At 34.4% G+C, this 72,089-nt stretch overlaps 5 protein-coding genes across 5 annotated transcripts in view; 3 read left to right on the top strand and 2 right to left on the bottom strand.

Moving 5' to 3' along the window:
* LOC117914833 (multiple organellar RNA editing factor 2, chloroplastic-like) overlaps positions 1-3,832 on the bottom strand; it is a 5,690-nt gene extending 1,858 nt beyond the window's left edge. Inside the window, exons 1-3 of the mRNA XM_034830320.1 lie at positions 3,401-3,832; positions 2,746-2,843; positions 2,567-2,632 (exon numbers count right to left, since the gene is read on the bottom strand). Coding sequence (XP_034686211.1) covers positions 2,567-2,632; positions 2,746-2,843; positions 3,401-3,795 — 559 coding nt within the window. The 5' untranslated portion in view covers positions 3,796-3,832. The remainder of the gene's footprint in view (positions 1-2,566; positions 2,633-2,745; positions 2,844-3,400) is intronic.
* A 16,777-nt stretch (positions 3,833-20,609) lies between these two features.
* On the top strand, positions 20,610-55,491 carry LOC117914340. The gene is made up of 11 exons (XM_034829639.1): positions 20,610-20,666; positions 26,231-26,306; positions 26,396-27,846; positions 27,952-28,086; positions 39,666-39,737; positions 49,120-49,161; positions 49,312-49,401; positions 53,775-53,882; positions 54,002-54,094; positions 54,250-54,329; positions 54,431-55,491. Exons 3-11 carry the CDS (start codon positions 26,401-26,403, stop codon positions 55,185-55,187), a joined length of 2,823 nt encoding a protein of 940 aa, XP_034685530.1. The 5' UTR covers positions 20,610-20,666; positions 26,231-26,306; positions 26,396-26,400; the 3' UTR covers positions 55,188-55,491.
* On the top strand, positions 23,475-24,083 carry LOC117914551 (secreted RxLR effector protein 78-like). Its single transcript, XM_034829904.1, has one exon. The coding sequence runs from the start codon at positions 23,475-23,477 to the stop codon at positions 24,081-24,083; it is 609 nt and encodes a 202-aa protein (XP_034685795.1).
* Positions 55,492-58,475: 2,984 nt separating the features above from the next.
* LOC117913978 (50S ribosomal protein L28, chloroplastic) lies at positions 58,476-60,580 on the top strand. The gene is made up of 2 exons (XM_034829125.1): positions 58,476-58,730; positions 60,159-60,580. The coding sequence occupies exons 1-2, from the start codon at positions 58,523-58,525 to the stop codon at positions 60,389-60,391; spliced, it is 441 nt and encodes a 146-aa protein (XP_034685016.1). The 5' UTR covers positions 58,476-58,522; the 3' UTR covers positions 60,392-60,580.
* A 2,308-nt stretch (positions 60,581-62,888) lies between these two features.
* Positions 62,889-68,436, bottom strand: LOC117913806 (AUGMIN subunit 1-like). Its single transcript, XM_034828854.1, has 6 exons — positions 67,992-68,436; positions 67,766-67,898; positions 67,531-67,665; positions 67,315-67,438; positions 63,276-63,413; positions 62,889-63,173 (listed from the first exon to the last, which is right to left on the bottom strand). Exons 1-6 carry the CDS (start codon positions 68,248-68,250, stop codon positions 63,066-63,068), a joined length of 897 nt encoding a protein of 298 aa, XP_034684745.1. The 5' UTR covers positions 68,251-68,436; the 3' UTR covers positions 62,889-63,065.
* Between the last annotated feature and the right edge of the window lie 3,653 nt (positions 68,437-72,089).

Genomic DNA, 72,089 nt, shown 5'->3' with positions numbered 1-72,089 from the left:
CTTCAGCTTTGCCAAGATGGACTGGGGACTTTGAAAGTGAAAAATGGTTGATATAATAGACCCTGCACAGAGATTGATAGACAAACATGGAAGTTGATTCCAGAAAACTCTAGATATGTTATTATTCAAACGCTGTGATATTCATGTTTCATCTCCACTGATCTGCTACTCCACAAAATACACAAAGCACAGAACAGTCAAGAGAGACATTTGTTGTGAGTCCATTAGCATTCAAAGCTAAACATTGCCTATATGACTCTTCAGCTTTGCCAAGATGGACTGGGGACTTTGGAAGAAAAGAATGGGTGATTTACTAGACCCTATGCAGAGATTGATAGACAAACATGGAAGTTGATTCCGGAAAACCCTAGATTTGTTATCATTCAAACACTGTGATATTCATGTTTCATCTCCACTGATCTGCTACTCCACAAAATAAACAAAGCACAGAACAGTCAAGAGAGACATTTGTTGTGAGTCCATTAGCATTCAAAGCTAAACATTGCCTATATGACTCTTCAGCTTTGCCAAGATGGACTGTGGACTTTTGAAGAAAAAAATGGTTGATTTATTAGACCCTATACAGAGATTGATAGACAAACATGGAAGTTGATTCCCCAAAAACCCTAGGCATGTTATCATTCAAACGCTGTAATATTCATGTTTCATCTCCACTGATCTGCCACTCCACAAAATACACAAAGCACAGAACAGTCAAGAGAGACGTTTGCTGTGAGTCCATTAGCATTCAAAGCTAAACATTGCCTATATGACTCTTCAGCTTTGCCAAGATGGACTGGGGACTTGGGAATAGACCCCATATAGAGATTGATAGACAAACATGGAAGCTGATTCCCAAAAACCCTAGATATGTAATCATTCAAATGCTGTAATATTCATGTTTCATCTCCACTGATCTGCAACTTCACAAAATACACAAAAGTGCAGAACAGTCAAGAGAGACATTTGCTGTGAGTCCATTAGCATTCAAAGCTAAACATTGCCTATATGACTCTTCAGCTTTGCCAAGATGGACTGGGGACTTTGAAAGTAAAAAATGGTTGATTTTATAGGTGCTTTCTTTTAAGAATGGCATCTGGTTCCATCTTTCTTTCACTAGTTAACCCACCCTTTCCTAAAAGGGATTGTAGTAATTCTGGTTTTATACTACTTGGAATGGCTCTCTCACATTGAGAAATTCTGTCTAGTGGCATTCAATCACAGAATCCATTGACAGCTGCTGCAGAAATGACTAGAACTTGTTTTTCAATTGGAAGTGGTGCATATTGCAGTTGTTTCAAGACTTCTGTAAGGCCCTACATAGAGACAAACAAGAAGTTGATTCCCCAAACCCTAGATATGTTATCATTCAAATGCTGTAATATTCATGTTTCATCTCCACTGATCCGCAACTCCACAAAATATACAAAGCACAGAACAGTCAAGAGAGACATTTGATGTGAGTCCATTAGCATTCAAAGCTAAACATTGCCTATATGACTCTTCAGCTTCGCCAAGATGGACTGGTGTTATCATTTTTTAAAAACAAGTATAATATTTAATGTGATCCCTCATGATTTTTATGCATTTTCATATATAAGAGCAGTGTTGCTTTGATGGTTTATTCAATCCCTAGTGTTTGACACTACAAATGAATAAATAATTATCCCATGACCAATCAAATTATCAAACAAAGGCAGCAGTTTTATGTCCCATCTCTGCCGATCTGCAATCCCAGCGCAAAAGGAGGTCAAGGGCACTATTAGCGCTGGACTTCTGCAGGTCATACAATAAATGATGCAGACTTCTAAAAGCATTCTCATAAAATTGCACGCTTTTAGGATAAGTTCAGAACATTGTGACCAATCTTAAACTTTAGGGCACAAATGCAAAATTAAAAAGCTGCATGTGATGCCCATTTGAACATCAGAAAGTACTAAAAAGGAGAAAAAGAAGGAAAAAAAGGAAGAAATTTTGTACAATGAAAATATGAAGAAACGTAACATATAACAAAAATTATTTAAAAACTTGCACATTTTAAATCTTTGTTCCCTAAAAAAGAAGAGGAATAAAACAAAGATCAGAGAAAAATTCTATTGAAGTAGAACTTTTTTTTTTCCTTCCTACCCTTTTCCTTTTTCCATCATTTCCCCTCTTCCTTCCCCTCATATTTTCCCCTCATACATACTTCAATCCAAATGAAGACTAAGGCCCTGTTTGTTTTCTTATCTGAAGTCTTAATGGACTACAAATATTTTGTTACCATTTGCATTTCTATTCATATTTCAGATAAATTCAGACCTATTCAAACTTAAAACTAAAAAATAAATTTCACACTAATTGATCATTCCCTTTCTTTAGGCCGAGGGTAGGAGCTCAAATGAGCAAGAATCAGTATTTTCACAAATTTAGTAGCAACATTAGAGAGAAATAGAATACTAATAAGCATTAAAATTCTTTTGACCTCCACCATCAAACGTAAGTTAGGAAAAGATACAGCAAAAAAAGCAAGGCATGTGAGCTGGAGGAGCATAAGCAGAGAACTATTATAGTATCAAAAGCTTACCTCCATAGTCCTTATATTCAGGATCAACGTATGAATCTGGGAGCACAAACAGGACACCAGGCAAGCCTTCAAACAGAAGTCAATATATCAGCCAAAAACAAAAAGATAGTCGTGGCAATCACTTATAAAATTTTGGAAACAAAATAAATACCCACAAATTAGATCAATTTAATACACACCTTCGAGCTTATTTGAGGTCTCCTCATCAATCTCACAACCGAATCCAAAATATCTTTCACATGAAACATTGTAAATCTTCTTCTTTGCTTCCTCTTCACTGGTTCAACATAAAAACGACAAACCAGGCATGATTCATAAAGTCCCAAATATTTCCATTGATTAAGTATACCAAAAAAAAACACTAAAATAAAATACACAAGCAAGTGAAAGCAGGCATGTAGATATACATTAACAACAAGAAAACAGTGTGCATCAAACAACACTTCATATCCTAAGGCTCCATTTGAAAACTTTTCAGGGTGTGAACTACTGTATTTCAGAAGAGATGAATAGTAAAAAGGAACAAAGTCAGGAAAGAGCTTTAGAACCCAAATCCTATTCATATGACTTTAGAAAGAAAAATGAAACTACCACAGTTTAGCTTCCGAGAAAATAAAAATAAATAAATTAAATTTCTAACTGTTAGAGAGTCTTCCTAACTTTTTGAGATCTAATAAAACAAAAATGCTCAGTAAATGGAGACCACTAGAACCGTCCGGTGCAGTTGAGGTAAGTTTTCCATTCTATAGAGACCAAAACAACCTACAGGAAAACCTTTCAGATTTTCTTTGTTACATTTTCTCGGGAACCAAACAGAGGGCAAAGATCTGCTACCTTCCAACAACTTTAGCTAGGGTTTGAATGTAGCAATCAATCATCTGCTGCTTAGTTGCGCCCTCCCCGCCAGGCTTGTCCATGACGATGAGCCAGTGCTCGTAGTCGCAGCCGGGAAACAGCGGCGCCATCTCGGTCGGAGGCCGGTCGCTGAAGTTGGAGCCGGAGTTGAGCGGCGAGTAGGAGTCGCCGGACCGATTCACCCGGCAGCGTACCGGTGTGAAGCGGCTCGAACCTGCTGAGCCGGGTGAAACCACTCGGAGGGCACGGGAGAACCGAACCGAAGGCCTACGAGTGAGGAGTAACCTAGGATGAGAAGTAGAAGAGACGAAGCGTTTAGAGAGTACGAGGGGAGACATGGTGGTGTTGATGGCTGGAGCTACAGCCGCCGCCATGCTGAGAGCTAGAGTGAGGGTTTTGGGGTGGAAGATTGGGGGTATTTATCGTTGGTTTTTACCTTTTGGGTTTATATTTTGGAGATCGGGTCGGGTTGGCCCTGTTTTGTGGGTGACATCGCCAAACCAAACTCCGCGAGTACGATTCTTCTTGTTGCAGGTGGGGCATGCATTTATCCAATGTTTTTAGAATCTTAAATTTTTTAATAATATTTTGTATTTTATATTTAATATGTCAAATTAAATATTAAATGATAAATATAAATATAAATGTATTAATACATTAAATTTTATTAAATATAATATATATTTAAATATGAGGATATATTTAAGATAAAAAAAATTATAATATTTAAATTAATTACATATATATGTATTTTGTTATTTTAAAATTTTAAAAACTATTATATTAATTAAATTATATTATTTTTATATTTTATAATTAATAATCATTATAAAAATATTGATAGATATAAATATTTATATTTATTTAAATGTTTGATAAAAATTTTAAATGGGATATATACATATTTTCTATGTTGTTGACCAAATAGTTGTGTAACTCATTAGTCGATCACTCATTATGTAAACCACATGTGCCAGGACCAAATCCCCTCCATGTGAAGCTTATTTTATTATTACTAAGGTCTAATTTATCCCACATTGGAATTCTACAAAGTATTTTTGTAGTATTTATACCTTCACATCACAAGAGAAAGTGCATTGCCATTGGAGGAAGTAAATGGGCTTGGAAGGAAGTGAAAAATGGGTCAGAAAACTTGGGCAACCTAGGTTGAATTTTGGTCAAACCATAATTAATCGATTCGCTACAATGCATTTATCATAGCAAGTGCGAAGATTTGAGTAATAGTCTACCATGGACTAAATAGTATTGTAATTAAAAAAAAAAATCTAAAGATTATTATAAAATTTTTGTCCATGTCATCAACCGTTCAAATAGTTTTTTATTGATATTTGTAAGTTAATCATGCATATTTGATGAATGATCATTTGTGAACTCCTTTTCAGCATTAAGTTGTTCATTCTGTTTATTTAATCCTATAATTGTAGAACCAAAGTATACCCTTTGGTCTTTGGTGATGATATGACCTTCAATGCCTATGTTGGAAACAAGGAATTGACAAACATTAGACAAGAGGATAATGTTCGGAGGCATTTTTAAACGTTGCTTAGTATTCCTTATACAGGTATGGTCGAGGCGTGACAAAGACAAGAAATGTGTGTATGGAAGAGTTATCATTCAATGAATATTTAATGCTCATTGTAAATAAAAGCATTGGAGTTTGAGATCTCTAAACTTATTGATGGTAAAAAGGGACTTATTCACTCTTTCATTTTCGTCTATGTGGTGGTTTAAGGTGCAAATCCCCTACATCTTCCCCCTTATTTTCTCTACTTGTGCCATGTAGAGGAGAAAAAGTGCAAATATGTGTAGGTTTTGAAAAGATGGTTTAGCTACATAATGAGGATAGTTACGTGTCTTCCATTTCCTACGTCTCATCATGTTCCTCTCGATGCCCATCATACTTAAGGGTCTACTCTCTCCATTTGGTAGGTATTCTTCTCTCTTTTGTTATGCTTTCTTTATCTATTTTCCCATTCTCCTTCATCACGCTTTACTAAGGTCTCTTCTCTCTATAAAGGCAATGTCTAAGAATATAAAATTTTTGGTCAAATGCTCTAAGGGATTTCATATTCTGGAAGGTATGATGTTGAGTGACTTATTTCCTTAAAAACAAGTACAAGAGATTTCAAAATGGGATAATGTTTTCTTCTTTTTTGGCTTAACTAGTTTTTAATTGCTACATGTGTGCCATCATCCATCATTTTGAAGGATTTATTAGTGTTGGCATATCGGAGGGTTGGTTGCGTCCATCAACTCCCCTTGTGTTCAAATGTTGTGAGCACTTAGGTGAATGCACTATAAGGTTAAGGTATGCGTATTTCCTGACAACAATTGTTTTAAGAGAGTTGGTAGCGCCTGAGGTTCTACAAGTGGTATCAAAGTCAAGGTCACAGGTTCGAACTCTAAGGGTGTCGCTAGAGAGGAGATTGTTGGTAGATCAGAGAGTTGACTGCATCTATCAACTCCTCTTATGTTCGAATGTCGTGGGCATGTTTGTCAGTTATTCTCAAAAATAGTTTTTTTATTTTTGAGAATCAAAAAATAGGAAAACATATTTGACAACTAGAAAATAAAAAATAAAGTATTTTCTAATAATATATTTTAGTTATTTTAAATTGTTTTCACTTTTTTTTTTAAGAAATAATTGGCCAAATATGAAGAATAATTGAAAATAAAAAAATTTATATAAAATTTATTTTTAAAAAATATTTGGAAACATAAAAAAGAAATTAAAAATATTTCAAATTTCAAAACAAACTTTTATTCTAGAAAAAATCAAAGAATAGTTTTTTAAAATTGTTTTCAAAACTTGTTTTGTAAGAATAATTTCTAAAACATTCCCAAAAATAGACCTTATTTGGAAATTGTTTTTTAAAACAATTTTTTGTTCTTCAAAATAAATAAAAAATGTGTTTGACAACAAAAAAAAAATGATGTTTTCTAAGAATATATTTTAGTTGTTTTCAATTGTTTTCTGAAGATTATTTTAAAAAATAATTATACAAATATGGAGAATAATTGAAAATAAAGTACTACAAATAAAAGTTATGTTTAAAAAAATATTTAAAAATACAAAAGATAGGTTAAGAATATTTCAAGTTCCCAAATAACCTTTGTTATACAAAATATTAGAGAACAATTTTCAAAAATAGTTCCCAAAAACTATTTTTGAGAACTATTTTAAAAAACATTTCCAAAACAAAATCTTAATGTTCTTATACTTAATGAAGTTTCATAATAGTCTCAATTGGCACTTGGCTCCCAACTCGAGTGCCAAAGGTCAAGTATTTGAACTTCTTGAGCGTGATAAAGAATGAGAGAAGAAAGGTTACTTGTCGATCTCTTGCCAATGGGAAGACATTGAACATGGAGGAACCTAATTCAAAGCTCCTCACAGTTTGCATGTTTAAACCTTGAACATGATGTTTTGTATGCAACCCTCATAATTGTTTGGTCAATTGTTTGTCATATGAATGTTTTAATTGTGTGATAAAGGTGGTTTGTATGGGAGCCCCATCATTTTTCTTTTATTCATAGGACCATTTATTGCCTCAAGTTTTCTCAAGCCCTTACTTTTAAGAGTCTATTTCCACTTACAATTTACCTCCTAGAGTCCTATCAAAAAGTTTATTTAAGTTAAGGAAACTTTCATTAGTTAAATATTCTTTCAAGGATTTTTTTGTGTACTTGGAGAAAAGCAAGTTAGTAATAAAGATGTTTGGCTCCTATATTTTAAAACTGTTAGCAACCTTATCTTCTTGCATGCTTTCCAAGCATCTCAGTCTCCCGTATACACCTTCTATTTTCTTTTTAATGCACACTAGGAAGCATATTTTATAGAAGGTTGAGTCTAGATAGACCATTCTTTCTTAGTACTCTAGTCTAATGAGGTACTTAAGTTCTATAATAGGTAAAGTCAGACCATAACTCTCCTTGCTCAATCTCACTCCCAAGATTGTGTGATTCATACTCATTGTAGTGAGCAATTATCCTAGCAAGAACCTACTTCAACCTTTTCCAGAGTACTAGATTATAGGGAGACTTAAACCATTTCAATTAAGGTTCAAACATATTCCAAAAAATGCTTGACTTGTGGCCCTCATGGGCATTGCAATATTCATTTGCTACAACCATTAGCTTCATCATCCCCTTCTATATTAACATTAACAAGTAAAGGATTTCATTCAACTAGGCAAACATTCCCTTTATCCTACTCATGACACCTAGCTAATTTAGCTAAGCATAGCATAATAACAAAAGAAACACAATAGAAATGCTAAATTGTTGCACATGTGAGTAAGAAAAGAATTCTTCAAAGAAAATTATATCATTGAAAAGTTAGAAACAAATTTTGATTACAAGATATTCTTTTTAACTTGGTATTAGTATTGCCACCATGCCCTTTCAACCTTTCACCCTTAAAAAAAAAAAAAAAAAAATCCAATATATAAGAAAAAAAGATAACTTAATCCATCATCTTCTCCATCCGGTCTCTTCTTTCTTATAGAACTTTTATTTCCTTATAAATTATGTGTACCTGTCGAAAGTGGGTCAATGAAGCTCAATGAGTGGTAATCATGACAAATGCAATAAGTAGACGACTATTGTCAGATCTAGATGTGATTGTTTATTAAGTGTGTGTTCCCTAAATTGTGCACTCTTGAGATTTCGTACTTGAGCTCTTTATGTTTGTGCAGGATGAGTGCTCTTGGGTTTGTGAATTGACAATTGAAGTATAAAACTTCTCTTTCCTCATCAATTATGTGTGTACCTATAGAAATTAGGTCAGTGAAGTTCAATGAGTGGTGATCATGACAAATGCAATGAATAGACGACTTTCGTTAAATCTAGAATTGATAATTTATCAAGTATGTGTTCCCCGAATTGTGCACTCTTGAGATTTCATACTTGAACTTTTTAGGTTTGTGTAGGTGGAGTGCTCTTAAGTTTGAGAATTGACATTTGAAGTAGCATAATGGATACTTGAAAGATTGCATAGTGGAAGTTGATTACTAGGTGTTCTTGTGATAGTGCAAGGGAGCCTTTTAAACACTGAAGCCTTAAGTAGTTGCGTATTAAAGAATCAAGAAAATTGTACAGTGAAATTGCATGCTCCGCTATCTTATTTGGTTGGGTGCACTTCTTGGTCTACTATTTTAGAGCTAGATTGGCATTGTTGGGATTCGCACTTAAGCAATGCATAAGATTAAGATTGCGTACTTAAGCGATATGCAAGATTAGGAGTGTGCACTGAACATGTGCACAAGCTTATTCCCTTAGAGAATTTTACCTTTTAGTCTTTTACACCCCAATCTCAAGGTTTTGCATTCTTTGCCAAAAAAACACTTAAAAATACTTGCATTTGACTCCAAAATTCGTCAATTTACAAAATAAGAGATCTAGCTTGGGACTAGCTTTGGGGCCTCCTTACTTTATCAAAATAAGTCCAATTAAGCTTGCTAAGATGCTAAGTTTAGGGTCTCATCACTCACCAAACTTTTAAAGCTACAACCACATCCCTCCACTTGAGGAAAATGCCATTTCATTAATATGCAATTTGGTGTAGTTGATTACATTAGATTTAACTATTGTTTTAATTATATTTTGTTATATTTTTACATGTATTATTTTAAGATAGATTCATGGTGTTTCAATTAAAAGTTTTGAGTCATAGACAAATTGTAAAATGTTTTATACCATGATAAGTTCCCTTGAAATTTTGATTTATGAATTAATTTTTGCACATTAGTTTAGACCATAATACTATATAAATACAAGGTATTGATCCATCATTATAATTAGTTTGATTATGGAATAATTTTTAATTATTTCATGTAATTACTTTACAATTATGAAATCAAATGTGTGAGAGGTTTAAGATATATATACCTCTAAATTCTCTTTTACATATTTTTTTGTTGTGTTATAAATATTTTCATTACTTTTACACAATTTATTAAGTTAGGTCATTATCGGTGATTAGGATTTTTTCTGTTGATTTTAACTCTTCCTCTATAATAAGATTTCTTCAACCCTATAAGAGCAAAGTTTTTATCTAAAAGAGCTCACACTATGCCAATAGTAGCATTTGATTTCATGTGTATGACAGTTATACTATGTTAGATTCAAAACAATCTTGCAACGACAACTTGTCCTATGGGGTAAATAATGATACATTAACTCATTATAAAGTCATATGGACTTACATTATAAAATTGTAAGTTTTTATCCAATAACTAGTCTATCTATATGCTTACAAAGTAGTATGAAATGTTATGCAAATGATCATTTTGATTTGACAATTTTCGCGTTGTTAAGGGGAGAAAAATCAATTCCGGAAGTATAACATGAAATCTCTCAAAAAGTTTTTATTTTTATTTTTTATGATATAAGGGAATATGATTTGATATCCTTAAAGGATGATTAACTAGTTGCCAAAAAACTAGTCTAGAACAAATAAATATAAGGTACACCTAAAATATGATAGACTTTATTGGAATTGAACCCCTAAAAACAAGACATGATGTAACAAAGTCAAACTTGAATATCCTCTTGTTATCCCTTTGGTGTATTGACATTGATTTAAGCATTTACCTCATATTTTTTAAATTGTACATGACTTAGGTTCCTTATAATCAGAAATATTGTGTCTCAGTGCACTTGGAAATGATATATCTGGCGATCAACTATTTCTCTACCGCTTGAGGGAGTCAAACCCCTAACAAAAGGTTAGGCAAGCACCCACCTTACCACCGAGGCAAGTTTGCCCTTTGTTAATTATTTTGCACCACAACTATATATATATATATATATATATATATATATATATATATATATATTAAAAGATTTCATATACACAAAATATTAAAACAATACTTTAAACAACAAATTAATTATAATTATTTTATAATTAAATGAATTTATTTATTTAATTAATTAGGAAAAAGTTTTTAATATCATTAATATATTAATTAAATATTAAAAAATTATACATTTATCATCATTTATTTTATATCATTTAATACAATTAAATTAAATATATCATAATTTTAATATTAAATATATTTTAAAATTAGACATATTATAATCAAATATCACAATATTATTATCGAATTATATATATATATATATATATATTAATTTCTTTAGCAAAACAACTTTAAAATATCTATTATACTTACAATTTCATTTCTAAGAGTTTTATTTTACATTTTCGTAAGTTTTGATCAATTTTAGGTCAATCGATATTTTGTATCAAAATATCTCCTAATATATCTCCGATATATCCATGATTACCGATATTTTATCATTGTTTGAAACTGTAGTACACTACCTCATAATTGGAGGGATAACTTATTTTAGCCATCGAGGTAGTTTTCCCATGGTAAGTATATTTGTGCATGTGATACGCATTAGATTTGACCTATGGTGAATCATGACATAAGACTATCAATTGTCATGATTCATCAAACTACTAGACTATATGGATTCTCAACCTTTAAAGAATATTAAGTCTATGCCAAAATCAACAGGAGGCTTTGCCCTATAGGTGAGACCTTAAAATGGTCATATATTCCTTAGAATCGAGTCATTGTTAATGGAGACTAGTGACAGCAGATATTTTTAATAGATACACCATAATATTGCATAGGATTGAGATATTGCATCCCATTGGGTGATCCAAAGGACATGTGATTATGAAATCTATGACGTCATAGTCATTCTTTAAGTGGAATTTGACATAAGCTCTTTATGAGTTAGAGTATGTCTAGTTAGAGTATGTCATTTGATCATATAATAAATAGGATTTGTAACTAAAGGATTGAATATATAATCTTGATAGGTGATAGCACAATCTTATTAGATTATAGACTCTAGTTCCATAGGGAATTTACATGTAGTAAATAGTATGTCACGGACTCGAATTTCGTCTTGTTATTTATATAAGGTATTGGAATGCAGTTGATTATCTTTAGTGAAATGTTAAATCAACTTCAAAATTAGATTATGAGGAAGTCAATGCTTCTATGGGTGGTCCTTGTTTTGAGTTCATATATCATGATGACATGGTTTATAAGAGTTGAATTGACTCTAGGTTCATTCTTATGCATAAGGGTGTTTTGATAATTACACAAAGTTACATAGGGAAAAAATGAACAAGGTCTCTAGACTGGGCTAATTGATTGATTAGAAAGTGCTATGTGATTAATTAATCAATTAAAACCTGTTTTAAGTTAGATTAAGTGGCTCAAGCCTTGGTAGGCTCAACTCACTAAAGCCTAGTAAGAGAACCCTATAAATATCCCTTTAGGGGTTAAGGTTTCCATGACTTTTTTGTGAACGTCATCTTTCACCTCCAAAGAGAGAGAGAGGGATAGTCAAAGTTTAGTCTTTTCCATTATCCACACTTTGGATGGTTGGGATCATGGTTTGAGTCATCAAGCAAAAGATCTTGGGTGCACAAGACCTTAAGACTTTTTTTCTTTTTTCTTTTCATGTGGAATTAATCTAGGAACATCCAAATCTAGGTATAAGTCTTGTTAGCCCAAGGGTTCTCCTAATTGTGTTTTGATGATAACAAGTCATGATTAAGTTGTTAATCAGTTTGAATTATAAAGAATTTTAGGTTTTAGTTTAGAAATTCAAAATGATATCCAAGAAATTCATCAAATGACCTAATAGATGCAAGATCAAGACAAATGGAAAACCTTTTAATCATAGGAAACATATGTAAGATAAATGCATGGGTGCACTTAAGATTTTCATATCTTTTCATGCATTTTAAAAACTTGATTTATGCATTAAAGTTAGATTATCATTAAAACCCGAGTTTTATCAAATGAACCTTGGGTAAATCGTTTCAAAATTGGCTTACTCATTGACCTAAAGACCTTGCCTGAGTGTTAGAAGTGAAAAAAAAAAAAATAGATAGGTTTACGAGCAAAAAATGGTGAACCGATTGAGGCACTGGTCAATTGCCTTAACCGATTAGGGTATCGATTGACTGGTTATACCTTTCCGGTCGAGGTCCAATCGAGAGATGAAAAATATTTTTTCTCTCTTCTAATAGCCTTGCATTATTAATCAAAGGTTATGTTTTCTCAGTCAAGGTTTGATCAAGGTCTAGTCGAGGCCTAATGATCACCTGTCATGTATTTATTGCCCAATGGCTAGTTAATTGGTTGACCCCTAGCTCAACTGGTAGAGGTTGTTTTTTGGCATTTTGACTCCTAAAGCTAGAAAACTATAAAATTGAGAGCTTTACTTCATTTATGAAGATAAAAACACCTACATTTATTTGTTTACCTACTTGTTCTTAACTCAAAAGCTCTCATTCTTTTCTTAATGCATTAAATCTCCACTTGCATATTCCTTAGTGCACCCTTGTTATTCATCATAGCATTTGAGTTGTATTTGAGCCTTCGTTGAGCTAAGTTGAGTGAATCAAATTTGTTATTTGAGCACTAAAAGTTTCAAGTGAGTAGAAACTTGAAGAGATTATGTAAAAGTCCATTGGTACCAAAATCCAAGTGTAAAGGTATTAAAAGCTTGGTTGAAGCTTCAAGTATAGTGGAACCCTCACTCAATTACGAGCTTGAGGAGAGTAAATGTAGGTAAGGGGTGTCAAACCACTATAAAATCTAAGTTTGCTCTCTCTAACCTTATCTTTTTATATTTGTCATTCTTTTGCTTGAATTTATCATGTTTGAAAAAGATTTTTTAGAAACTCAATTCACCCTTCCTATTGGGTGTTTTCCCTATTAAGATTAGCCTTTATTTTCTCAAGTTTTTTTTTCTCTAAATCTTTATCTTAGTATGGTTTTTGTAGCCATATGTTTTTGTATTGATAGATTTAAAAAAGCCTAGAATAGTTTGCACGCATCCTACGAGATTAAGGCCATAGGAATGCAGTAATCCAAATTTCCCAACAAACGTATCAACTTAAAGGGTGTAATTTCTTAAAAGAAAAGCATACAAGGAAAACACATAAAAACTTGGTATTATAAAAAAGGCCACAAAATGACTAATAAATCTCAAATAGCTCCTGAAGATGTATAAATTAAACAAATAGCCACTGAATAAGCATATATTAAAGAAGATGTTGGAAACCTTAAATCTCTCTATTTTCCAAACCCTGAATCAAATAAGCACATGAAAATCTATCCTAAGCTTCTCTAAAAACTATTACAACGGAAACAATGGCTTTTAAAACCATTTAGAATAATAAACTAAAGAAGATAGTAATCATACACCCATGTAGACTTAAATCATGATCTTACCACTCCAAAGTGTGGGCTTTGGAAATGAAGAATCCTAAGTTCTATCTCTCTAGAGGTGGAAGACGACTGTCTCAAAAAAAGTAATAGAAGCTCTAACCCCTAATAAGGTATTTATAGGGTTCCTCTACTAGGTTTAAGTGACTTGAGCCCATTAAGGCTTGGGTCATGTAATCTAGCCCAAAATGAGTCCTAATTGATTAACTAACCACACATGACCATCTAATTGATCAATTAGTTCAATCCACATAATTTGTTCACTATCCCCTATGCAACCTTGTATAATTACCAAAATACTTTTATGCACAAGAGTGAATCTAGAACCAATCTATCCATCATAAACCATGTCATCATGGTAAATGAGCTCAAAGTGAAGACCATTGGGATCTATAAGAGTACTGATTCTCTCATAATCCAATTCTGAAGTTGATTCAACATTCTACTAAAGAGAATCAATTACACTCCAATACCCTATATAAATAACAATGAGACAAAACTTGAGTTTGTGACCTTCTATCCACTACATGCAGACTTCTTATGAGCTGATATCCCTAATATTCCAAGGTAGTGTTATCACCTATCAAGATTACATTTCCAATCCTTGAGTTACAAATCTCACTTATTATGTGATCAATTGATATACTCTAACTTTAAGAAACATATTTCAAATTTGCATTAAAGGAAATGTTATGGTCATAGTCTTCTAGATCACATGTCCTTTGGATCACCCAAAATGATATATTATCTCAATCCTATAAGTTATCATGATCCCTCTATTAAGAATACTTGTTGGCACTAATCTTCATCAACAATGACCTATTCCATAGGGATATATGACCCACCTTAAGGTCTCACCCATAGGTCAAAGTCTTCTGTTGACTTTGGCATAAAGTCAATATCCCCTCAAGGTTAAGAGTTCATGTAGCATGACAGCTTGGTGAATCATGACATTTGATAGTCCTACATCATGATACACCATAGGTCATGTTTAATGTGCACCACAAACATTAGTGCACTCACCATGAGAAAACCATCTTACTCAAGACAAATCATCATTTCAATTATGAGGTAGTGCACTACATTTCAGATGGATTGTACAAATCTATGAACTAATTGTGGACTACTCATCACTTTACAAGGAGCCCATGACTTGGATCTTTTGCACAACTCCTAATGTACCTAAGTCATGTACAATGCAAATGATGTGTGGCATGTATGTTTAAATAATCAATTAATGCAAATGAGATAATAAAGGAAAACAAAGAAACATAAATAAATAAATTTATATTTGTCATATCATGTCATGGTTTCTAGGATTCAATCCCAATAGAAGTAACCCCTAAAGAGGTACAAATTGAATTAATAATCCCCACAAAGACATATATATATATATATATATATATATATATATATATATACAAATGATGTGTGATATGTATGCTCAAATAATCAATTAATGCAAATATGATAATAAAGGGAAACCAAGAAACATAAATCAATAAATTTATAAATGAATCTTTATCTATTATATCATGTCGTGCTTTCTAAGATTCAATCCCGGCATAAGTAACCCTTAAAGAGGTATAAATTGAACGAATAGTTCCCAAAAAGGTATATATAAATATATTTAAAGATAAAGATAACTCTATTAGTTATATACATAACACAAGGAAAATGATATTGAAATAATATTGTCATTAATGATTCATTTATCTTATTTTTAGATGGCCTTTGACATCATAAAAAGTAATAAATATTCCAAATCATGAATTATACAAGAATGTCGATATACAAATAATTGGCTAAAATGAAAAGATGCACACAAGCAAGCTAGACTGGTTGATAAAATGAAGAATATTTCAACCTATAGTTCAAACACCAAAAGATGTCGAGCTTGTTGAACATAGATGAACTTGAAGTCTAGCATCTAAAGATGTAAAAAATGTTTGATACTAATAAGTTATTTTCCAAAAGTGTATTTGAGACAATGTAAAATAATAGTGTAAAGTTTCCTATAGAAATCTTGTCAACTCTTGTAATGACTTAATGATATTATTAACTATCCATATTAGTCATCCATGATATGTATGTATGTATGTATGTATGTATGTATGTATGTATGTATATAGATCCATGAACATGTTAAAATTCCTAAAAGGATTCTAAATACATGAAACAACCAAGTCCTTGAAGGATTTAAAATGTTGAAGTAAATAAATTTCTAAATGATGTAAGATGCCTAAAGCACATAATTTACCTTGTATCATATATTCAATAAGCAACAAAGATCTATATATGGATCAAGCAATCTAAATGCATATGACATAATTGCCTCAATGAATATTTATTGAGAGAAGGATATGCGTATAATTTTATTTACTCATGCTTATTTATTAAGAAATCGACAAACAAATTCACAAATCTAAATCTTGTTAAAATTCCTAAAGAGCTTACAAGAACATTTGACTATCTAAAAATGGAATTTAAAATGGAAAACAAAATTTTATCTTAGCCTACAAATCGAACACTTTTCAAATGGAGTATTAGTTCATCAATCAATATATACATAAAAAGTCTTGAAATACTTTTACATGGATAAATAACATCCATTAAGTCCCCCATGATTCTATGTTCACTTGAAGTGAACAAAAGCTTATTTCATCTCAAAAAAGATAATGAAGAATTGTTTAGTTTAGAAGTATTATACCTCAATGCAATTAGTGCATTGATGTATCTAACAAATTGTATAAGATCAAATATATTATTTTATGAGAATTTACTAGAAAGATATAGTTCTATACTAACTTGAAGACATGGGAGTATAAGGGAAATGAGCAAGTAATGGCTATTGGCCTATATACTAAGTTGTCACTTTTATAAGTCAAATTTATTAAAGTGGATAGTGGTAGATACTTTTTCAAATCACTAAAAAATATTTGTTTTTTGTAAGTCAAGAAAATGTGGTTGCGATCTATAATCCAATATATTCGAGAATCATATATAACACCTTCTACTAAAAACAATTCAATAATGCTACATGGAGATAATGCTTAATGCATTGTATATATTAAAAAAAATGATTCATTAAGGGTGACAAAAGTAAGCATATATGGCTTAAGTTGTTTTACACCATAAGCTCCAAAATGTGATGAACTTACCTTTCAACAAGTAAGATCAAACAACAATTTAACAAACCTATTTATAAAAATATTGTCAACTACAATATTCAAGGAGCTCATATATGATATTAAAATGTGTCAACTCAGATTTTTATGTCGAGTTACTAGATAAAGTATAATCATGTTAGCATCAGGAGGAGAAAAATTAATAAGGATGTCACTACTTTATTTTTTCTTTTTCCTTTTATCTAGGTTTTGTTCCACCGAGTTTTACTTTTAAGGTTTTAAATGAGGCAATTGTAATAATCCAAAAACATTAAAAGAATATTATATCATTTTTCTTTTGCTAGGATTTTTTCCACATGGTTTTTTCTAGTAAGCTTTTACTGATATATCTAAGAATGATTGTCATTTGAGTAGAAGTGATATAAATTTTTGTGTATTAATGACTACACTGTTATCATGCTTGTACTTTTATCATGTCGGTATTACCTCTTAACTTGTAAATAGTGGTTTACAAATTAATAAAGAGAAATCAAATGACTAAGTTATTTTTACTCATCTTATTTTCTTTTCTTTAAATTTTTAATTTTATTTTATGACAAAATTGATAGATATTTTTTTTGAATTATATTTATATATAAAAAAAATCATTTTCAACACAACCTTGGATCTATCCCTTTTTTTAATGCCTTTTATATGTTTTGAGAAAATTAAAAAGTTGTGCTTGTTACAAGTACTTTAATCAAACTCCTTTTTTATCTCTCCATTTTATAAAGTTCTATTTTTTTTTTTTAATGATTTCCTACTTTCCATGGGCTTTAACACATGTTTCAATAATATAATATTTATTATTATTTTTGTCTCAATTAATGCATTTGGAGAAAAAAAAACCATTTCTCAAGTAAAAATTTTCATTTATGAAATTCCTTTGCACATTTATTGTTACCATAGACTCAATGATATATAAAATAATATTCATAAAATTAGCCTTATTAACTCTATTTTCTAAAGTTAAAATGATAGTAATTTCTATATAAAATATAAAAATTTTAAAGACTTATTCAAAAAAATAATGATTTCTAAAGACTCTTTAAAAAATTGAGGTCTTAAAAACTTTTTATTACCTTAAATTTTTTTAAAAAAATTAAATTAATTTTTAAGAATATGAAGTAAATCTATATATTAAAAAAAAAATTCTTACATTTTGGATAGACAATTATTATTATTTTCTTTTTTTAAAGGCAAAAAATAAAAAATGTCTCCAAACAAGACCCTATATTTTATATTGTATAAATTTCATATGCTAATAATTTTGGTAAAAACAGTGAAAACTTTTAGTATAATGTTTGACCTTAAAAAGTGCTTCTTTATTATACAAGATTGGAAAAATTATGCGAGAATTACCCTTAAGGGTAGACTGGGAAAAAAAATTACCGAGAAGGGTGGGTAGATTTGATAATTCTTATGAAGACCTAATATTTTTATTAGACCAATTTACCCCAAATTTCCCAACTCCATTAACCAATTGAGAAGTACGTCTTCTTTCACTGACAATCAAATCAATCTATTTCACAATATTACAACCAAAGAAAATTTTACAACAAATACAAAATAAATAAATGAAAATTATAATCAATTGATACATATTTTATATAATAAATAACAATATTTGTTGTATATTAGACATGTTAGGGATATGCCAAAAACCCACAACTGCCAATTTCATAAGAAATTTGAAATTTTCAAAATTTTACCTTATCATAATGTATCGTAATGTTATTGTATTTGTATTGTAATTGTCGTGTATTTTTATCGTACTTCTATATTTTTATATAAAAAAATTAATTTTATAGATTTTTTTATCAACAACTTCATGTATTGAAATTACAATAGTGTATTTTTATTGTCTTTTTATAATTTGGGCTTGCAAGGATGCTTTATGATAGGAATACAACATGATAACCTAGAAATGCTAGTTCATTAAAAAACGAATTCAATATTTTGTCATTTCTGTATATTGTAATGTATCGTAATGTAAATGTTTTTTCATTATAACTATATTGCATTTGTATTGTACTTGTACTTTATAACTGAAGTAATAGTTCTTTTACATAACCTTCAAATTACTAGGCATTCAACACATCATACCAAAATAATATTTATACAAAATTCATAATAAAAGACAAAGTGGTCCCATACAAAAGAGATTTTCGTTTTCAATGAAAATCCAAATATGTTCATAAATACACAAATAAAGTGGTCCCAAACAAGTATGAAACAACTAAAAAATATTTTTCTTCTATCATGTCAAACAAGTCTCAACAACAAAATTAAAGTGCAAACATTTTCAATGGAAATCAATAATAATCATATCAAACAACCCACCTGGAAAATAAATTAAAAATAAAAACACATTTTCAATATGACCAAATTAATATAAAAAAATTCAAAAAAATAAAATTAAATAAAATTTTACACAATAAACGTAATTTCTTTCTCAGAACCTTATTCAACATTCCAGATCTAATATTTTAGATCTACATTGTTAAAATTATTAACATTTCGTTCATTCAATCCAAATTTTAAATTATTTATTTATTTATTTGCATAAACTGACATATTTTTATTTTTGTTTTTTTGGCATTTTTTTTTTAAATCTTACCTTTAATGGATTTCTTGGAGATGGTTTCAGATCATGACCTGAAGTGCTGAAACTTTTTATTCTCTCCATTTTTTATTCTTTAATACCAACAAGCTGGGTTAAAGAAGACTTTTTTTTTCTTTTTTTATGTTACTTTTCACTTATTAAGGGTAGTCTTGACATTTAAACAAAATAAGACATTTGGAAGAATTATTATAATTTTACCTTACCTTTCCTCAGCCTATCCTAAAGGGTAATTTTCCCAAAAATTATTTACTATGAGTGCAAATTAATTAAATACGGGCAAGTAAACACTAGAATTTTACCAAATCAAATCCATGACGAGGTGGGTAGAGCTTTGAGTCTATCATAGCCTTTTTCAATCTTTGAAATATTTTACACTTTATCCTCTCACATCCAAAATTTAATATTTTATTCTTTAAATTTGTTAAAGAGTAATAATAAAAACGAAATGTGAAAAAAAAATGATTATTGTCAAAGTTAAAAGTTGTCATACTTCACAATTGAATGAAAAAATTAGGAATAGCAATATGAACATCTCTCGAAAATAAAAAATTGAAATTAGTAACTTATCATACTTTGAAGGTGTTTGAGAAATTGTACTTTAAGATTATTAATTTAACAGTGGTTTTATATATTTTCAAACTAATGTTTAGATCAAAATATGAAAAAAGTGATTTTTTTTTTAAATTAAACATTTTTATTAAATTTACGAAAATAAAACATTGGGTTTTAAATATCAAAGCAAAGGATAAAAAACATATGACAACAAAAGGTAAAAAATTAAAAGATTGAAGGATAAAATATATTTAACCCAAATTCTTATAACTAATTATAATTTATTTTATTTTTTTAAAGTTTTAAAATTCGAGAAAGTAAAATTTTTAATATATAATTTTTTAATTAATTTTTTTAAATTTATATTTTTAATTTGGTTTTAAAAGTTATTGTATTTTATATAAAAATTATTATTATTTTCTATTTTAGAAAATTAGGGATGTACGGAAAACATAGTTATTTTTATTATTATTTATTTTTTTTAATACTAAAAATAAAGGGATGTCATGCAATAAATAAATAAATATGATAAAACGTCTATATGTTTATGCTTTCGCCGTTCGCCTCATAGCAGAGAGAAGTTGCGGCCGCGTTATCGTCCCCAGGTAACACTCACTCTGTCCCCAAACCCTAACCCTAACATTGGCCTTAAGCCCAGTCCCCTTTTTTATTTTTTATTTTTATCCGTCTTCGTGTTCTTCTTCATCTTTCTCAGGCTTTTAGATTAACCTAGGTTATAATGTTAAAATCTGGACAGCCGTTTCAGTGTTATTGAGTTTGTAGTGCTAATGAGGTTTGCTAAACTCTTGGGTTCACAGGCATATTGTGCAAATCACTAGTTTTGAAGATTCTTATTAGGTTCCTAAACCCTGCAGAATAATTTTGAAAACTTTTTCCATTTATTTTTTACTTTTTTATTTTTTGAGGAAATGAAATTGAACATTAATTTTCTTTTCGGTCACTCAAAATTAGTAAAATTAAAGCAAATATAACTATTATTGTGCTACCCAGTTATTGATATTCTCTAACCGATTTAGGTTGAATGAAACTAAAACGCAACTTCAGGTTGTTCAATTGTTGTTGGGCAACATGTTAAGGGTAATCACTGAAATTTTGACTTTTACTGAAATGGTGCTGAAAGGCACTGAATGTGTTCTGCATTTGTGATTCTAAGTATCAAATCAAAAGTAGTCACCCAAATGGGTCTGAGATTTACTGAATTTGCTCTATATTGGGGATTTTAAGGCATATAATCAGGTCTCTGGCAAATACAAATTATGATAAAAAATGCACTTGACAAAATGGAGGCACGCCCTATGTGCACAAGGGTATATAGGAGGCACGCAAAAAAGGAGCACAAACTCCCCACCCAAAATACTAACCAAACTCAATAGCTATCTATGGTTTAGATTGTCAATGAACCCAACAACATACAAATTTTCATATTCAACAACACTCTACACAGATTTCTTCTTTAGCTTTTTGATATGAGATTCTGAGTGTTCTCTACTGTTAAAATATGATTATTTTGCCCTCTCCAGATGCACTAAAACAAAAAAATAGGAGCTTATTGCCAGCCTTCCCTCATTGCTAATTGAACCTTCCAAACTTCCAGCCAATAAAAGATCTTTAACCGAGAAAGGAAAGACTTATTGCACCTCAAAAATTGTAAGCAACATATCCCACAACCATCTGGATCTACTACTGTAAATTAGAATAGGATCGACTAATTCTTCACTAGCTTTACAAAGGTTACACCTATTGAGCAACTTCTACACTTTCCTCATAAGCAAATAATGGTTAAGATTTTCCTCAACATCTCCTCCCATGTGGAAAAACAAGTTCTCAGTGGGGCACCAGAACCCAAACTTCTTGAGCAGGACATAGTCCTCTCCTCAATATGTGTAAGGAACAATAAAAGGATTTCACCTAGAATCCCGTCCTTTTGTCCTTCCAAAATAAAGAATTCTCCCGTGCCTCTTGAACTCTAACAGCATTGATAAGCTCCAAAAACTGGCCCACTTCCTCTGCTTTCCAATTGTGGAAGTGCCTACCAAAATGCAAGGACCAGTGGCTGTCATCTGCCTCGGACTCCCACAATCTAGACTCTAATTTTTCTAGAAACTGCTAGGTTAAACAACACAGGGAAGGTGTTTCCCCCCACTCATTTATCCAACCAGAATTTAGTCCTTCCACCATTTGTGACCAAAATTGAAGTTCTGAGGCTGAACTTTTTCCATCCCCTCCTAATGTCTTTCCAGGGTTTACAAATATAGTATGTGAAGAAATTTCAGTTGGTAAAAACTAATTTTTCAACCAAAAAAACATGTCAGTTATATGATGATAAAGATGACCAAAGATCCACTGTGTTTGACTAGGATTAGTTAATTATAAAAGTAAAAAATGATTAAACACAAACTATTAAATTTGGTTTCCTCTTAACCAGTGGGGCTGAAAGTGATCTACATCAGGTGCTTGGCCTACTTTTGGCTTCCCATGGGGCTGGTTGGGATCAAAGGATTTATGGGATCTATGTGGTTAAAGATTTTTCCCCACTTCAAGGTCATCAAATGGTTTGTAAGCTAGAGCTAGTGCAATAGAAAAGCAGAGAAAACATTTCACGAAGAAGGTCACTTATCAAAAAAAAATTTCACAAAGAAATTCATCTTCTGCCTCTCATTAATTCAGTGAAGTGATTTCCTTTGTTAAAGTCATATGGATTGATGTACCTCTCCTTTCTCCTTCAGATGTAGATGAATTTGGGGATAAGAAAGAAGATTGCCAGCTCGTAACATAGATATCCATGCTACTTCATCTGTCCCACTCTATTTGATGATCTGTGTTTTAACTTCTTCCCCTGAGCAAAACCTACTTAAGCTTGAGAGTGGAATTAAGATTTGAGAACTGTTGCTAACCCAGGGTTTGATAATTGGGAGGAAAAAAAAGTAATACTTGCAGTTCCAACAGTAGGTTCAAAGAAAAAGAAATCATCTACTGTTGACATTTTTAAGTTTGGACCAGAAGACATCCACGTAAGACAAAGGTGAGAGATGGGGTTGGATGGGCCTTGTTTGTTCTGAGGCAACTTGAGAGAGAGAAGGATAGAATACTTATCATGGATTGGCTTGTTACTGCTGTTTTTTTCCAGCAAAGATTTTTTTCCTCACTTGTATTGATTGTTTTTCTTTTAGTTGTGAATTTAATTCTTTTGTAGTTGAATGCCAATTTTAACTAGAAGAAATTGATCTGATAATCCTTGTTTTCTAAAGTGATGGTTAGACGCTTGAAGCATTCTGCTCTCTTAATGTGTCTACTTGGAAAATCTATCTAGGTTGTCTTTGGTGTATTTTTGGAGTCTGATTTCTGTTTCCTCAAAACAAAAGAAATGAATGATGTAGAAAAAGCATGCAATTATGGACGCAGTGCTGGTCGCTAATGAAGCAATTGACTCCATTGTGAAAAGCAATAGAGGGGCGATTATCTGTAAATTAGACATTGAGAAAGCCTATGATCACGTGAACTGGGATTTTCTTTTAGCAGTGATGGAGAAGATGGGGTTTGGGGAAAGATGGTGCAGGTGGATAAAGTGGTGTTTATCCACTGTTAGGTACTCAATTATGGTGAATGGAAGCCCTACGGGTTTTTTCCAAAGCTCAAGGGGGTTAAGGCAAGGAGACCCCCTGTCGCCGTACCTATTTGTAGTGGTGATGGAGGCCTTTAGTGTTTTGATAAAGAGGGCAGTGACTGGGGGTTTTTTGGTGCCTTGTTTGATTCGGGGAAGAAGAGGCGAAGGGGTCCAGATATCACATTTGTTGTTTGCTGATGATACGTTGATATTTTGTGAAGCAAAGGAGGATCAGCTGTTGTATTTGGGCTGGTTGTTAATGTGGTTTGAGGCAATTTCAAGGTTAAGAGTAAATCTAGAGAAAAGTGAGCTGATTCCGTTGGTAGAGTCGAGAATGTGGATGAGTTGGCTGATGAGTTTGGTTACAGGGTGGGAAAACTACCCTCCACTTATCTAGGAATGCCGTTAGGTGCTCCGTTTAAAAGTGTTGCAACGTGGGATGGAATAGAAGAAAGATTCAGAAAGAAATTGGCTATGTGGAAACGTCAATACATTTCAAAAGGGGGGAGGATTACTCTAGTGTGCAGTACCTTGTCAAATTTACCAATTTATTTTATGTCTATCTTCCAGATGCCTAGAGTGGTTAGAATAAGATTGAAGAAGATTCAAAGGGACTTTTTGTGGGGTGGCGGGGCTCTTGAGCAAAAACCACACTTAGTAAGATGGTCAATTGTGTGTTTAGACAAAAGAAGCGGAGGGTTGGGGGTTAAGAGTCTTGGGGCCTTCAATAGGGCTCTCCTTGGCAAATGGGTTTGGCGCTTTGCAAATGAAAGAAAGGCTCTTTGGAACCAAGTGATCAGAGGGAAATACGGGGAGGAAAGAGGAGGGTGGAGATCTTGTGAGACTAGGGAGGCCTACGGGGTTGGGTTGTGGAAGGCAATAAGAAAAATGGGACATCTAGTAACCCCTTCTTTTGGCTTTGTGGTGGGTGATGGTGAGAAGGTGAAGTTTTGGAAAGACAAATGGTGTGAAACCATCCCTTTGAGCGAGGCTTTTCCCTCTTTATTTGCTTTAGCTTCGAACAAAGAGGCTTGGGTAAATGAAGTGTGGACAGCCAAGGGGGAATGGGGGGGAAGTTGGAACCCTTGTTTCAATAGACCTTTCAACGATTGGGAGTTGGAAGAAGTGGAAAGACTATTTTATTGCTTGGAGGGGAAGAAGGTTAGGGGGGATGAGGAGGATAGGGTGAAGTGGATGGCATCAAAGGATGGGGATTTCTCGGTGAAATCTTTGTATAGGACCATGCAGCCGGGGTCTCTTGCTTTTTTCCCTTCGAAAATTATATGGAACTCTTGTGTGCAGCCCAAATTGAGCTTTTTTGCGTGGGAGGCTTCTTGGGGGAGAGTTCTAACCTTGGATCGCTTGCAAAAGAGAGGTTGGATTATGACAAATTGATGTTTTCTTTGCCATAAGAGTGAGGAGTCAATTGCCCACCTTCTTATCCATTGTGAAAAAACAAGGGAAATATGGATGGTGTTCCTTTCCTTTTTTGGTGTTTCGTGGGTTTTTCCCCTTTCGGTCAAGGAAACCCTTGTAGGATGGAGGGGCTATTTTGTGGGAAAGAAAAGGAAGGTGGCGTGGCAATTGGGACCGTTATGCTTGTTTTGGGTTATATGGAATGCTAGAAATTCAATTGCATTTGAGGATTGTGGGCTGTCCATTCAAAGGCTGAAAGTATCTTTTGTGTATTTATTGTGGTCGGAAACCAAATTGTGGATAAAAGATGGTCCGTCGACCTTAATAGAATTTATAGAGTGGGTGTGTATGCGTTAAGGGAGAGGTTTTTTTGTTTTGCCTTGTCCTTTGTTGTTTGGGCCCTTTGGTAAGGGGGTAAATCCTTTTATACTGTAATTCGGTGGGTCGCTTCTTTAGCACCTCTTTGCAATACAATCATATACTTATTGATCAAAAAAAAAAAAAAAAAGGCATGCAATTATGATTTTTAGAAGCTGTTTCCTGCCTGCTTTTGGAAATTTCAAATAGTTGGTTTCATAAAGAAGAAAGAAAAGGAGAACAGATTTTGACGATTTTCTTATCAGAATTTTTGTTGATTTTGTTATCAAATTTTTTAAAATTGTCTCATATGCATCTTTAAGCCCTGAGCCCAGCAAGTCATGCTTTCTGATGGCACTGTGTCTTGGATTGCATCTGGATCATGTATGAGGCAGCTAAAACACTATTGAGATGGTCTGTATGCCTTGGGTTGCCCTCCGGGCTTCCTTTTTCTATTTAATATATTCTCTTCTGTGTTTACCCATAAAAAAAAACACTATTGAGATAGTTATATTGCGTTTGGCTGCTGAACTTTTCAAACACATATGCACCTTAATTAAGAATATCATTTTAGCAGTCCAACATATTCTTTTTTATGCTCTTTTGTTATTCCCTGGTCTGATAGTTGGTTGTATGTTTTTGAACATATTGGCCTTTAGCGGTATGGCTCGTAACTTGTTGAAGTCATGTGGGTTGATGACTAAGACCAACTTAATATTTACAATTGAAGGTGAGATTTTTAATTTGGTATTTTTGGCTTTTTTTCTGCAGTGCTATTTAGAGACAGCCTCAACTTTTATCAAGTTAGCCTCAACTTTTATCAAGTTGTATCTTTGGCTACTGACCTGTATGTTACCTATCTTTGGTCGCCTGTCTAAACATTTTCCATATTATGCCACGACATCAGATTTTCTTATTCTAGGAAGTTTCTATTAGGCAGGATGAGCAGATCTAATCGGCCAAAAGAGAAGTATGGTAAAAGTACGGAGCTTGACCTAGATAATTTCAAAGAGGGAACTGCTGCTAGGACAAGACCTTTCAGCTTTGATGAAATAATGCTTAGAAGGAAAAACAAGAAACTGCATGGAGATGTTAAAGATGGAGCTGGAGAAGAAGGGAATATATCAAGGAAAGATATTGTGAAGAACGTTTCTGATTGTTATGAATCTGACAAAGGTTATAAACATAATGAGGATTCCTTCCCTGGTGCCATAAATCATTCTTCAGAGGATTTTGTGAAGGTAAGTTCCAGAAAGAAGGATGAGAACACTTCCATGAAGGAAGGCAATTTAGGCAAATTAAAAGATAAGGAAAGTCATAATTCAGAAGACAAATTGAAGGCAAAACCAAACAAAGGCATGACTGACAAATCTAAAGAAGGAAAGATTAACCAAAGGGTTCATGGAAGGAAAAAAATTGATGAGAGATCAAGGCGATCAAGTGATGATTCTGAAAGTGAACCTGAAAATAAGTTTTCAAGAGATTCAGTTGGGAAGGATAGATATGCAGACAGAAGCAGAAAATCTGAAAAAGAAAGCAAAAGGAAACACCGAACTGGAGAAGATGAGAAAAATAGAGAAAGGAATTCTATGAAGAAACATGATCCTGGAAAACGGCATGAATCTGAATTTCTGGATAGAAAGGAAAGGAGGGAATCACCGCCATCTCGTTATGAAGAATCAAGGCCTAAAAGAAGAAGGTCAAGGAGCCGAGAGCGTGATAAGGATAGAGATAAAAGGTCCAGTTCTCTTTCACCAAGGGCACAGAAACGTACATCTCATCATGGGAGGGAGCATGCAGAGCTTTCATCGCACTCTCTTAAAGATAGGTCAGGAAGACAGCATTCTGATGCTGACAGGAATAGAATATCAAATAATGGTTCAAGCAGCCATTTCCGACGACATGGTGGGTCTGCAAGTGGGCTTGGTGGCTATTCACCAAGAAAGAGAAGAACTGAGGCTGCTATTAAGACTCCTTCCCCAACTAATCGCTCGCCAGAGAAGAAAAGTGCTGGTTGGGATCTCCCACCTGCTAGAACAGATGGCATGAATGCTGGTTCAGTTCTTTCTAGTTTGCAGGTTTTAAAACCAACTGTATCATCAAATGCAGACGAACTGCCTAGTGCTGTGCCAGTTGCTGTTCCAGTCACTGCAACTACAGCAAAGCCCCCCCTCCCTAGAATTTATTCGGATGCTGTATCAAAAAACAAGAATGTCTCCATTGACTCCATTCAACTAACACAGGCCACCCGCCCTATGAGGAGGCTTTATGTGGAAAATTTACCAGTTTCATCCTCTGAGAAAGCTCTAATGGAATGCCTTAATAACTTTTTGCTGTGTTCGGGTGTTAACCATGTCCAAGGAACCCCGCCATGTATCAGCTGCATTGTAAGTTTGTGATTGATTTTATATATTCATTTTATTCATAATGTGCATCTGATAGAAGTATAGGGGATTTAACATGCTTTTGGCCCTTACCGTATTTAACTGCAGATTCACAAAGAGAAAGGCCAAGCTCTCGTGGAGTTTCTCACACCTGAGGATGCTTCAGCAGCTCTTTCTTTTGATGGCATATCCTTCTCTGGGTCCATTCTCAAGATTAGACGCCCAAAAGACTTTGTTGACATGGTAGTAAGATTGATAATCACGATTAATGCCTTCTTTTCTTGCTTCTTGCTTTATAATGATTTCATGTTGCCTTTTCTTTTAATATTTGTTGATTCACTTTAGATGTTTTTGATGGTTCTCTTTTTCTCTTTACTGATTAAAAAAAATAAATTGTTTTTGATGGTTCTCTTTCAAAGGTATGAAAAAAATGTTGAACAAAACTGGATCAAACTTGTTGATCATTTCTGTTTCCTATTTGTTGATGATATAATACCAATTCACATGTTTATATTCTTCCTTGTGGTATGTTTCCATTCAATATTTGATGGCAGTATTGAAATCAAATATTTCATTCTTTAGTGTTATCTGTTAAAATGTGCTGCATGATTAGGGCAGCTGTGACATAGGAGTTGATTTATCCATGAAATCTTGATATTCTTTCAAACAAGCTTGGATGGGTTTTCCTTGTCAACTAGTAGGAAAAAGGGGGGCTGGTGACCTTGTGGCAGTTGAATTTCAGTAACTTCTACTAAACAGAGGCTAATTTAATGGTCAAAGTTGCACTCATTTGAGAAATATATGAACGTCAAATGTCCTGGTCCTTGAGAGAAGGCTCAGCAGCCTTAAATGTCAAAACCAGCTAAATTTGTACATGAACCCAAATTAATTTGGTGCTTGTCTAGAAGGCTTCCATGCCAGCGGCATACAAAAGGCCTGTAGGCTATTGTTCTGTAATATGAGGTTGGGGTGGCTTGTCAACCCTAATAAACTTGACATGTGGCAGTTGTCTTCAGGATGTAAGAAAGGAAAGACTGGGTTTGAAACTAGTGAGAGGTGTGGCTTTGTGACTTTTAATTGCATTGTTTATTTATTTTAGTGGGATAATATAGTTGATTTCAAGACTTTAAAAATATTTAGTTTTGGTAAATGAAGTGAAGAATCATCTTTTTCCTGTTTCTATTGATGGAATACTTATCAAATTGAGGGGAAATTAGTTGAAATGTTCTCCTTTTGCCTATGGGGCAGCATATTTAAGTATCTCGTGGCACATTGACTCTTTTTGTGATTTGTATTGATGGAAGAATGTATCTTATAGTTGCAAAAATCACTGGTGGAGATAAAAAAGCTTGAATGAGTAATCTTTCTTAAACATATAAAGCCTCGGTTATATTACATATTTTTATGTGGCAAATTGTGTGTTGGGGTAAATAAGATAAATTACCTAATTCAGCTGTCATGGTTCCTTACTTGATATAGTTGACATTGTTGGAAAAACATCTCTTGTTCCAGGTTGACTGCATGTTTTACATTGCTAGAACTTACATCTTACCTCTCGAGTTATGTTGGGTTGTTCAGATCAGGTGAAAATTTAACTTTTAGGGACATCTATACCATCATATATTAAGCCAACTCGTTTATTTGGTATTACCTTGATTAATCAGCGGAAGTGTCCCTGACACTTCCTGTCAATGAAAGATCTCATGGCTGGTTTAACAATATAAGATATCGAGGAAGTAGGCTTGACAGGACTTGCAGAGAATGAAAAGTGGGGTTAGAAGGAAAATTTTGAGTTACAAGATGAAGTTACATGATCTTATTACAATTATATAAAAGAATGAAATTTTGTTATACTCGGGGAGTCAGGGTGAGGATATTTTTTCTCCTGATTATAATTGGTAAACATGTTGGGTTGCTTGCTCCAAGCCTGTTTCATAGACTAGCCAAACCTTAGGTTGGTTTAGCATTACTCAACATAAAACTAAGCCTATTAATTTGAAGAAACTCTAGCCAACCATTGCCCATTGGTTGGGTTGATTGGGCTCAACACGCCCAACTTGTATCCTTAGGCTCGAGATATATGTCTCATACTTCATGGCAGAAGCCTCAAGGGATTGAATCTTTGTATACTCCATGCCTTGACCTTGAGTTCTTCTTAGAGTGGCTCAAGGTGCTGGTCTCATTGATTGACATATTCTGTGCCCTTTATATGAGGAAATGTAACCTCTAATTCTTTTTTTGATAAGTAAAAGAGAAGAAATTGTATTGAAAAGAGACACTAAAATAGCGACTCAATAAGATACAACATAGGAACACCCCCCTCCCCGGCTGGGACAAAAAAGGCCTTGAAAAGCGGAGGGGCCAAAAAAACCCACCCCCCCTTCCCTCAGTGAAACTCCACACATCTTTTACCCAGGCGTCCATGGACGTAGCTAAAGCAAACAAAGTAGGAAAAACAACACAAAAAGGTGAATCTCCACATCATCTATCCTTCCAAAATCTCACCCTTTGACCATTTTTTATTTATAAATATCTCACCCTCTGACCATTGTCCACCAAAAAGGAGAGTCTACTACTTACAACATGCCACTCCCTCCTAATTGCTTTCCATAACCCCACGTCATATCCACCCCTCACTTCCTTGGAGCATCGACCCTCTTGCTCCTCCCCATACTTTCCCCTAATCACTTGATTCCACAAGGCCCCTCTCTCATTTGCAAACCTCTAACTCTATTTGCACAAAAGCACCTTATTAAGAGAAGAAAGACACTTCACCCCCAAACCCCCCCTTTTCTTTGTCTAAGCAAACAAGCGTCCATCTTACAAGATAAGGTTTCCGCTCAAGAGCCCTACCATCCCACAAAAAATCTCTCTGAATCTGCACCAACCTCAATCTGACCATCCTAGGCAAAGTAAGCACATACATGAAATAAATGGGCAAGCTAGCCAAAGTACTCCAGATCAAAGTGAGCCTCCCTCTTTTGGAGATATATTGTTTCTTCCACATTGCCAATCTCTTTTGAAACCTCTCCTCCACTTCATCCCAGGCAGCCACAGACTTAAAAGAAGCTCCCAAAGGTAATCCCAAATAAGAGGGGAGACTCCTGACCTTACAACCAAGTTCTGTAGCCAAAGCCTCCGCATTTTCCACACATCCCACTAGGATTAACTCAATTTTATCCAAATTAATTCTTGGCCCCGAAATGGCCTCAAACCACATTAGAGTCCATCTAGAGAGCTGTACACTTGAGTCCATCTTATTAACCTGAAAATGTTGTCTCACTTTCTCCTTCCTTTATAATATATATATTTTTTTTGATGGGTAAAAGGAGATTGTATTAAAAATAGAAAGTATATATGATGTATACAAAGCAACCAAAAGGCAAAAAGGAGTGAATAAACAAAAACAAGCAACCACACCCTATGGGGAACCTAACCAATCCACACAATTTAATGGTGAGATAGAATCATCCTCAATGTACAATCTAACCCAATCCCAAAATAGATACGAAAAAGAACTTTTAATTGTTTGGTCCAAACTTTCACAATTTTCAAAGGCCTCTCTTATTTCTCCCCCTCCAAATGGACTAAAAAGGGCTAAGCTAACCAATCCACAAAATTTAATGGTGACATGGAACCATCCTCAATGTACAATCTATCCCAATCCTAAAGTAGATGTGAAAAAGAATTTTTAATTGTTTGGTCCAAACTTTCACAATTCTCAAAGGCCTCTCTTATTTCTCTCCTTCCAAATGGACCAAAAAGGGCATAAAAGAGCAACTTTTCAAGGCTTTTTCCCTTTTTCATCAATGAAGGAGCCCCCCCAACTCAAGAGCACCCCTTTCATAGAAGAGTGCATCACCCATTATGCATCAAAAAGAGCAAAAATCAGTTGCCGCAAAATACGAGCTTTCGAATAGTGAAGGAGAATATGATTACCCATTTTTTCTTCTACTTTGCATATACAACATCTGTTAGGCATCTTGCAACCCCTCTTTTGAGCTGACCCTGAGTCAATATGTTAACCCAAGTTGCTTCCCAAGCAACAAAGTTAACTTTTATAGGAGTCCAAGCGTTCCAAACTATACTATGAGGGAAAAGCTTTGCTCTCCTACTTGCCAAGGAGGAGTAGGACTTAATTATAAAAACACCGTTTTTTGTCTTCAACCAAATCATAACATCATCAGTACTCAAAGAGATGAAGTGATTATGCAACCTCCCAAAAAAGACATCTACTTCCTCTAACTCCCAGTAATTGAATTGTCTAATAAACATCGGACCCCAACTACCCCTATCCTAAACATCAACCATCCAAGCATCTTTAGAAGAGGCCATAGAATAAAGGTCCAGGAAAGAATCCGTCAAAGACAAATCCCTACACCATGTATCCTTCCAAAACTTCACCCTGTTCCTTGAGCCAACCTGAAAGTTAGTGTTATCTTTGAAAGCCTCCCATCCATTTCTAATTGCTTCCCATATTCCCACTCCACACCTCTTTATCACCTCTTTTGTGCACCAACCCCCCTCCTCTAGCCCATACCAAAAATCACCCGTTTCCAAAGAGGATTCTTTTCACTCATAAATCTCCAAGACCAAATTCCCAAAAGAGCCTTGTTGAGAATCGAAAGGCTTCTAAAACCCAAGCCCCCCTTTTTGTTTTTCCAAGCAAACAATTGACCAATTCACCAACTAGGGCTTGTTAACCAAAGCCCCTCCTTTCTAAAGAAAGCTCCTTTGAATCTTTTCCAATCTAGTTGCCACTCTTTTAGGGATGACAAAGAGGAAGATGTAGTAAATGGGTAAGCTGGATAAAGTGCTTTTAATCAAAGTTTGTGTTCTATATTTTGAAAGATAATGACTCTTCCATAAAGCAAGCCTTTTTTTAAAACTGCTCTTCCACCCCTTCCCAAACCCTAGTAGACTTGTAAGGAGCACCCAAAGGAAGGTTGGGAGGGTACCCACCTTGCAATCTAAAACCTCAGCAAGCTCCTCCAAATTTGGGACATCCTCAATTTGAATCAATTCACTCTTCTCCAAATTAATCTTTAGCCCTGAACACGCCTCAAACCACATGAAGACCTAACTCAAGTGCTCTTTCCTTGCTCTAGCATCACAAAGGATGAGAGTATCATCTATAAATAACAAATGGAAGACCTCCATTACCAGGTCATATCTTCCTTTAACTAGGAATCCATCAATAAAACCACCTTTCTTTGCCCTAGATAGCAAGTGGGAGAGGGTCTCCATCACTAAGATAAACAAACAAGGAGACAAAGGGTTTCCTTTGTCTCAAACCTCTAGAGCTTTGGAAAAAACCTGAAGGAGATCAATTTAATGTAGATTTGGTAATAGTCTAGGGTTGAGTGACCAATTTAAGTTCAATAGGTCCTTGAGTGACTTGGAGGATTGACCTTTTGTAGGTTGTGCCTTGAGAATTGAGGCTAAAGATCAAAAACACATTTTGATAACATTGAAGTGCTGATAATTATTATTATTATTTTTTTTGCAAGTGCTTTCATATATCTTTGCTTACCTATCAAAAAGTGCTGATAAATTTTTTCTTTTAAAAAAAAAGAAATTCTAGATATTAAATGTAATTGGGAGAAAAAAAACATGTTTGAAAATCAATTAAATGTTGCATTTTGTTTTCTGCAATAAAAATTTCAAATTTAGAATCAGCTGATGATTTCTGATCCTCTCTCTTGCTTTCTGTTCTGCCATTAGCTTGTAAACTATGCTGTAAAATTCAAAGAAAATGAGTTTCTTGAGTGTTTGAATTAGTTTTAAGCCAATGTGTGTTTCAATAAGATAGAATGTAAGTCCTACTGGGTTCCTTGTTGAAAGAATCGAAACCACAAAACCAGTGTTCCAGTCTTCTAGAGCTGAATTGTTGCTTTGTCTAAGGTTCATATTATAAAGTTTTAGATCTTGTTCATTCCTTTTTTGGGTGCAAAATCTGGAGTTGCTTCTGTTAATTTAACTGAGTGGAGATCTTATATCTAGTCTAGCTTGTTGGCCTGATTTTCTTGGGTTAGCTTTTGCTCTGGTTTGCTTGTTTCTTTTGGATGTGTCCTTGTATACTTCCTTTATTCTAGGCTACTTCATTTTATCTAGTAAAAAAAGAAAAAATAAAAACTTTACAGTTTTGAATTTCTCTATTTGGTTAAATTTTAGTGGCTAAGGGGGGGAAATGCTGTCAAAATATCATGTAAATATATTATATAGCTATACACGGTTTTTACTTCCAATTTTGTGGAAAAATATATGCTATGATTGTTATAGCATCCCTTCCCGTTTTCTTTTCATAAGATTTTGCTTACTAGAGTTGCCATTTTAGTATTATGAATTATTTTGTTACTCTTGCTTCTTCTAGGAGAAATCTAACTCCTTACTCTTCTTTCCAATGTGATTGGGATTTTTTATGAATTGGACATCTTTCTTAGTTATTGGTTGGGGAAAAAAAATTGTGTGGGAGATTTCACTATATTTTTATTAGGAACAAAACCTATTACAAGAATATTTTAAGAAAGTTTAATTTTAAGAGCTGAAAAATGAAGACATTCCAAGATACTTGGAATTTAGAATTGTAATACATGCAACAAAAAGAGTTGCCCACATCATTTACAAGCTCATTGCTGATGATCTGAAAAACTTTAGACCTATTGGCTTGTTTGAGTGGTTTGTACAAGCTCATTGCTAAGATGTTGGCTAAAAGGTTGAAGAGGGTGGTGGGAAAGGTTGTTTTTGAGTTCCAAATTGCATTTGTGAAGGGAAGACAAATTGTTGATGCAACACTCATAGCTAATGAGACAATTGATTCTATGTGGAAGAGTGGTTCGGGAAGTTTAATTTGCAAGCTTGATATTGAGAAGTCTTATGACCACATCAATTGGGATTTTTGGTTAGTTGTTCTTGGAAAGATGGGGTTTGGGCAAAAATGGACTGAATGGGTACGATGGTGCATCTCAACAACAAAGTTTTCTATGCTTGTCAACAAACACTTTTTCAAGTTTTTTCAAAGCACCAAAGGATTGAGAAGGGGACCCGTTCTGCTTATCTTTTTGTTTTGGCGATGGAGACACTTAGTTGTCATCTAGAGAAGGCTAGGGAGGGTAGTCTTTTGTCAGGTTTTGGGGTAGAGGGAGGTGTCTCATTTGTTGTTCGCATTGACACCCTAGTTTTTTGTGAAACCTCTCATAGCTAAGTGATTGATTTAAGCTGGTTGCTAATGTGGTTTGAAGCTATTGTGGGACTGAAAATTAACTTGGAGAAAAGTGAATTAATCCTAATAGGAGAGGTGGCTAAAGTCCAAGATTTGGTTCTCGAGTTATGTTGTAGGGTAAAGGAGTTCCCAACTTATTCGAGACTTCCCCTAGGGACTCTATTCAGAGCAGAGGCAGTGTGGGATATTATGCAAGGAAGATTTCATGGAAAGACTTTTGTTTTTTAAAAGATAATATATTTTGAAAGGTGGAAGTTTGACCCTAGTTTGAAGTACCTTATCCAATTTGCCTATTTATTCCATGTCTTTGTTTGGCATGTTCAAAAAGGTCAAATTGAGGCTTAAGAAGATTCAGAGAGATTTCTTTTGGGAAGGAGGAGCTTTAGAGAAAAAAAATGCATCTAGTGAGTTAATTGATTGTTTGCAAGGAGAAAAGGAAGAGGAGCTTAGGAATCAAAAGCCTTTCTTCACTTAATAAGTTACTCATGGGAAAATGGTGTTGCAGATTCACTATTGAAGGAGAAGCCCTTTGGAAAAGGGTCATTTAGGGAAAGTATGGAGAGAGGAGGGGGGTTGATCTTCTTGCGAAGTGAGGTATGGGTATGGGGTGGGGTTTTGCAAAAACATGATGAAGCAATGAGACCTGATTAGTTGTAGAGTTTATTTTAAGATGGGAAATGGGAGGAGAGTGAAGTTTTGAAAGGATAGGTGGTGTGAGGATAAACCACTTTGTATGGCTTTCCCCTTCTTGTATGCTGAGCTTCATCAAAAGAGGCATGGGTGATAGATGTGTGGGATGATTTGGGTGAGGGATGCCATTGGAATCCTTGTTTTGGTAGATATTTGACTGATTAGGAGCTTTATGCTCCATTCTAGAGTTAGGGCATGCGATTCCTTTCCTAGAGGCCATCATTTGGAATTCTTCTGTCTCAACAAAAGGAAGGTTTTTTGCTTGGGAAGCTAGTTGGGGCAAAGTGTTGATCGGGGATTAGCTTCAGAAGAAAGGGTGGTCGTTGGTGATCAGATGTATCCTTTGCAAAGGCGAAGAGGAATCATTAGATCACATCCTTGTTCATTACACCAAAGTAGTCTTTGCCATATTTTGTTCTCTTTACTCAATATTGTTTGGGTCCTTTCTTTTTACCATCAAGGAAACTCTTCTAAGTTGACATGGTTCCTCTGTAAGGAGAAAACATAAGAAAGTTTGGAGAGAGCCACTCTCCTATGCATTTTCTTGACAATTTGGAAGGAAATGACTCAAAGGGTGTTCAATAGTAAGGAGCAGACTGTTCAAGAGTTAAAACACACTTTCCTTGGTAATCTTGTATGTTCGGTTAGTTTGTATATTGGGGAAGGCTCAATGCCTTTGATTGACTTTGTAGATTGGGTGTGCCCCAGATGAGAGTGGGAGCTGTGATCTTCTATATTTTCCCCTTGTTTTGTTGATATTTTGTGGTAGTCATTGTATACATCCTGTGTACCATGGTGTATAGCTTCTTTCCCCATAATATTTTCTTGCTTATCAAAAAACCAAAAAAAGGAAGAAAAAAGAGAGATTTGTGCACATGATTAAATGAGTATATCTGCTATTTATGTGGTATCCATTTTCTTTCAAATTTGTGATTGAGTAAAAGTTGGATGCTGTTTCAGAAATATGAAAGCTAGACAGCATGAAATGAAGTGTTAATTTCTATTACCAATTTATGTTTATACTTTTTGTTTCTTTATTTTTATATGTGACTTTTGTTTCCTCCTTTCTTGCTACCACATGGACTCAAACCTAGAAGCTTACCCATCCCCACCTATTTTATGTGTCATTAAAATGGATGAAAATAGATGACACAAAAAGGGGAGAGCCTACTCTTAAATTGAAATTTTCACATAAAAGACTACCTGTCCTTTTTTTTTTCATTTTAATTTAGAAAAATGTAAAACATGGTACTAGTCATGAGTACGCATCGTGGTACTACTGGTCATGATTACACATTTTTAAATCTGGAAGAGGGTCTTGTTATTGTAAGATTCTATTTGATGTCATTGGGTTTATTTTTGTTTGCACCTCAGAAGAAAATATGAATTGTTTATCAGACTCCACTTTAGAAACTGTTATGCAGCTTCACTAGCTTTCTCTTGCACAAGGCATGTCTATTTGTCCCCTTAATGAGATCTTTTCTGACCATCATGTTGGAATCTCTTAAATAGGGTGTTTATGTTGGGTATGTCATATATCACGTTCAGGATGGTGATGAAGCTGACTCCTAAATAAGAAGATTTCCAGGTGTAGTGACAAGTTTGATGTGCTTGCATTTTTTTTTCTACTAGAGTTGGTTTTGGATCATTGATCTAGGCCGTTGGAACCATTATTTCTTGTGACATGTGGTTTAGTGTTTGCTTTCATTTGATGTTCAGCTTGCAAATGGTATGAGATGTAGTTCTCTCCATATCTGCAATCTGAATGTTCTCATGGTTATGCTTAGCTTTATATCCATTTTTATTTAATTACATGACCAGGTGATTTTATATGATGATAATGCCTTCGTCGTTGTAACAATCATCCGGGCATGGTTGCACCATGGATGTTGAAATTAAGCATCCTTTTAGCCATTCATAATTTATCCCTCTTGCAATTCCTGTGTGGGGTCAGATTCTGTGACTGTAAGACATAACTGATGGAATCTAAGAGCAATAAGAAGGAAACCTTGTTAGGTCCATATTTACTTCTGGTGATAGCTTGCTGTCAAGCTTATGAACATAGTTTAAGTTTTAACTAAAATAATGACAAAAATCTTTGTTGCTATAATATTGGCCTTAAAATGAATAGGCGAAAGCTATCCAAAATTCCAATATTCTGCTAGACTTAGCTCTCAAAGCACCCAACTACATGTAGTTGGATACGAGAATCTTTATGGCCATCGAGCTTATCTTGGCGGTGTCTCTTCTTTTTTTTTTTTTCTTTTCTTTTTAATAGCAAAATTACATGTCATTATGTCTTTTCTCAAAGTCTTAATCAAAGTTCTTTTGCTGGTCATCTGGTCTTTGTGGTTCCATCAAGTTGAACTAAACGAATCTTACTGCTGCAACTTTGATCTTTCTTGCACATAACCAGGCCATCCAGGAATGAATTTCTCTCATTTCATATTCTATCACCTATGTTCTGTAGATGACGAGTTTCCTTTTCATTTGATGTGGAACTCTTTTACTGCTCACCCATCCAAAATTTTAATTCTGTCTTGGGAATTCGATCTAAATAGATGAATCATGGTGAGTCTGTGGATTCGTGCTTGCAACTTAATAGGAGTGATCATTAGAGAACGATTAGCTTTCAATCTGCCAGTTTGAGGATTGAGAATGGCAGTGGTGTCTGACATGGTAGGATTCAGTTGCTAGGATTGCATTACCTGTGAGATATTAAATATTCATCTTCCTAGCAAAAAGGAAAAGAAAATATCTGAAGTCTTTGAAATTCTGTGCCCTACGTACTTTTGTCATTGGGTCCAACTCATGCTGATAACTTGTGAGAAAAGATAAGTAAATAAATAAATAATTCATGCCAAAACCAGGATGTTTTTGGTGATTATCTGTCAGCTTGAGAATTTTACATTTCTTCTCATGAACTAGATGGGTGCAACTATGCTTACAACTAGCCAGTATTGTATTTAGTGTTTACCATATTGTAGTAGTGTGTTGTATTGATAGATCGCATAAAATTTTAACCATCCCAAAACAAAAATTATATTTTATGTTTGTATACTTCATTGCAAAAAAGGGTTGGCATGGTGGAATTCTCATGATGGAAAGGAAATATGCATCATGTGCATATTGTATACACTTCAGAAGATGTAGGCTTTGCGTGGCCTTCTGCAGGCTAGAAATTGTTTATAATGTTCATTAGCCTGTGTTTTAGTTTTTATTGAGTGATAATCTCTGAAAGCTCTGTTGGCATATTCCTAGTGTAAGCAGGGAACATAACTGACAGATTCATACTTATGAGTTCTCAAATCTAATTTTCTTCTTTACATTAATGGGATTTTGTTAAAGTTTAAATGAAAAATATGCTATTGTTTTTTATGGTTCTGAAATTATTGTCCTAAATTGTACTTCTCTCAAGCTTTGGATTTGTGGCTTCCACTTAGTTTTGTAAGTTCAATCTGATAGCATGTTTTTTGTCTGGTTGAGACACAAGACACACTACATAAAAAGAATGCTGGTCTGAGATTATTGCATCCCTAAGGAAGCTCAAGACCAGGTATAAGGGATCAGCAAGCATGTTAAACATTTCAATAACTTCCAACCATTTCATCTCCTTAAACCAGTACTGTGAGGTCAAAATGCTTTGTCGTAATTACAGTTCTAATGTTTGTTGATGGTTTACTTCAACAGAGATATTTCAACACGAGATTTTTTTTGCTCTATGTTTTTCTTCCTTGTTAATGGTCATAAAGTTAAGACTGAATTTCTTGTATCTGTTTAAGTTCTTCTATGTGCTAAACAGAAGATAGTTCGGTTCAAATAAGTACTTTCTGCTGCTTTGCAATTTCTGAGGTACATTGTGGTTACTATTCATGTAGCAGGTTTTCAGACAGTTGCTATTTTCATGCAGACTGGTGTTCAAGAGAAATTAGTAGCTGCACCTGATGCAATAAGTGATACTGTCAAGGATTCACCTCACAAGGTATGTATATGAGGAAACACATGGTAATTATGATAGGATTACCTTAAGTAATACCTCAGCTAGAATTTTGGAACCCAGGGTTCTTTTCTGGCTTGACTGCCTAGCTTTTGTCATGAAAACTGCTTTGTCTGGCATGAAGTTTCATAGCAGTGTTCCTTTATTTCATAACTTACTTGCACTACATTTCCTTGCACTAAATCAGTGGTTTAATTGGATAAGTTCTGTAAAGCTGGAGAGTACAATTGTGTCCATCTGTTTAAGATCATTATGCTTGTTGTAAGTAGTAGTATCATGCTCACATTGTTCTTATGCTGTGATATTAGTACTTTAAATCTTTGACAAGGAAAGTTATGCACATTTAATTCTTTAAATTCTTGTGTTGGTGGTCTCATTTTAATTTGTTGGTCAATGAGACAATTATTCTCGCCATGGTACAGACTATTATTTTTTATTTCAAGAGATCCAATTAAGGTCTCTTTGGTTAGTCTACTTAGAGCCATATATAGGTTCCATGACTTCAAATCCCTTTTCTCCAGAAGCTCTACCATTGTGCTTTCTCAAATGCACCAGATCTGGAGGCGAGGGTCATTACACTTTTCTGTCTCTTACCCAACCCATGCCCCTGTGACCCTGAGAGCAAGTCTCTAACATTCCTTGGAAGTATCCATTGCAATGGATGAGAATATGAATTTCTGACTGCTCTCTCTTTGCAAAAAAAGTATCCACTTACCAAATGCCCACCCCTTTTCATGATGATTTTTCCTGCCTTGAGTCTTAGGTGAAAAAAACAAATGCTAGGTGGAACATGCCGAACCCACCCAAACTTCCTTCATAGGGAAATTCTCAGAAACTCACAGAAGATATATAGTAGAATGGTTTTACAAAAAGACATGCATTCTTTCCCCTCTCCACAATAAGGTGTCCTCCCCTCTCTTTGCATGGGCACTAAATGAATGCACCTAGGCAAGTTGGCCTGTCGTAGTGCAATCTTGGGATGATTGTCTCTAATCAACTCAGCAGTTAAGGAGAGAAACGACAAGGTAAAAATGTGTCAGTGGGTGAAAGAAAATAAAATATAAAAAAGAAAAAGATGAAGAAAAAATAAGAGATTTTAGAGTCTCACCTAAAAGAAAAAAGTGATGTTATCTCACCATTAATGCATACATATGCCTATATATATATATATATTAATTATTCATTATTAATCCCTTTTTGTAGCAATTAGCCTTATTTATAGGCTATATAAAACCCTAAAACTTGTATAAAACCATGAAAAAAGAAACATAACCTATATAGGAACTTAGTAGGACTCTTGTCCCTTTCATAAAACCATTAAATCTTCCAATTAATAGAATTAAAAAGAAAAAACGAATCTTTTCTTTTTAAAATTAGAAACTTAAGACTTTTTAAAAACTTTTGGTAATATGAGTTTCTAATCGAGTGGACTTCTAGATCCTTAACAAACAAGATTTTAAGACTTCCCAAATTCTAAAATCTTCATTTTGTTTCTTAGTTTTCTTTTGTTAAATATACCTTGAGGTGCTCATTCCTTTCATGGACACTATAGTTCTAGACCATAATCATTTGATGACCTTCAAAAATAAGGACAGACCTTCAAAAACAAGGGCACTAACAACCAATCCCCTCCATCACTGACAAGTATCTTACTTTCAGATTTCTGTCTAACACAATTTTGAGTAAGGATGGGTAGCTTTCTTTCAAAGACACTCTCCACACCATCTGCGAAACCAAAATTTGGTTCTTAAGCCATTCTTAATCAAGATACAATGCCTGAGCCAAAACTCTTCTTACTTGTGCCTTATAGCTTTCTAGAGAAACCCACAACAGATTGCCTTGCCCACTTCCTTAGAAATCCACCTACCCTCTATCTCCCTAAATTCAAAGTTAACCCTCTTCCAAGATTTTTTTCTTCTCTATAAAACCTCCACAACCATTTTCCTAACAATGATATGCTAACATAAGTATAAGTGCAAAACTTTTGATGCCAAGACCACCCCCACTATTCTTGTTCTTATGACAAAGTCCACCTCACAAGATATAGCTTTTTCCCTGAATCATAGTTCTCTTTACAAGTAGTCTTGTTGAATTTTTTTTTTTAACCTCTTTCTAGATACTTTAAGAATGATGAGCATGGACATATGACGGACACCTTTTGGAAAGGATGGCAAACAAGTCATATAGAGAAGTATGAGAAGGAAGAAGGGGCTTAGTGTTCCTACAATGTGAGAGATTGGTAGGGGGTTGGAGTATGGAATCAATAGTAGGGTTGCTTTTAGGCTTTTTGGAGTGGCTAGCGGCCACTTAAGGGTGGGTAAGGGTGCTTGTTTTTTGTGTTCTTGTTTTAGGCTGATTTGTGTACTCCCTGTATGCTTTGTGGCCTTTGCCCTTTATTATATTTGTGATTATCTATCAAAAAATAGTAGGGTTGCTTTTGTAGTGGGGTAATGGAATGAGGGCAAAGTTTTGGAAGGATAGACGATGTGAGGAGGGGCTCGTGTGTGTGGCCTTTGCCTCCTTGTATGCTTTATCATCATCCAAAGACGCTTGGGTGTTGGATTTATGGGGTGTGATAGACACGCCCCCGAGGTGGGGGATTGGAATCTGTGTTTTTGTACACACTTTTTATGATTGGAAATTGGGTATTGTTGAGTCTTTTCCCTCAATATTGCAAGATAAGTCGATGAATAGGGAAGATATTGACATAATGATTTGGAAGGAGTCAAAGAATGAAGTTTTTTCTATCAAATACCTTTAGTTTGTCTTGGAGCTAGAGATTTGATTCCCTTCCTTTTGAGCATTATTGAGAATTCATGGATTCGGACTAAAATGAGCTTTTTTGCTTGGGATGCCTACGGAAAAGTATTGATGATAATTAACTTAAAAGAAGAGGGTGGTTGTTGACAAACAAATGTCTTCTTTGTAAAATTGAGGGAAATGATCATGTTTTTCTTCACTATGTCAAATGAAAGGTTTTATGGTAGTTGCTATTCTCCTTATTTGGCATAGTTTGGGCGCTTTATTCCACAATCAAAGAAATTCTATTGAGTTGGCATGGCTCCTTCACAGGGGAAAAACAAAAGAAGGTTTAGAAAACCGCTCCCCTATGCATTTTTTAGACATTTTTTTTTTTTTTGATAGAAAACGACAAAGGCATATATTAATATAAAGGAAAGTACAAGAGAAGGATGAGGAATCCTCCCACTCAAGAAAAACAAAACTACAATGAAACAAATGCGAGAAAATACAAAGTAAGTACAAACAACTGCTATAAGTTAGGCCAACCCAATGGAGTTACACGCCGCTAACCAATCAAGGTGTATCACATTAAGGGGAATCCCCTTAAAAACCTTAGAACAAGAAACCCAAAGAGAAGCAAGGAAATGAATCATGTCCCAAAGGTTCTTTGAATTCATTGTTTTATCCTCAAAAATCCTTGCATTTCTTTCCCGCCACACCACCCATAATAAAGCAATGCACGCAACTTGCCATAATACAATCCCTCTCTTAGAAGATCCAAAACCATTAAAATTGGTAGATAGCATGTCAAAGATGCTCCTAAGAAGGACCCAATCTATCTTTGTTAACTGAAATAATCTGTACCACAACCCCATCGTCAGAGGGCAATGAAGAAAAAGATGATCTACTGTTTCTCCCTACTTCATGCACAACATGCAAATGTCGGGACTAAGTGCTTTGTAGGGTCTTCTCAACTGTAACATGTCGTCAGTATTTACCTTCTTGTGAGCCACTAACCAGACAAAGGACTTGATTTTGAAAGGGACTTGAGAATTCCAGACTAACTTGGTAGGGAAAACTGAAGGCAAACCTATTAGGGATGAGGAGTCGGGACCCTTTGAGGCCTTGGAGCATGCTTGCTTCTTGGAGGGAGAGGATCCTATTAGCCTTCCCAACAAATGTGTACGTTTTAGCAACTTTGTGGGGATGCTAGTTATGGGATTCGAGAAGGAGATTAGCTCCCTTTGAAGAATTTGGAGGTAAGAAAAGGGCGTGGGGTTAAGATCTTAGGTGGAAAAAGGAATCATCTCTCGACATCTAGTCTTAAGAGGGAATCACGTAAACTTGAGTGTGTAGTTAATTACAATAGTTCTTCATGCACTATTAGGGGAAATGGGAGGAACAATGGGGGGTCAATGCTAGAGGTTGTTGTATTGTTTTTTGTGTTGTTAGAGGATTCTAGGTGGGGGTTGGTTTTCTTCTTAAGGGTGGTAGGTTTTTTGCCTCGTTTTTCTCCTCTTGCTTGCCTTGGGGCCTTTCTTTGTATACTTTGTGTGTACTTCAATGCATCATTTTGCAAGTGCTTTTAATATATTCTTATATACCTATCAAAAAAATGTTCAAAAATCCCATGTGCGTATAGCTTGTAACTTAGCTTTTGCACTACTCGGGGCAACCAAATTTTTGTTTTACTTTTCCAAGTAACAAGATTGACACCAACTAAGGTGCGGTAGCTTGAAGTTGACTATGACCTTTGGTCAGTGAGACTATCAGCCCAATCAACATTGGTATAGGCCTCAACTAGAAGATGCTCATTCTTCCCAAACACTGCTTTGAGATGCTCTTTATTAGGGGAGTGCATGAACTAGCTAACAACACTCACGACAAAGGAAATATCTAGCCATGCATGTGACAAGTAAATCGGCTTCATTACAAGCCTCTGATATTTTCTCTTGTCTATAGTTGCAGCATTACTTGTTGCCCCAACTTACAATTTTGATTTATATGGGAGTGTCAATTGGCTTGCATCCTAAAACACTATTTTCCTTGAATAGATCAATAGTGTACTTTCTTTGAGATACACAAATTGCATCTTTGGATCTAGCAATCCCCATGCCAAGAAAATATCTAAGTGGTCCAAGGTCCTTGATCTCATACACTATTAGGATAGCAATCTTGCTGCCAAGTGTCTATTTAAAAAACACAATATGGTTGACTTGACTTTATCCATAGCTTTGGATTGACTTGGTAAATTTATCAAACCAAGCTCTAGGAGATTGCTTCAATCCATAGAGTGGTCTCTTGAGTTTGCACACTTTCTCACCTCCATGAATTTTCTCAAAGCCTGGTGCTAAGTCCATGTAGACTTCCTCCTCTAATTCACTGTTCAAGAATGCATTCTTCACATCTAATTGGTGTGAGGGTCATTCGAAGTTGGCTGCAAGAGATAAAAAGACATGGATTGTATTCATCTTAGTCACAGGGGAAAAAATTTCTTGGTAGTCAATACCATCCGTTTGTGTGAAACCCTTAACTAAAGACTGGCTGTGTATCTCTCGATTGAGCCATCCACCTTGTATTTTGAGGTGAGGACCCATTTGCAGACCAAGAGATGCTATGCTCTTAGCAAATCAACTAGTTCCCAAGTTTCATTCTTCTTCTAGGTATCCATCTCCTCAAACACTGCCTTTCTCCATTGGGTTATCCTCAATGCTTCCTGTATATTATTTGGAATCTCAACACTTGATGGGTTATTAGCAAAAGTTCTGTAAGAAAGAGACAATCTATGATAAGATACAAATTTGTATGAGCAGATTGTGAGGAACTATCATAGATAGTCTCCTTCTATGAGCAATAGGAATACCAAGATCATCAAACTGCATTTCTGGAACTAAGATGGAAGCACTAAAAGGATCAGAATTACTTGCTGCAACTTCTAGGTTACCTAAATTCGAAGTTGGCTTTTGACAATGTTGAGAAGACTAATTTTCCACTTTTGAAGGGTTTCGCTGTCTTGAGTAAGCACTAAGCTCAGGTTGAGGTTTTTCTAGGAATGCTTCTCCCCTTGTTTTTGATATTCATGTTGTGGAACCATAGGATTTGATGCTGGCAGATTGAAGGACATATTGGAAAGCTGACTATTCCTTGAGTTGAACTCAAGAAACAAAGGAATAATAGGCAATGTGATTTCCCTTTCCTAGAAATGATCTTCCACCTCATAACTCTCTCCCTAAAGAGAGGTTTTATGGAAATAAGATTGATTTTCAAAGAAGGTTACATCCATACTCACAAAGAATTTCTTAGAAATAGGATCATAGCACTCATCTCTTTTGTGTTAGTGAATAACCAAGAAAGACACGTTTTAAAGCACGAGAGTCAAGCTTGGACCAATTTCGTGTATGAACATTAACAAGGGGTTGTACATCCAAATACTTTGAGAGGAAGAGATGTAAATATTCTAGTATGAGGATAAAAATTCGAGAAGTAGTTAAGAGGTGCTTCAAATTTAAGAATCTGGGTAGGGCATTCGATTAATAAAATAAGTAGTGAGGACAGCTTATCCTCAGTAATTTTTTGCAACCCCATTGGTGAACATGAGTGCTCTAGCTTAGCAACTGCAAGAGGGTGTCTATTTTTTTTTTCCATCCACAACCCCATTTTGTTGAGGCGCATCAAATAAGAAGACTGATGGATGATTCCTTGTTCTAACATAGACTTTTTAAGAATTGAATAAAAGTACTCTTTTCCATTGTTAGTTTGAAGAACTTATAATTGTTTTTGGAATCGAATTTTAACATAGTGTGGAAATTTTTGAAAACATTCTCAGCTTCCAATTTTTCTTTTAAAAAATAAATCCTGCAAACTCGAATGTGGTCATCTATAAATTTGATGAATCATTTTGTACCTGTAATATATTTGACACGTGAGGGACCCTATATATTACTGGACACAAAAGAGAATGGTTTAGATACTTTGTAAGATTGAGCAGGATAGAAAACTCAGTGATGTTTGGACAATTGAAGAATTCTTGTTTTTAAACAAAGCTGGAAATAACTGTTTTAAATATGAAACACTAAGGTGGCCTAAACATTATTTTATTGTCAACAGAAAAAGAAATAGCACTTCTACTTGCTGCCTTAGCTTGTCCACTACATCAGCATTCCCTTCAAAATAGTGGTCAATCAATCTTCCTAGCATTGGTAATTGTCTTCCCTGAATATAGGTCCTGAAATTCACAGCCAAATTGTGAGAAATTGATGATGTAGTTTAGGTCTTATTTGAGTATACTAAAAGATCAAAGATTACATGAAAGTTTAGGTGCATGTAAAATAAAATTTAAGGTAAAATTCTTTGACAAAAAAAACTAAACCTTTCCCTGCAATAATGGATAAAGAACCATTGACAATCTTTATTCTCAGACCACCTGAATAAGGTGAATATGTTCAGAACCAACTAAAATGGTCAGATGCCCCAAAATCAATGATACAGGGGACTTTATTTGGCAAAAAAAGTATGTGAGGCATTCAATGAGACAAAATGTATGGGTCAATGGGCAAGAGGGTGATGGATTGTGAAAGAGTTAGGACTGATTTATCAATCTGTACCAGTGCTCTTGTTCCTTGCTGAATGGTGAAGGATTAATGGTTCCAGGTTGGTTTTTAGCTATTGCTTGCATTCCTCGGCCATTTCTTTTAGGAGAACTTTCCAACCGTCTCTTTGCTATGCCACAGCTTGTTGCAATGGTTGCACCACACCTCCCTTTTTCTTCACTTCTGAATTTTTGGACCTCCAGTAACAGCTTCAGTCTTGGTTGCAACAGTAAGTAAAGCTAAGTTTTCAGTTGTGGTACCATCCTAATATGTGCCATGCTTGCCTCTCTCTTAACTTCAGAGACTGCCTCTCGGATCAGGTTATTTGTTAAGCTCTGTGGGAAATTCAAATACCTTTCCAACATTTTCTTGAACCTGGCACTTGTAGCATGAGCGTCAGATTTGTCAAATAAATCTAATTATTGTCAAATTCTATTCAGAATGTATGGTATTTAGTTACATCCTGAGTTCCTTGCTCAGTCTCATGAATTTTGGTTTTTATTTCATATACTTGTGTAGAATTCCCAAGTCACAGTTTGTTTCAGTCACTGCATCCGATAATCCTTTGCTGTTGAAAGAAATAGATATGTCTGACCGATCTTTGGCTCCATTGAATTAACCAGCCATGATATAATCATGGAATTCTCTGAATCCCATGTAGAAAATGATGGATCATCCTCCTTTGGTGCTTTGGTTGCACCAGTCGAGTAGCCAAATTTCTTATAACCTTTGATGAATAGTTTTACTGATTGAAACCAACGAAGGAAATTCTATCCATTCAGCTTATGGGTGGTAATTTGAATTCTCAGATTATCACCAGTTCGATAAGTGGTATTCTGAAGGGCTGCTGTTGAAGAGGTACTGGCCTTGACTCTCCAGAAAGTTCTCTTCAATCACTCCAGACATTTGGTCCTGTCCCTTTTTGCTTGGTTAAACTCTTGGCAAACCAAACAAAGAACTTTCTTCTCTGATTCCAGCAATAAAAGTCCAGAAGAAAGAAAAGGAGAAAAAAGAGTTTTTATTTTTTTATTTAAGCTGACTTCAGTAGGGAACTGAGCTCTGATACCATGAATGCAGGTTTGACAGAATTTTCATGCTCATAATGTAATGATTAATTGGTATACAGAGATACTTAAAAAGCACATGCAATATACAAGAAAGGAAACAATTGTACAGAGAAAATCTGGGCCTAAAAATAGGAACTGAATGAAATTTGAAATGCAGCAATAATCTATAAAATCTTTTGACTTATTCTCTCATTTAGTTTTCCTGTAATTTAGTAGCAGATTAGACTTAAACCTAATCCCCATTTTTTGATACAATATAATAATGCAATCACCCAGTCACATCATTAAAAAATGAACACTGAAACATACTGAAGGAGAAAGAAAATCAGCCAAAGGAGTTGTTGCTACGCTCATTTTAATCTTACATAACAATTCGTATGCTGATCAAGCTATGGTCTGAACATTTACATACATCCTCCTTATTTTTGCACTTTTAGCAGATTCATGGTTTTAGAGTTACACGTCTATTGAATGATTAGTTTTTGTTTGCTCTCCTAGGCACCTTAACAATAAATTCAATACTTGTATGTGTGTGTTTCTAGTCACTTTCCATCAAGCATTACTTTGTTAACTTTTTTGGGAAAGGATGTACTAAATTACATATCAAACAAATTCAATATTACAGTTTCTATAACATGGCATTGCTATAAGGTGAAGATGATTGTGTTTCCCTCTTCTTTTTTGGCCTTAATGCCTTGTATACATCATGTATACTTCTGGGTGTTCTTTAGGTGCTCTTAATACAATTGCTTTTACTTATTAAAAAAAATCTTATTGTGCTGTTCCTAAATGCTCAACAGTCAGCATCACCAATTAAATTTCCTAAGATTTTCTATTAGGCTCTAAATTTATTTTATCTTGTTCTGTAGTCTGTGCTTATTGTGTCAATAAGCCACTTGCTGGGTTTGGTCTTTCTCTTTCCCTCTCATATTTGGTAAATTGATCCATGTTTGTGCATTGTTGCCACAGATCTTCATTGGTGGGATTTCAAGGGCTCTTTCATCTGATATGGTAATATAATCTAGATGTGTGGCTGCATTGTGGACATCTTTGCCTCAATATTACCTCTTTGTTTCTTATAGCCTATATATACATAAATGATAATATCTTTTTTTGCTCACTTTGATTTTTTAATAATTAAAACTTTCTACTGCTGTCCAGCTTATGGAGATTGCTGCTGCCTTTGGTCCCTTGAAGGCTTACCGCTTTCAGGTTAATGAGGATCTTGGTGAGCCTTGTGCTTTTCTGGAGGTATTATTTCTTACTTGGTAATTTTGTTTCTGATAGATTCTATGCCGTTGTATAAGAGGCCAAACTAGTTGGGTATCTTCCCAACAATATTCTCATTTGTGTGAATTATTCCTGACCATAGTTGGGAGAAATTTAGAGTATGTCTTTCATTCTGTGAGAGTTCTTTTTCTTAATTCTGAAAAAAAGGAATGCCTAAAAAGCGTCTTCAATTAAACTGTTTTGTGAAACATAGTAAAAAACAGTGTTTTATAGGAGTAATTGATGTTCTTTGTAGTTTTTTTGACCTATTTTTTTAATAGATATTAAGCTACTAACCTACCTCAGAGCTCAAGTGGTTAGAATCAATGTTTTCAAAAACTAGACTGATCATTGAATTGGAAAAGTTACTATTCACAATTTAGTGGTTGGACCAATTGTTGAATTGTGATGTTTGCATGATATCATGCATATATAATTTATATCCAGTTAGTAACTGATCATTATTTGGGGCCGCTTCAAGAATGGGCCACTTGCTCACTTTAGACCCAGCAAAAAAGGGGGGCCCAAGATCAGATTGGGCTTCTCTTCTGGTGGAGGGGGGAGTGAAGAGTTCCTTAGGGCTTCTCAAAGTGCCTCTTGCTCCTGCTGTGGATGGTGGGTTAGAAAAGTGGAGCAGGAATGAAGCTTTTGGTGAGGCGGTGGAGAGTTGAGTGAGGCAGTTGGAGTCCTTTCCAGTGACCTCTCTTCTTACGTTCACCGACGAGACCCTGTTGGAGGAAGTGTCCAGAAAAGAAGATTAAGTTTTGATTCTCTATTTAGGACAGTCTCCAGCTTTTTTCAATGGCCTGAGGTGTTGCGACCATGATTCTCTTCTGGTTCTCACCTCTTTGAGCTCAGAGGAGAAAGCACCTTCAGCCGATGCTGCTAAGTTTGTCTCTGGTAAGTTCTCGTCTCCAGTTTGTCTGTTGAGGAGGGTCTTCTTCTTCTGCTTCTTCCATGTCCAGAGACAATAGTTTTTCTGAGGGGAGAACCAAATGCTTGGTTCCTTGGAGGGAGCAGGATGTGGGTGTTTTAGCAAAGGGCAAAGGTGATGATAGGCCTTGCTTATGATTTGTGGTGAGGGCTTGGTTGAGGATTTCCCAGAGATTCAACCCAAGGATACCAGGACAACAAACCTAGAAGTGCGTAGCAAGGAGGGAATTTGGGTTTTAGGAGTCCTAGTAGGGGCCCATTGGCAGAAGAGAGCCTCTTTGACCCTTCTTTTTAGAAATTTATCTCTTTTAGCAAGTATTTTGGGATTGCTAGTGGATGGTCATGAGAAGGAAATTATGTTCTTGCTGAGAAAATTGGAAAACAAAAGGGGTTGCAGATTTTCGGCTGTCAAGAGTAGGCCATCCTCCATGCCTTGCTTTGTTAGGTAGCTTTGAAATTTAGAATGCTTGATCAATTACTGCAATCCAAACAGAAAAGAGAGGAGCCGAGTAGTGAGGGGGATAAAATTTCCTATGGGGCAAAAGGTGGTGGTTTCAGGTAGGGCAAGGAAGAGGGGTTGTGGCCGTTTCTCCTTAGGGTTTGCTAAGTCTGGGGTTTTTGTGTTGCTAGCTTTAGGGTGAAGACTGTGCTTTGGGGGGCTGGTTTTGGTTTCTGTTTCCTTTTACTATGGGGGGCTGGTTTGTGATTTCTCTTTCCTTTTGCTTATATTAGGTTGCTACTTATATTCAATATAATTATAAAATTATATGCCTTCAAAATAATTTATTGTTAAAAAAAAAAAAAAAAAAGCAATAGTCAGCCTAGTGGCTGGTTACATTTTACATCTTCATGTCTTGGGTTCGAGTTCAGACTGCAGGATGGATAGAAAAAAACTTGAATTTTCAAGTGGAGGGAACAAGCTGATGCCAAGTGTTGCAGGAGGGTTGATGCAGGTGGGCCCAAACCCTGATGCTTGGAAGGAAAAAAAGATGGCACAGGTGGGTTTTTGGTATGTCGCAGGAGGAAAAAAACAACCCATTCGGTTCTTGAAAAACCGGCCAGTCCACTGGTTCTGATGGTTAGACCGATGGTCCAAGCAGTTTGTTCCTGGTTTGGACCAGTACCATGGTTGGTTCGACCGGTTGGTCAGGCCTGGTTTTCAAAACTATGGTTAAGATTTTAGCCCACAAGGAATAATGCAGTGTAAAGCACAATAAATGAAGAGAAGGATAGAGTGATGCAAACAATGCCAATGGCCACTCCCTTTTGCTTCAACCTGAGCTTGAGGTTTCTTTCATTGTACCAAGGCTTCTTCCAACCAAAGCCTTCAAGTCTTGTACTCTTGGATTCAAGTCTCCAATAAACCTTTACAAGCTCTAAAGTGATGCCTTACACTTGAAAACAATCTCTCACAAAATACAAGAAGAAACACTCTCAATTTTGATCACCTAGTTTGCAATTGAAGCTCAAATACTTAAGTAAACTAGGGTTAAAAGTGCACTAATGAAGGATTAGCATGTGGATGAATGGTGCACTCTAGAAAATCTTTCAAAACTATTTAATATGATGCTGTGTGATTTCAAAAGGTTGGTCAACTCATAAATGAACTTGGATAGCTTTAAATAGGAGTTTTGGAGTGAAACTAGCCATTATATATAGTTTTAGCACAATTGGTGAACCAGGAACTAGTTGTTGGATATTTGCAGGCAACTGTTAGGGTATTGGAACTTCGAACTGTTGAAGTCCAATTGACTGGTCATTGACTGATTGAGGTCAAACCTCAACTGCTCCTAAACTGTTAGATACTGCTTGATTTGCATCTGAAAAACACCCTCATCCAGTTGATCGAGTGGTTGACCGGTTCACCCCATATTTCCAAAATTTTGTAATTTTGCTATTTTAAACTCAACCAGAGTTGGGGAAATCAACTGTCAGACTCCTTGCAATTTTAGAAAACCTCTTAAGGGATAATTGCACTGATTTAAAACTGGTTTCACATCATCCAATTTTTGACGGATTTAAGTCAATTAAAAATTGATTGGATGAGTTTTTAATCAAACTTTTAAATGTTTGGTGCCTCAAACCATTTTTATGCATTCCTAACTTAATGCTCTGAACATTACAATTTTAAGATCCTAAAAGTAGTCTCTAAGCTCAATGAGATGTCCATGTTGCATGATCTAGTGTCCTTTCTTCAAATTGATCTTTTTAATTGGCTTATCAATTTAAAAATCAATATAAAACACTTGGGAATATGATTAAATAACCACGCTTTGTTTTGTGATCATCAAAATCAATTGTGGGCTAAGCTTGGACTAACAATCTCCCTTTTTATGCATTCCTTGTTTAGCATACTTCAACCTTAAAATTTTAAGATCCTGAAAATAGTCTTTAAGCTCAATAAGATGTACTTGGTGCATGATCTAGCATCCTTTCTTCAAATTGATCTTTTTGATTGGCTTGTCAATTTTAAACTTGATATAAAACAATTAGGCACATGATTAAATAATTATTTATTCTTTGTTTTGTAATCACCAAAATTCAATATGTAAAAACATTGGGCTAACAATAAAATGATCAACTGTTAGGATTCTCCCCCAAACTGCTTTCCAAGCAAAAAAGCAAACCTTTGAAAGCAATTTAGGGTCTCATATCTCTTAGACCTGTGATAAAAATCAATGATAAGCATGAAAAACAAGTGAGAACATGGAGGCATTTCTAAATGGATTGACAGTGTTTATGACACTTCGGGTTGTATTGTATTTTGCAATATTTCTTTTGGCTGCATTTCTGCATTTGGTTGCATAAAACTGGATTTGATTATGAGATTTGAACTTCTAAAGAGAGAAGATGGTAGGTTAATGAAAGTTAAAACTTCTAAAGAGACTAATGGGGTTTAACCTTTCAAATATAGGAGTTAGTAATCTAGTGGTCAACCTAAATTAACTTGAATTTTATTGAAAATTGCATTCATACTTGTCCCTCTGTGATTTCGGTCCAGCATGTTCCAATTACCATCAAGTGCCCCATTTTTTGTTTGTTTTATCCTTTGATTTGGTTATTAGTGTTCCTGGTCATAGTTATGTAGCAAGTCACTCCTAACTTATTTTGCCACGTGGAGCTCACTGAGATGCATGCTTGTTGGAGAGCTTTTTTCAGCACCAACATGAGTCAGATAATTCATGTATTTATTTTTCATTTGAGGTTCACCATGTTGTCTATATGCGTATTGGATACCTTTGCTTGCACCGGTTTTCCTTGTTGTATAGGGTCTGGACTTCTTTCAAATGCTAGAGCTTTTCAAATATGTATTTTATTTGACCTGTGAATTTGGTGTTGTGAGCTTTCTTATATGTTTGCACATTAGCCACTTTTTCTTCTGGGCCTGAGTGTCTGATGACAGTTGATTTATAATGTTTCAGTATGTTGACCAGTCAGTTACTCTTAAGGCTTGTGCGGGTCTGAATGGTATGAAGTTGGGAGGACAAGTTTTAACAGTAGTTCAAGCTATTCCAAATGCATTGGCTATGGTATTTCTGCACTCTCACTTCTTTCTAAATCTGTAAACAATCTCTGACCAAAATAAATTATTTCTGTTATCTTTCTTTCTATATGGATATGTATTTACCAAAAAAACCACATATGCTAGGAAAATACTGGAAACCTGCCATTTTATGGGATCCCCGAGCATGCAAAGCCATTACTTGAGAGGCCCACCCAAGTTCTGAAGCTTAAAAATGTGGTATGGCATTTGTGGTTAAATTTAGATTGTATTTATTTTGGTAATCATGTCATCCATTGTTTCTTTCTAGATTATAGATTAGCTAGTTCATATTGGATTGATGTTTTATAGTTTTGTTTTTCTGTTTTTTCCCTCATTTTTGAAATGCAATTCAGGTAAATCCAGATGACCTTTCATCACTTTCTGAAGCAGAATTGGAAGAAATATTGGAAGACATTCGGTTGGAGTGCACCAGGTCTAAGACTGTCTTTGGTTTGAGTTATACCTCTGTAAATTTTAAATTTGTTTCGTTGTAGTGACCTTGAATTATCTGTTAAAATGTACCCAATCCTGCAGGTTTGGCACTGTTAAATCTGTTAACATTGTCAAGTACAACAACAGTCATGTAAGCACCCTAGAAGCATATGAAGCTGCTGACAATACAGGTTCTAACTTGGGTTGTGATGGCAATAGCATGAAGGCAGAAACCTTAGGAGGAGGTACTGATAATGGCTCTAGTGATATTAGTGGCATAAAGCCTCCTACTGATGTCAAAGACCTTAAAGAAGTTGATGAAGTTGTGGAACGTAACGGCATTTCTGATGATAAATCTTTGACTCATCTTATAAAGAACGAACTTTGTGAACCAAGTCAGATTGATAGCAACACGGCTGTTAAAGAACCAGGCTGCCCGGATGGGTCTGATGATATTCCTAGAGGACTCCCCGACCAGCTTAACAATATGAAACATGAAGTGGAACTCCGTAATGACAAGGCTGCTGATGTTATTCAAGAGGATTTTATCATCAAAAACAAATTGATGACTGTCGAAGAGTTGAAGTTGGAGGAAACCAATAGGAAGTTGTTGGGAACTTCTGCTGAATTGGATAGTTCCCCAGGAATAAAATCAGATTTTACTGGGAAGAACGACAGTGAGAAAGGGTTGTGCGATCTTGACGAGATGTTTGAGGTAGGCTGTGTTCTGGTGGAGTATGGAAGAACAGAATCCTCTTGCATGGCAGCACATTGTTTGCATGGACGATATTTTGACGACCGGGTTGTGGTTGCGGGGTATGTTGCTCTCGATCTTTACCGGATGAAGTTTCCTAGATGAATGTGTTTGGATAACTGCAGCTGGTGATATAATCGGTCATAAGGTTTGGTCCTTGTAAGTTTTTCGATGGTGTTATCCAGCACCAATCTTATAATGACTTGAGAGCCTGGTTTAACATTCTTTACTATTTTCAAATTTTGTTGTATTACAATTCGTCTAACTTCAAACTCTGTTCATAAAAAAAAAAAAATGTTGGAATAGTAGGGATGCGGATGCTGTACCCAATTCAATACCACCCTAAATTTTGATTATGACGTCTCAACAATGGATTTGGCATCTGTCAAAGTACGAATTCATAACTTTATACTGTGTAGTTCTCACATCTTGACGACAGTCAAAGATGAAAAATGCGCTTTCGACGTAGTCTGCATGATTCCAAATTATCTTAAGCACTCTTTCTAGATGGTACGGCTTTATGCAATACAAAATTTAAGGCCTAGGAAACTAAGATCGGATTGGCTATATACGGATCTCAAATTACCTGGAGGATGCATGTATGTTACATCAAATCATATCATGTGTTAGTACAAGAAATAAGAAAATAAATCCAATGACAATTTCTTACATTATCTGAAGGCATGTTCAATTGCTCTTGCATGCATGCCCTTTTAAGTGCATAAAGGATGTTGGTTATGTATGATGTTGTGTTAATGGAAGCTTTGATGCAAAAAATGTTAGTTCAAAAACACAAAGATAAAACAATCAACGTAACGGTACATGAGGTTTTAATGTGGTTTGACCAATTTTTCATAAATCTACGAACGAACGAGAAAAAATCTTTCCATCTTATCATAGAAAATATTAAAAATGATAAAATTAGATACGATTATTGAGTTCCCGAAATATCTTTCCCCACTCCTTATATCCACACCCCAAACCATGAACCTCTTTGTTCCAATTGGTATCTCTTGTTCTTACTCATATAGTCTTTACAATTCCATTTTCATCTTATAATCATTTTCCTCTCATGATCCATAATATTTATAGAGATATATTTAATAACTTTTTTTATAACATAAAGAAATATAATATTACAAACACTTTTGCAACAAAAGATAAATAGTGATGTATGTTTCACTATCTCAAGTATTATTGTGTGTCAAGCGATTGGTCTCACATCTCTCCTTGTTGCAAGGCCTAGTTGGCAATACAGATATGTAAGATGTCGAGGTGAACCCTTCTCCTGCATGTCAAGGTCCTCCTCGAGAACATCAAAGGGATGGACACACAACATCGCTTAGCAGAGGTAGTAGTAGGTCAAATGCGCTTAAAAGGACTCATTTTTATATGCATCAGGCTCCTCCTCTGAATTCTGGAATAGCTGAGGGTGCATGGGCACACCATGTTGCCTAGCTGATGATGTAGGTTGAATGCAAGGAGAATTACCCTCCAAATTTGAGAAATATTTTACACCTCGAAACGTTTTTTAAAAACCATATTCAAGATTCACTACATTAAAATACTTATAATAAAAATATATGCTATAATGTCTTGGAAGAAAATAACTTTAAATTAAAAATTATCCAAATTCTTATTAGTACAACTATATTCACCTAACTTTTCACTAAAATTATATTAAGGTCCTCTCCATCCACTTATATTCATTAATTTAAAATTTTTAAATAAATACTATGAAAACACTTTCATTGTAGCTTTTAAATAAAAAAATTGCTACCATTTTTAAAAATTTTCACAATTTTAAAATAAAAATTTTAAAATTTATAATTTAAAAAAAATCATAATAATTACTATTTAATTAGATCTAAGACGAACAAATAATTAGACTACAAAGTCTTGATAACGACAGATGAGTTCCCTTCATTAGATGAATAAAGAATCAGTTTAGTAATTGCTATTGAACTGACTTTTCAACTTTAGAACTACTTTTGGTTTTCTCACTTGTCACTAACAAGATACAATAAAATTATCTAGATAACATTTGATCTTTATATTAAATTTGGGCATCGAATAATATCATAGAGCCTTCGATCTTAAAATTCAAGAAGCAAACATAGTTGCAGTCATGTTGTCTAACATTCTAAACATTATGCTACATGTTCGATCATTGTATTCAAATATAAGAACCGACTTGTGAATTGTGATCAAGGATGCACAACATGGTTCGTGTAGGACTATTGCTTAGTGCTTGAATACAAACTTGAGTCACTCAATAATTGAAATGCTTGCTTTGGTCTAAAATCTCATTTGGGTGTGCTAGTCACTCAATAGGGCCACCATTGCCTGCTGATTTCAATCCTATTCCTACCTAGCCTCGGTCTAGTCAACGTCTAGTTTTAGCTAACCATTTTTACTTGTTTGGTTCATTGCTTTTGTAATTACTTTATTTTATTTTTTATTTTTTTAGTATCGTCTTCATTATTATGTTTTGATATTATCTTTGATGTATGAAATAAAAAATAAATCTTTTTACATTACTTTTAATTTGTAATTTCTTGTAGAATATTACATATATAAGAATATTTTAAATCAAACTCAAACAAAATAATTTTAATTAAAATAAGAATAAAATGTAAAAATAGAAATAACAATAAAGAGACTAGTGATAATAAAAATAAAATATTTAGATTTCTACTTTTATTTTTTTTTTGTAATTAAGAAAGTAAAAAAATAGACCTCATTACAAAAATATATAAAATGACATTATTTAATAATTTTGGACAATTTTTAATTGTTTTATTTTGAATATAAGGACACAAAATATAATTTATGGGTTAATTTCATTGAGACCTTTCGCGGTTTGATGTAAATATACTTCATCACTATTGATTTCAAATTTTGTAGGTTAACATTTCTATAAAATTTATTCCATTTATCAGATTTATTTTTTAAAAGAAATTTTAAGTAAAAATATTTTAAATAAGAGTGTATAACATTTTCTAAAAATTAAATTTTATTCTTTAAAAAGTAAAAAAATGCTAATTAATAAAATTTGAAACTTATCATAACTTAATATATTTACATTAAACCTCAAGGTTTTAATATATTTACATTAAACCTCAAGGTTTTGATGAAATTACTCCTTAATTTATTAATGCTTAAAAGATTAGTTAAAAAACAATTTTTTTTTTTTAAAAAAAAGAATGAATAATTTACTTAGAAAATGCCTTTTTGAAATTAATTATTAGAAAAATAAATAATTTATTTTCAAAGCCATGCTTCTGAAATTAGTTTTATGAAAAGGGGAGGCAAGCTGATATGAAAACATTTATTTTGATATATATTTTTTTATTTTAAAAAAATAAATACCCAAATGAAAACATTTGGGGAAAGCAGATAAGGGGGAAGACAGAAGGCAGAGTGAGCCACATAAAGAAATGGCAGCAGCAGTAGCAGGAGGAGGACTAGTGGTGTGCAATTCCTCCCATAAACTACGACTTCCGAGTTTGAAGAAGGCCAAGATGGCTTCAGACTTAGCATTTGTTACCTCCCAGTTTGGAGGCATCAAAATTTCATGCACCCACCTTCAATTGCTGAATCCCATCCCTTCTGCTCCTCTCACACTTCCTCTTCGACCTGTCGCCCGTAATTTCTCTTTTTCTTTGTCTTCTTCTTTCTTTTGTTTGGTTAATGTGAAAATTGACGAAAAGAAGTGAAAAGGAAATCCCTTTTTTGTTTCTCTGGTGTGCCAAATATTGAAAATTTTGAGGTCCAAAATTTTGAGTTTTTCTTTTTTCCATACATTTTGTTGGCAACCAAGCGCAGCATTAATGCGCATATGGGTGTATCAATTTGTTGGATTTGTTTGAACTTTGAATTTTGGGAAGAATGAGAGAAATGACCAAAAAGAAAAAAGCCTTAGAAATGGGTGCCTTTTCAAGTGCTAAAGGGAACATTATGTTCAGTATTTGTATGCTTTGTTGAATTGCCCCATGGTGTAGCTACATATAGCATGCAAATCTGATTGAAATTGATGTACAACACATGTTTAATTTGACGGATTAATGATTCTTTCAGATGCATTAATGCCTGAAGCCTCCTATAATGGTTGCTGCTTTAGTGTGGTTTAGGAAGCTGTAAACCTGTCTGGTGGATGTCTGATGGGTAATGCAATGACACATGCATTGTGGATTAACATAAGTACTGGGCAATCATGGATTTCCCATAATTTTCCTTTAATAGTGTCTTGTTTTTTTTTTCTTGGTGGGGGTGGGAATTTGTTCAGGGGTTCTCACTTAATATTGGCTGGTTTCATGAACTACATTGGCTTATGCTTGATATATACTTCTGCTTCTTCAAATTGGTGTATGAAAATATGGGAATGGTGCCTCCCAATTATAATTTTACCTGCAAAATTACAGATTCAACAGAATAGAATGGTGTTGTGAAACATTATCTGTGCATTCATCATTTAACTTTGATTAGGTTTGCATTATTGGTTTTATTGAAGCAGAAAAAAGGATTAGGTTTACAGGAACTACGAACATGAGCAAGATTTAATTCTTTCCTTTATAGATTAGGGTATTTAATGAGATGAGGGATGAAAAGGTTTGGGAAACTGAGACTCAGTTATACAAATGATGGGTAGATTTATCTGTATGGTGTTTTATGAACACAGTTCTGTTCTCTGTTTTGCTTTTGTTCTTCAGTTGGTAGGGAGTGCATTAGAACAAGTTGATTAACATGCTTCTCAACCTATGCATCATGGATCAACCAGTGCCTTGCCCTTTTATTGATTCTTATATTAAACACTTTATAATCTTTTCATCCCTTTCCTTCCACTTTAATTTATTAGTGTGATATGATAATCGATCTCTTTCATTTTGCTAGCCTTTTACCTACTACAACCCTCTTCTTTTTCTCGAGGCATAAGAGAACTACATGAAAGATAACAACACTTAACTCAGCACAGGCAGGGTTGTAAAATTGTTTTAACCATTATGACAGCAAACAGTATCTGTTTAATCGGTTTGTGAACTATTTGATTAATCTCATGATTGGTTTATTCTTCAGGTAGAGTGTGCCCCTTCACTGGGAAGAAAGCAAACAAGGCAAACAAGGTTTCCTTCTCAAACCACAAGACAAAAAAGTTGCAGTTTGTAAACCTACAGTACAAGAAGATCTGGTGGGAAGCAGGAAAGCGCTATGTGAAACTACGTTTGTCGACCAAGGCGTTGAAGACAATAGAGAAGAATGGACTGGATGCTGTTGCTAAGAAGGCTGGGATAGATCTTCGCAAGGAATAATGGATGGCCTAACTCTTTTGCCATTAACTGTGTTGGTACAGCATTTTGTTTTTGTTACATTGCAATTTTTCTGTTTGAATGAATAGTTTTGTTACTGCAGGCTCTATGAATAACCTTTTACAAGTGATAATGGGGCACTGAATTGATGTTTTTAATTCGCCCGAAGTTCTCTAGGAATTTATGTTTCTATTGGCTGCATTCCCTTTCTTTTCCTTCAACTCAATGGAGAAAAACATGAAGATCAAGCAGAAGATGGGAACCGTAAACGAGAACTATAAGATTTTTCACCTGCACTTCTTGATTTGAAGTCATTAATTGAGTTGTAGATAGCATCTTTCAATGGCATCCTATTAGAGGAAAAAATATTGAAAACATCATAATTATTTGCTCAGATGTAAAGGAGGTAACATATAGTAAGAAGTCAGTCTTTGGGAGAAATGCAGTTCAATGTTTTTTATGCACAAAAAGTTGAAATTGTATTTATAAAATCTTTTACAACTAATAACAATTTGGCATTCTCTTTTGTACTAAAAAAAAAATATCTCAATAGTTTAGGTATCCCATAGAAGCTGAATGTGTACCCTTTTATTTTATATATGACTTGAACAGAGTCTATTTTGTGGTTATTATTGCATCTAGACAAGTTTATTTAATTTTCTAGGCTCTTGTTTGGGGATTTCAACAAATTATTGTTCCTTCTTTTCAGTTTCAACAAATTATTGTTCCTTCTTTTCAGTTAATGATCATTAGACAATACCGTCTGAATGATAGGAAAAAATGGATTAATCACTATTGATTAGAATCACATAATTATATTTTTGTGCTTAAACTTAAGCATTTCTATTTAATATTGAGTTCTCAAATTTCATCACTTTACCTAGTTTTATTGCCAAGTCCCTATTTTTGGGATTAATGTGTTTTTTTTTCGTATTTTCTTGCCATATTTTTATGTTAGTGGTTGTTAATGGACGTAAGCCCATGCTTCTCTTTTGTCTTCTATCCTTTAGAAGAAAGTGTGGAAATGACTATGTAAGGGAGGTGAAGACTTCCCTAATACATGGAGAAGTGGAGGAAGAAATGTAGTAGTAGCTCGTAGTTGTCCTCTTCAAGAGCAAGTAGAGTAGTATAGTTATATTTGCATTTTCATTTAGTTTCAGTTTTAGTGTTTAATTTTAATCCTCTTGTATTACCACAATGAGTGGCTAAATTTCCAAGGTACGGAAAAGCTTAGTTACTTTGTTCTTGTTGTTTCTGACATATCTCGTCTCATCCTAGGAACTAGCTTGCTTACAGAAAGTTTTATAGTTTACCCTTCATCATGTTATCATAAACCTTAAGCTTGTTGGAATGCCTTAGTTTGAGGTGTTGATTTGATCCTTACCGTATGGTAGCTTGGTTTGGAATGATGAAGGGAAATAGAATCTCATTTGTGTGTCTTCAGGTTGTAAATTGATGAAGGAATGCATTGAATGCTGTGGTGTTGCACTTGTGATGTTGGATTGTTCATCACAATGATATCCTGGAGATTGTTGGAATGGAGGACACTTTAAGTTAATCTGAAACCTTGATGATTTTCTTACTTTCTTCAAATACCTGGTTTCTAGCTTTATCTCTTGTACATTAACAACAGAAATTCCAAAAATTTCTATCTCCTAAAACTCATTTTTCAGTCACTCTCTTGGTTTGACACCTAAATACTCATTGGGTACAGTCATTGTGCTTGGGACTTGACAAGAAGAATACAAAGCCGGATGACAAATAACTAAAAAAGAAAATTTGTGCTGGTTTACTGAATACAAGCGGAATTCCAATCTTCTCCCAAATGGGCTGCAAAAGTTCCAAGGACTTAAAATCACTTCTGACATTCCAATTCCCCATCTCCCTTATATGCTGAAAATTAGTATTTGGGTTAAGTAAATATGTTTTGGTTGGAGGGGCAAATGTTGGAGCTTTTGGCGTTATCAATGTCTTATTTCAGAGTCCTACAACAATAGTGTGGAACTCGACTGCCAAATATAAACTGCCGTAAGGCAACTTTCTAAGTGGGTGCCATGCAATTAGAATTTTTTATTATTGTCAATTGGGCAGAATTGGCTGATCTTCCGAAAAAATGGGAGAACAACGACATATTATGTTTGATGCCATCCCAATCACTGGGTACCTAATATAAGTGGCAACCCGTACTAATGTACCATTGTGATTGTGTTGAACTTCTATACCAGAAAGTTGGGATTTTTACATAATGGATTTCAACAAACGATGGAGAAAGAAACAAAATCTTCAACAAAGAAGATTGTTGGGGATCAAGAGTGAACACCTGCATTAGCTTGGCTGGACAGACGAAGCCAAGTCAGCAACCTGAGTCCAGTATTTGTCAGCAAGACAATAAACAAAATCTTCACCTCCTAATCCATAAGTGAATTTATTTGTAGAGGTCAAGTGTGATTGAGGCTGAAAGACTATAAGACAGTCTCCTTCGCCTTGATGTCCCTTCCAACACATTAACCAAATATTGATTATATAAAAAAAGGTTTGTACATTACAAGATACCATTATAAACAAAAATCATCAATTCAATAACAAGAAGCTCACTACTACATTAACTCTCCAAAATGAGATTATAAATGTATGTGTTAGGGAATCATGTGATACAGAAGGAACATGCTCTGGCATGTTACTCAGAAGTGGCAAGAGCTGAATGCAACACATCTTCAAGGTGCTTCTCTGCAGCAGCATACTGCCTTTTCTTGTCCTCAATGGCTAGAGCAGCCAAGGCTTTATCCTGCAGAAAAAGCAAGAATTTAATCTGACTATTTTCCTGTAAAAAATATGCAAGAGATGTGTAAAAGTGAAGCTTTGTTGACCATAGCAATGAATTGCTTACAGGAGGCAAGTCCTGGTAGCTTCTCAAAGTATCAAGGATGGGCTTCGTTTTCTTCTCCAAGTCCTTCCTGTGCTCGGCCATTTCAACCAACACCCCATGGCTGATCTCTGGGGTGTAACCCACACGATTAAGTAATGCCTGCTCACAGAGAGCTATTTAGTATGAAAATGCACAAAATAAATTTAGACATGAAGATCTTGTAAGATACAAATTCAACTAAGCATGCTCAATAAATAGATAAACAACAATTTAATGGCAACAAAAAATGGCCTGGAAAATCGAACAACTTTTACATAAGCAAAATTAAGTACTTACTAGTCTTCAGGTTCCAAGAGTTTGGGGCAAGAGTCCTAGTTTGATTACACATATTAAAATAAAAAAAATTACCTCCTAAAGGATTTCAATGATTCAGAAGATTCGATATCAATGAAAGCTCAAACTTGTTTGGGAGGGAATCTGTTGCATGCACATAGACAAGGAACTAATAGACAAACTAATAGAATGAATTCTTAAAAAATTGCAATGAGTATGTATGTGTATGAGAGAGAGAGCATTATGTGTGTGTATGAGAGAGAGAGAGAGAGAGAGAGAGAGAGAGAGAGGGAGAGAGACAGACCATATTGAACTCCTTGTATAATAGAGAGCTTTACTGCATGAATTTGGTGTGGGTCTCAGCTACATGAATGCGTCTAGGTTCATCATTCACACCTACAAGTTTTAGAATACAAGGACTCTACTGCCCTTGAGGCCGGGCTCAAGTGGTAAAGGGATGAGGAGGGTTTGTGGGAGGTTCCAGGTTCAAATCCCAATGAGGACAAAAATTTACCTTTAAAAAAATTATGGACTCTCCTAGAAAGGACATCAATAACAGACATGGACACTTGAAGACATCCTTAAAAAAGGAAAAAAAAAATCAATAAAAAAAATGGTATCAAAGCCCAAGTCCAAATTTCTAAAAGAACATAAGATTGAGACTCTAGAAAAATCAAGAGGAACATAATACACAAGAGGATTGCAAAAGGAATTTTGGTTAATGGTGGAGTCGATTGTTCTTTCATTGAAAAGTGATACATAGAGTATGTATTTTATTATCCAGAACAAGGGTAGTATTTCCCATACACTTACTAGATTTTTAAAGGTAGAATAGTGAAACGGTTGAATAGTTTGAATCCGTTGAATATGGAGTGTCTATGGCTTGCATAAAAGAGATTGTGGTGCACCAAAAAGTCGTGGTATGGAGTAAGGATTTTATTCAAATAAGTTTCCTAATGGGGTACATTAGGCAACTACTCTCATTGTGGTATATTAGATTAGTTATGTGCATTTATAAAGGCAAGCATGCATTGCACAAACATTACATAAAGATGGATGATTGGTTAGATGGAATTTGATTCAAGGTGGAAATTATTAGAAAGTCTCAAATTTTTATTTGGTACACATTCTTTTTGGTAAAAGAATATTGAATAAAATATTTTATATATTTACAATTCAATATGGAAATGAGCTTCTTATATAGTAAGGAAAATTGTTTGGAATACTTTATAAATATTATAAGTCATGAGAGAAAAAAATTGTGAAATAAAGATAAGCATGTAAAGCCTATACTGAGTAGGCAAAGATGTGAAGAAGATTGAAAAGCACTCAATGAAGCAAGAGCTCGTGGTTTAGGGTGTAGATACAAAGGGCAAGAAAACTTAAGGATGTTTTAGGCATCAATAGTAGGTGAAGATGTGAAATAGAGCTTTTTATATATTTGTATTTCCTCATAAAATTAGTTTACTTATAGAATTAGGAAATTATTAGATAGATTCTATTTATATTATAGGTCATGAGGGAAAAAAAGTTATTATATAGAAATGGGCAAGTAAAGCTTATATCAAGTAGGTAGAGATGTAAAGAAGAGTAAGAGATGCTTAGTGAACAAGAGCTTGCGATTTCAATGTAGATACAAAAAGCAAGGAAATACATAATGTTTCATGATTCAATAGTCGTACATGTTTTTTTTTTTCCTTTTTTTTTTTGGTGGGGGGGGGGGGGGGGGGGGGGGTGTACTTTGTTATATTCTCTATGGTAAAGTAAAATGATTCTCTCTTACCTATGAATGTAGATACAGTTAGCCAAACTGCATAAAAACCACATTTGTGTAAATAATTTTGTCTTTATGTTCTTCTACAAATATGTTAGCATTGATGCTTCCACCTACAGAACAAGTGGCGTCAAATGCATTCATAGCATTTACTTTGTTGTGTCATTTGCTTAGGTGCCTTTAATATATATATTTTTTTCTCCTTTTGCCTATCCAAAAAAAAAAAAAAAAAGAGTATCAAAGCTTTTTTTTTGCATGACTCTTTCTCTCTCTCTCTCTCTCTCTAAGAAGGGAACAACAAATTTGTTTTATTTGCCTTGCCAAATTTCACAAAGGAAGAATTCACGCTCTCTCTCACATACTCATAAACACACTCACTGTTTTTTTCACTTCATTTTATTTAACTCTTTGTCTAATAGGAAGGCATAGAGCCAAAAGTCCAGTGTGTCTCCAAGGAGTGTACTCATTTTCATGTTTCAAGAATGCTACTCTCTCTCTTTCATGCATACTCATAGACACTTGCTGCTTTTTCACTCTCTCACATACTCATACACACGCGCTCACTGCTTTTTCACTCTATCATATTTAACTCTTTGTATAATAAAGAAAAACAGGAAGTCAACAGTCCACCGTGTATCCAAAGAGTGTACTCATTTTCATGTCTCAAGAATACCAAAGAGGTAAGATCAAGGAAAGGGTGCTCCAATGCAGGTCGATCAATCCCAAGGTCCATCACTTGGTCCGAAGACTTTATAGTGTTTTTTTTTTTTTTTTCTTTTTTGATAGGTAAATTAGGAGAATATATTAAAAGTGCTTGCAAAATGGTGCCCCAAAACTTTATAACATAAATCTAAAAATTCTTCACCCTCATTACCAAGTTCTCCTATAAATTGTCTCCTTAGCTTGCACACGTCAAGGGATATTGATCATTAATGCTGTTCACAGAAAACATGGTGATGCAGTGTATACATGCCAAACACCTTTTTATCATGGAAAATGTGTGGGACAAGTATCAAACACATGTCCAACATAGCCACTACTGACAGATCCCTAGTAGAATTGTCAGTGCTACCCAGCTTAGTGGTAATACCAGATTTGGGATTTTGATCCACAGTCTCAACTCTTATCTTCCTTCTTTTTAACCTTCTATGATATGATTATCTTGTCTAGTATTTTGATCTAAAAACAGGCAATGGCCTAAAACATATCCTAAAATAACATGCATCTCCAGTCAATTTTTTCTCATTACAAACTACATGGAAAATCAAGCCCATGTTTGAAGACCCTAATATAAAAGATCAACAGATTTCCTACCAAACCAAACTTGAAATCAGTAGTGATTGAATGGCCCATAAAACGAAGTGAAGTATGGTGTTTGCTTACATGCATAAAGATTTACATTTCATACTGCTGTACACCTATCTCACTAATAGAGAGCACATGAGATCTAATAACTATTTATATGCACAGCATTCTGAAATATCCCTTAAAATTACTATAAGAACTTTCTGATGTAGACTCCAGATAACTAACAACTTGAGCTTTTACGAAACATCTCAATAAACTATTATCAGTTGTGAATGGCACAAAGTAGGATAAATTCAAAATCAGTATATTACTTGAAAAGTAATCTCCCACAACCCATGTCTCATTAGTAAAATCAGTGACAACTTGTTTCCAATTTAGTAATCTAATCAATTCTCTTCCCAAAGACTGACAGATGCATGAGGCACTTCCAAATTGAACCCTCAAGATAAAAAAATGTATTGACACCTAGCTGACTCAACCACACAAGGATCAACATGACAATGTTGCATGAACCATACCAGTATTTTCAGCTCATGTCTGATAATAATTCCAAAACCTAAATAAACAAGCTATGTCAACCAGGAAAGAAGACAATGAGAAATTCAGTGGCACAACAATAAACTACCGAAATCAAAGTGGTAGTACCTTATAGTTACTATATTGCTGCAGGTATTGTCGCTCTTTTGATACCATTATTGCCAAGTTTGTCTTCCAATTTTCCATCTGAGCCTCACAGGGAGCTACATCATCTTCCAGCTGTGCAAGAGTTCTACCAAAAGCATATTTCCAACCATAAATTAAGAATTTCACCAACAAACCCAAATTGAAACAAACACATAGACAGAACGCTTTAGAACTGACCTTTTCAAATAAGTCAGCCTTGCAATTGCTTTTCGGGTGTAATCAAGAAGAATTTTGGACTCCTTCTGCACTTTAGCCCTCTTCTCCTCCACTCCAGTCTTCCTCAAAGACATGTCCCCCATTGCTACAAGAAAACTAAATCCACATCTCCCTTTATATAAAACTCAAAATCCTAAAAGCAGGGGAAAAAAAAAAGGAACATCGGTAATGGAATATTAACACAAACCCAACCCACCTACTCAATTCAGTATCTCTTGTATTCAACAAATTTGCCACATTCGCAAGGCACTGCGCCGATGCAACCACATTTGAAGGCAAACCCTCTTGTGCCAATCCCACATTCTCCAATATCTCCCTAACCCTAGCAGCTACGATTCACCAAAATTTCAAAAAACGTTGCTTCAACAACAAGATAATATAAATAATATAAACTGAAGGCAGATAATGAAATTAAAAAGAACCTTGGCAACGATATTCGGCGGCTTTTTGGCGGAAATCGGTGGCTACTATGCCGGCAGCTTGGGTTTTGGCTTGGGAGAGAGTGGAGAGGTTGTGGAGATGAGCGATGGTTCGAGGAGTGTATTCGAAATCAGGGACGTCTTTGCCGGCGGCATCGAATTGAGAGGCAAGCCATGCTTTCACATCTGAGATTCGACCGCTATCAAAATTGCTTTTGCTTTCGATTACCGAAGGATCGCTTCCTGAAATTATGTCACTCATTGCTGATTTCTCAGTTTCTACGACCCGGGAGAGACGATCTATCTGCCCTTTGGTTGGTGAGAATGCGTGGGAGAAATTCCTATTCCAGATTTGTCCAAATGCGTCGTTTCAAACTTAGTAAAATGGCGCCGTTCGCATGATCATTTTGAGCTTTCTTTCCTGCAACAAAACTAATTAATTTCCTTATTTTGTAGTAATTTTGCAGAAGATCCGATTCAACCTACCAGAGTAAGAGCCCGTTTGGCAATTTTCTACCAATGACTTTTAGCTCAAAAAGTGTTTTTCCAAAAAAATATATATATATATTTAACAATTAAAAATCTAAAAAATCATTTATAATATTATAAAATCACTTATATATATATATATATATATATATATATATATATATAAGAAACACTTATGAAGAATGACTCCTCTAAAAATACTTTAAAAAATATATATTTTTATTAAAAACACTTCTAATAAAAAAATTGTTAAACCCACTTTAAAACGAGAGATATTTTCTAAAATTAGTCTTTTCCTTAATAATAGAAAATTATTTTTTATACTCAAAATATGTTTAATAAAAAACACGGTCATAAGAATTTGTTTGAGAATATATTTTAATTGTTTTATACTTAAAAAAACCTTTCCAATAAATTTTATTCCCTTTTGTTAAATAAGTACCTATATTTTTTAATCATTTTAGACATTCATGCATATGAACTTATTATTAAGAACACAAAATAATAAATATTAATTTATTACAAATATATATAATATTAATATTATGTAAATAATTGCTAATCATGAATTTAAAATAAAACTTATATTTTTAAAACCTTCAATATCAATAAAGATTTTATTCAAAATACATTAATGGAATCTATTAATGTATTTAATATAACAAATACATTAATAATGATTTATTTAATATAAAAAATATTAATATGAATTTATTAATATAAAAATTACTCATTTAATATAAATTCTTTGATTTAAATTTGTTTATATTATGTTTTATAACATATTTAAAAATTATATTTTATTAGTTTACATGTTATACACATATTTTTAACTAGTATTTTGAATTCATTAATGAGTTTAATCATTTTCAAAAAATAATTTTGAACCAAAAAAATAAATCCCATCACTTATAGAAAACATAGACCAAAACCGATAATGAGTCATAACTTTGTTGTTTCTCCTATTCAAATAATTATACTTTTTCAATTTTTTTTCATTAGGTAAATAGATTCTAAATCAATTTACTTAATGCTTCCATTTTTTAAGAAAAATCTGAAATTCAAAAAATTAAACTTCCCATACAAAATCATAACTAGTCAAAATACTTCATTCCTAATTGAATACTAAATATATACATGTAATGAAAAATTTGACTTTATATATTAAAAAAATTAAAGTTTATTTGTTTTTAAGTTCATTTTAAATAAAGTAATATTAACCATTATTATTTTAAAAGTATTATTTTCTATGTTTAACAAAAAAAAAAAAAAAAGAAAAAAGAAAGAAGCCCAATTTAATATCCATGCTTTCATAGTATAATTTAAAATTGCCTTTCGTGGCTAGACAAAAAGGATTCTTCTCACTGACAATAATGAGTTCAACGTCAATGTTCTCAAATTCATCTTCAATCAAATCATTTGATAAAACTCAGAAATGTTAATGCAAAGTTCATCTTTATTTTTACCATCAAAAGAGGAAATTCTAAATAAATAAATAAATTATTGGTCAAGGCTTTTATTTCATCTAAAGCTTGAAAATTTTAGTTGTTCTTTTCAATTAAGTCCGCTCTAATATCTAGTCTCCCTTTGCTGGAACAACATAAACTGATCAAGAACACCTTCCAAACTTTGTTGAATTTCAGGAACAATTTCTAATTCATCATATGAAAATTTTGAAAAGAAGTAAAATAAAAATATTTAAAAAATGAATTTTTTTTTCCAAACAATAAAAATTTGAAATAAGATAAGTTCACATGAATTAAAAACAAAAACATTTAGAAAAATATTAATTTAATAAAAAATAATACAATGCTAGCATTATTCACCTTCCTTATATATATACCAATTAACATAAGATGCTTTTTAATATATGATTTTATAAAAGTTTTTTTTTAAAAAAATTATTATCACTAAAAAGAGAAAAGAAAAAAGTCTAAAAAAAAAGTCATTGGATCAGCAATCGGAAAGTATTGATTTTGCAAATTATGGAAGCTTGACAAAATTTTCACTTAAAATCTAAATATTATAGACCTTGAAAAGGTAAACAAAAAAAAAATGAAAATAGCAAGAAATTCCACATCATACCAAAAAACGAGGGGGAAAGTGAAAAAGCTTTGTTGCATATACGCACAACAAATGAAGTTATGCCAAGAGGTACTGCATATACGCTGCTATTTGTTGCATAGAAATGCTTTGATCAATGTCGGGCGTCGTATTCTGAGATAACCCCACATGCGGCATGGAATTTGTGGGACTGGTGTTAAACATCATCGTATTCTCGGATACCGACATCCCTTGCATGGTAGGAACAGTCCCCATATTCTGATATGAAGTTGAAGGATCGGTGTTATTCTGGAACATCCCATGACCTGGATCACTCTGGTACAGGAGGTCGCTGCTGGATGCCCTTCCACCTCCAAGTTGTGGGTATTCGTTGTTCTCCATGTTCATCATTATCCAATTCAAATCAAATTCAACCCCTCCCTTACTTAGATCAGCAAAATCCAAATCATAGAAGATCGTTTCAGTGCCTTGCATGGTAGGAACAGTCCCCATCTTCTGATATGAAGTTGAAGGATCAGTGTTATTCTCCAACATCCTATGAGCTGGATCACTTTGGCACAGGAGCCCACTGCTGGATGTCTTTCCACCTCCAAGTTCTGGACATTCGTTATTCTCCAAATTCATCATCGTCCAGGTCAAATCAGATTCAACCCCTCCATCACTTAGTTCAGGAAAATCCAAATCATACCAGACCATCTCAGAGCCTTGAAAGGCTGAGTCATCCATGGCCACATGGATATCAATTGGCTCTGTAGGCAAACCCGGCATATGATCAGGGCAGTTTACAAGAGTCTCACTCATCCAACCCGCTTCTCCCCTCTTCAAATCAATCAGACTCTCCACACTTTCAAGTTTCTTGTCCAACTTATTTACAATTTCCATCAGCTTTTCATAGGAAAGCCCATCCAATTCCAATCCAGTCTCAGAAGTCTGACCTTTGGTTTCGCCATTTTTTTCCTGCAACTTTTGGAGCTCAAATTTGGCCCTCGTCTTTCTGCTTTCAAGAACACCAGATAAATCAACCGTCCTCTTTCCATGCTCTTCCTTCCTCTCATTGATGTACTTGTTAATTATCCGTTCAACTTCGTAGTGATTTTCAGGCCAAACACAAGACTGAGAAGAATAGGTGCCGTTGCCATTAGGACAACATATGATCATACATGCTTCAACACCACATAGAGTTGACAGCTCATGAACTTTTTTCCTCAGACCCTTTTGTCTATTTTGGAAAGTTCTGTGCCGGATTTTTTCATTAGCGATCAACTCCAATTTTAACTTGCCACCAACCATCGTTCTGAAAGAGAAAAGAAGCAGAAGAAGAAGCAAGAAGCAAGAAGCAAGAAGCAAGAAGCAAGAAGAAGAAGAAGAAGCAACGGTAATCAAAATCAAATATACTTTCTTGATTTACAAAATCCAAAAAGTAGAGATAAAATCCACCTTAATTATATTTTATTCCAAAAACCCATTTTCAAAATATAATCAAACATAAAAAAATAGAATGTTTTCCGTTATTTGGCATTTACTGATTGAAGATTGAAGTCAGTTTTA

This window comes from Vitis riparia, chromosome 5 (assembly GCF_004353265.1).
Source record: "Vitis riparia cultivar Riparia Gloire de Montpellier isolate 1030 chromosome 5, EGFV_Vit.rip_1.0, whole genome shotgun sequence".
Lineage (NCBI taxonomy): Eukaryota > Viridiplantae > Streptophyta > Magnoliopsida > Vitales > Vitaceae > Vitis > Vitis riparia.
Note: the sequence above shows the minus strand (reverse complement) of the source record. Positions and strands in the feature narration are given on the sequence as shown.

Coding starts and splice junctions, on each gene's coding strand:
- LOC117913978 (XM_034829125.1), top strand. CDS start 58,523: ATGGCAGCAGCAGTAGCAGGAGGAGGACTAGTGGTGTGCAATTCCTCC. Junction 58,731..60,158: donor TCCTCTTCGACCTGTCGCCC/GTAATTTCTCTT, acceptor TTTATTCTTCAG/GTAGAGTGTGCCCCTTCACT.
- LOC117914340 (XM_034829639.1), top strand. CDS start 26,401: ATGAGCAGATCTAATCGGCCAAAAGAGAAGTATGGTAAAAGTACGGAG. Junction 39,738..49,119: donor TCAAGGATTCACCTCACAAG/GTATGTATATGA, acceptor TTGTTGCCACAG/ATCTTCATTGGTGGGATTTC. Junction 54,095..54,249: donor TTCTGAAGCTTAAAAATGTG/GTATGGCATTTG, acceptor AATGCAATTCAG/GTAAATCCAGATGACCTTTC.
- LOC117914551 (XM_034829904.1), top strand. CDS start 23,475: ATGGACGCAGTGCTGGTCGCTAATGAAGCAATTGACTCCATTGTGAAA.
- LOC117913806 (XM_034828854.1), bottom strand. CDS start 68,250: ATGAGTGACATAATTTCAGGAAGCGATCCTTCGGTAATCGAAAGCAAA. Junction 67,899..67,991: donor CGCCGAATATCGTTGCCAAG/GTTCTTTTTAAT, acceptor GGTGAATCGTAG/CTGCTAGGGTTAGGGAGATA. Junction 63,414..67,314: donor AGCAATATAGTAACTATAAG/GTACTACCACTT, acceptor CTCTGTGAGCAG/GCATTACTTAATCGTGTGGG.